We start from the raw sequence: 72,089 nt of genomic DNA, 5'->3' as shown, positions 1-72,089 counted from the left end.
AATATCCCGGACGTCAAAGTGGTGAACATGATGAAAATGAAGAAATACCTCACGCATGGTCACGAGGCCTTCCTATGCTCAGTCAAAGATCTCAACACTGAGGTAGCCGAGCCCCAAACCATTCCAGTAGTAAACGAATTCACCGATGTCTTCCCGGACGAGATGCCCGGGGCACCCCCAGCCAGAGAAGTCGAATTCACTATAGATCTAATGTCTGGCGCCGCCCCCATTTCAAAACCACCCTACAGACTGGCACCAAAGGAAATGAAGGAACTAAAAACACAACTCCTGGAATTACTAGAAAAAGGATACATACGCCCCAGCACCTCCCTGTGGGGAGCACCAGTGCTATTTGTCAAGAAAAAGGACGGAAGCATGCGACTATGCATCGACTACAGAGAATTAAACCAAGTCACAATAAAGAATATGTACCATCTTCCCCGAATCGATGATTTGTTCGACCAACTCAAAGGAGCAGGGGTATTCTCAAAAATCGATCTAAGGTCCGGGTACCATCAGATAAAGGTAGCCAATCCAGATATCCAGAAAACAACATTTCGTATGCGCTACGGTCACTACGAGTTCACAGTAATGCCCTTTGGACTCACCAACGCGCCCGCAATATTCATGGACCTCATGAACCGAGTATTCCGACCCTACCTCGATGACTTCGTCATCGTGTTCATTGACGACATTCTAGTCTACTCCCAGAACAAAGAAGAACACGAAAAACACCTCCGCAAACTCTAAAGGAACACAACCTTGCAAACTCTAAAGGAACACCAACTATACGCCAAATTCTCCAAGTGCGAGTTTTGGAAAGACAACGTGATATTCCTGGGCCACGTGATCACCAAAGAAGGAATCAGGGTGGACCCAACCAAAATCCATGCTGTCAAGGAGTGGCCCACACCAAAATCACTCTCGGAAGTCAGAAGCTTCCTAGGGTTAGCGGGCTACTATCGAAGGTTCGTACTGGATTTCACCAAAATAGCACAACCCCTCACCAGACTCACGAGAAAGGAAGCTCCCTTTCATTGGGACGCAGCTGCATCACCGCCTTTCATGGACTAAAGGAAAAACTAATCACAGCACCCGTACTAGCCCTTCCCTCTGGGGTGGAAGGATTCGAGGTTTTCAGCGATGCCTCCAAGAAGGGACTAGGATGCGTACTAATGCAAAAAGGCAAAGTAATAGCATATGCATCCAGACAGCTCAAAACTCACGAGGAAAACTACCCCACCCATGACCTTGAGCTAGCAGCCATTGTGTTCGCCCTAAAAATATGGAGACATTATCTATACGGAGTACAATGCAAAATTTATACGGATTATAAAATGTTTGAAATACATCTTCACCCAAAAAGAACTCAACATGCGACAATGAAGATGGTTGGAACTTATTAAGGATTACGACCTGGACATCCAATACCACGAAGGGAGGGCTAACGTGGTGGCAGACCCCAAAGCCGGAAGACCAACCATTCCCTCAACACCACTTGGATCCGGTCAGATAAGATATGCAGGGACTTCCAAAAGTTGAACTTGGAGGTAGTAAAACAAGGATAGACAGATTCTGAGATCCATCTATTCAATATCAAAATCCTACCCACACTACTCGAGGAAATCAAGCTCGGGCAACGACAAGTCCCGGAACTGGAGAAAATACGACTCGACCTAACTCCAGGAAAAGACGGACCTTTCAAAATATGGGGAGACGATAGCCTCCGCTACCAAGGGAGGTGGTGCATACCCTCAACGCACCCCCACCTAAAACAACGAATCCCGGAAGAAGGACACAATTCACCGTACTCGGTACACCCTGGAGGTGACGAATTATACCAAGACATGAAGAAGATGTTTTGGTGGCCCAACATGAAAAAGGAAATTGCAGACTACGTAAGCAAATGCCTAAACTGCCAAAGAGTGAAGGTCGAACGGTGCAAGCTTAAAGGACTCGTACAGCCCCTCAAGATACCACAAGGAAAATGGGACTCCATATCCATGGATTTCGTTGGAGGATTACCCACAACACCAACAGGCAAGGATAAAATATGGGTAATAGTAGACCGATTAACCAAGACAGCACGATTCATTGCCATGAAGGAAACGTGGACAATGACTCAGTTAGCCAAGGCATACATAAACCAAGTAGTGAAGTACCATGGGGTTCCCCGAAACATCGTGTCCGATAGGGATTCCAGATTCCTCTCCCAATTTTGGAAGTCCCTCCAAACAGCCTTGGGAACACGACTAAGCCTGAGCACAGCCTTCCACCCCACCACCGACGGGCAGACCGAGAGAACTTAGGGCCTGCATGATAGACTTCCGAGGGACCTGGAAAGAACACTTAGATCTCATCGAGTTCTCATATAACAATAGCTATCACGCAAGCATCCACATGGCACCCCACGAAGCACTGTACGGCAAAAAATACAGAACCCCTTTATGTTGGGAAGACATGGTCAACCCAATGACACTTGGACCTCAATATCTACAAGACACCATAACCAAGGTCAAACACATACAAGAGAAAATGAAGGCCGCCCAAGACCGTCAGAAATCTTACGCCGACCTAGGAAGGAAACAAGTAGAATTCTCCACGGGGGAGAAGGTATGGCTAAAAATCTCACCCACACGAGGGGTGATGAGGTTCAGGAGAAAGGGGAAGCTCAACCCCCGGTTCATCAGCCCCTACAAAATCACGGAAAGAATCGGGAACCTAGCCTACCGCCTCTGATATGAATCTAGTCCAAGATTCAAATAAGATGAGTATTGTCCCAAGAATTGCTCTCAATGTAAAGATAGAGATGGATCGAAATACCTTAAACCTCACGAGAAACCCTTTGTCTCGAATCCTCAAAGACTTGGAAGAATCCCATTGTAGCTTCAAGTACCTCAATGATGCAATCTTCAATCAACTAGAGTCGGATCTAGTTTCCTTCGATTCAAGAACGAGTCCACGAACCTAAATCTAAGGTTGAAGAAAGTAAGATTGATTCGAGTCCACGAATCAATTTGCTAGTCGAGTCCACGACTAGTCACTAATTGAGTCCACAATTAGCTATAAGGTTTCTTACACAAGTGTAAAGAAAAACTTAAGAATTTTATTGAATTAAAGTCTGCCCAAAACTGATATGGATGTGCCCTATTTATAGGTATAGGGCAGCATTGTAATCTAAATACAATGGGAAAAAGAGTCCTAAACCTAATCTAGAAAACAAGTAAATAGAGTTTTATTTAGAAAAGGATTTAAGGAATCCTTTTTAAATACAACTAGTGTTTTCTCTTTTATGCCAAACAATTTAAATTAATGATGACCAAAAATAATAGGGCTGATTTGGGCCTAATTTAATCACCAAAATCAGCACTTAAACAATTATAAAAAGCCTTGAGTTCTTCGCCATCATTTGCAATTGGGCTTGAATTGGATTTCCACCATTTTTGAACATAACCAATAAAGAGTTGTCTTAATTGTTTGGACTTAGACCTTGTGATTGGCCCAACTGGTACTCTTAATGGATCTTCAGTAGTTTGGGTTGCATTATCCTCCCCTTCTTGAAAATGATTCGTCCTCGAATCTGTGCAATCATATGGAGACAAGTCTGAAACATTGAAAGTAGAAGAGACATTGTATTCTCCTCTAAGATCAACCTTATATGTGTTATCTCCAATCCGTGATATAAGTTGAAATGGGCCATCTCCACGTTGGTTCAGCTTTGACTTTCTTTCGCGGGGAAAACGGTCTTTGCGCAAGTGAATCCACACCCAATCTCCAGGCTCGAATGTGATCTTTTTCCTTGTCTTGTTCACTCGAGCAGCTATTTGTTCGTTCCTTTTCTCAATTTGTTCTTTGACTTTAACATGCATCTCCTTGATCTTCTTGGCACGTTCTTCTCCATCTAAGCTATCCTGCGGATTGTAAGGCAAAGCAAGTAAGTCTATGGGAGATAACGGATTGAAACCATACACAACTTCAAAAGGAGACATGTTAGTGGTTGAATGTATTGCACGATTATAAGCGAATTCAACATGAGGCAAACATTCTTCCCATGATTTTAGATTTTTAGAGATCACACTTCTAAGTAATTGGGATAAGGTTCTATTAACTACTTCTGTTTGTCCATCAGTTTGAGGATGACAAGTAGTAGAAAATAGCAACTTAGTCCCAATTTTAGCCCACAGAACACGCCAAAAGTGGCTAAGAAATTTAGAATCTCTATCAGAAACAATAGTCTTAGGGATGCCATGCAATTTAACAATCTCAGCAAAGAAAAGATTAGCAATATGGGTTGCATCATCAGTTTTGGTGCAAGCAATAAATCTAGCCATCTTACTAAAACGATCAACTACAACAAAAATAGAATCTTTTCTCTTAGAACTCATAGGTAACCCTAGAACAAAATCCATAGAAATATCAAGCCACGGGCCGCTAGGAACAGAAAGTGGTGTGTAAAGCCCTTGGGGAAGTGATTTGGACTTAGCATGGTGACATGTAGTACAATTATTCACAAAAGTCTCAACGTCTTTTTTCATTCTAGGCCAATAGAAGTGTTCATGCAACGCATCATAGGTTTTAGAAATACCGAAGTGTCCCATAAGACCACCTCCATGTGATTCAGTGATCAAACTCACACGCAAGGAACAATTAGGAATGCACACTTTATTTTCCTTAAACAAAAACCCATCTGACAAGTAAAACTTTCCCAAAGGAGATCGTACACAAGAGGTGTAGATCTCGCCAAACACTGAATCACTAGCATAGAGAGACTTAATGAAATCAAAACCAAGAAACTTAGCATGTAAAGTAGCAAGTAAAGTATATCTCCTAGATAAAGCATCAGCCACTTTGTTTTCCGTACCTTTCTTGTAGGCAATTTTATAAGGAAAAGCTTCAATGAACTCGAGCCATTTAGCATGTCTCTTATTCAACTTACCTTGGCCTTTCAAATGTTTTAAGGCTTCATGATCAGTGTGTAAAATAAAGTCTTTGATATGAACCTAATCCAAGATTCAAATAAGATGGAGTATTGTCCCAAGATTACTCTCAATGCAAAGATAGAGATGGATCAAAATACCTTAAACCTCACGAGAAACCCATTGTCTCGAATCCTCAAAGACTTGGAAGAATCCCATGTAGCTTCAAGTACCTCGATGTTGCAATCTTCAATCAACTAGAGTCGGATCTAGTTTCCTTCGATTCAAGAACGAGTCCACGAACCTAAATCTAAGGTTGAAGAAAGTAAGATTGATTCGAGTCCACGAATCAATTTGCTAGTCGAGTCCACGACTAGCCACTAATTGAGTCCACAATTAGCCATAAGGTTTCTTACACATGTGTAAAGAAAAACTTAAGAATTTTATTGAATTAAAGCCTCCTCAAAACTGATATGGATGTGGCCCTATTTATAGGTATAGGGCAGCATTGTAATCTAAATACAATGGGAAAAAGAGTCCTAAACCTAATCTAGAAAACAAGTAAATAGAGTTTTATTTAGAAAAGGATTTAAGGAATCCTTTCTAAATACAACTAGTGTTTTCTCTTTAATTCTAAACAATTTAAAATAAATGATGACCACAAATAATAAAGTTGATTTGGGACTCGGATCTTGTGATTGGCCCAATTTGTAATCTTAATGGATCTTCATTATGTTGAGCCGCATCATCCTCCCCTTCTTGAAAAATGATTCGACCTCGAATCTTATAAACATTGTCTTCGATCCGTGACATCACTTGAAACGGGCCACTATAATACTTTCCTCTATCGAATGGAATTATTATTGGAATTCCTTGATTTTTCCACCAATGATGCTTTAAGGATGTACTTTTTGGCCTTGTGATGAGCCCACTATAGACCCTTATTGGATTCCATGTGTGCTGGTTCCTATTATTCTCCCATTCTTGAAAAGGATTCGTCCTCGAATCCAAATCTTCAATGAAAGACAAAGTAGCAAGCTCACTTTCTGTTTTATCACGCTCATGGAACTTTTTCTTGGGGTGCTTGACACGAGTCGCTCCAATCATCATCCTACAATCAACAAGTAAGGCAATTAAGTCTAATGACACATCATGGAATTTAAACATTCTGGATAGTAATAGATCAGCAAAACGAGACATATTAAATTTAGCCATCTTGTTTGAATTTTCAACAAGCACAACATCTTTCCTTCTAGAGCTTAAGGCTAAACCAAACACAAAATCCATGGAAATATCAAGTAATGTTTTAGATGTATTGTGGTGGTAAGTAGCACAATTATGAACATAAGATTCTACATCTTTTTTCTTCTTTGGCCAATGAAGATATCCATGCAAAACATCATCACTCTTTGGAAAATCAAAATGTCCCTTATGTGAATCAACAATTAAATTATTGCCCAAAACAAAGCAAAAAGTGTCAATCCCATTGACTTTGAACCAAAACCCCTTGTGCAAGTGGTATTTGCCATAAGAAGTTTTCAAATGTGCCTTATAACTTCCATTTTTTTGCAAGTACCTCGATGTTGCAATCTTCAATCAACTAGAGTCGGATCTAGTTTCCTTCGATTCAAGAACGAGTCCACGAACCTAAATCTAAGGTTGAAGAAAGTAAGATTGATTCGAGTCCACGAATCAATTTACTAGTCGAGTCCACGACTAGCCACTAATTGAGTCCACAATTAGCCATAAGGTTTCTTACACATGTGTAAAGAAAAACTTAAGAATTTTATTGAATTAAAGCCTCCTCAAAACTGATATGGATGTGCCCTATTTATAGGTATAGGGCAGCATTGTAATCTAAATACAATGGGAAAAAGAGTCCTAAACCTAATCTAGAAAACAAGTAAATAGAGTTTTATTTAGAAAAGGATTTAAGGAATCCTTTCTAAATACAACTAGTGTTTTCTCTTTAATTCTAAACAATTTAAAATAAATGATGACCACAAATAATAAAGCTAATTTGGGACTCGGATCTTGTGATTGGCCCAATTTGTAATCTTAATGGATCTTCATTATGTTGAGCCGCATCAGTCTTTAAACCATAAATAATGTTGCCAAGTTTCCAAGGCTCTTATAATGGCATAAAGTTCTTTATCATATGTGGGATAGTTGAGTGTTGCGCCACCCAACTTCTCACTAAAATAGGCAATGGGGCGTTTATCCTGCATCAGTACAGCACCAATTCCAATGCCAGAAGCGTCACATTCTAGTTCAAAAGTTTTATCAAAACAAGGTAAAACTAGAACAGGAGCGGTGGTGAGTTTCTCTTTCAATGTAGCAAAAGCTTGTTCCTGTTTAGGCCCCCATTTGAAGATGATGTCTTTCTTAATCAACTCATGCATAGGGGCTGCTATGGAGCTGAAATCACGAACAAACTTTCTGTAGAAACCTGCCAGTCCAAGAAAACTACGCAATTTAGATACATTAGTTGGCGTTGGCCAACTTGTGATAGCTTCAACCTTTTTTGAATCCATGGTCACACCTTCTATACTAACATGAAATCCTAAAAACTCAACACTCTCAGACATAAAAGAACACTTCTCAAGATTGACATACAACTGTGCAGCCCTAAGTTCAAGAAAAACTAATCGAAGGTGTTTCAAGTGTTTTTCTTGTGACTTGCTATAAATCAGAATATCATCAAAGTAAACAACAACAAAATTACCAATAAATTTCCTCAAAACATGGTTCATAAGCCTCATGAATGTGCTAGGGGCATTAGTTAAGCCAAAAGGCATGACTAACCACTCATATAAACCATGCTTTGTTTTAAAGGCTGTTTTCCACTCATCACCTTCTTTCATCCTGATTTGATGATATCCTCGTTTCAAATCCACCTTGCTAAAGTACTTAGCTCCATAAAGTTCATCAAGCATATCATCAAGTCGAGGAATAGGAAATCTATACTTAATAGTTATATTGTTGATTGCACGACAATCAACACACATTCTCCATGTACCGTCTTTTTTTGGGACAATGAGCACTGGAACGGCACACGGACTCAAGCTTTCTCGAATATGTCCAATTTCAAGAAGCTCTTCTACCTGTTTCTGGATTTCCTTTGCTTCCACGGGATTGGTTTTGTAGGCTGGTCGGTTTGGCAAGGTAGATCCAGGGACAAAGTCGATTTGATGCTCAATCCCTCTAAGTGGTGGCAATCCTTTTGGCATCTCTTTAGGGAATAAATCTGAAAAATCAGCAAGCAATTCATCAATAGAGGCATTACGAAAACAAGATTCAGAGTGTAACACAAGAGAAGAATCAAGATCAGTGGTAAGCTTATGAATGAAAAGTAAGTTAAACGTGTCTCCCCTTCTTATTGCCTTCTTAATGTCATTTTTTGTTGCAAGAAGAGAGGGCTGATGTGGTGATTCCTTTGCTGGGTTTTGAGATGAAAATGGCGTGGAAAGGGATATTGGAGGAGGTGGAGGCTTTGATTTTGGATAGGGGGAATATGGCACTGATTTCGCCTCTTTTGATGCCTTCCTTGATTTCAATAGTATTTCTTCCACCTGTTTAGGAGTCAAAGGAGACAAGACATATCTAACTCCATCCATGTGAAACACATAAGTGTTCATCATTCCATCAAAAGTGATTTTTCATTGCCACGGTCTACCTAACAGCACATGAGCAGCCTGCATTGGGACAATATCACACAAAATTTCATCAGAGTAATTGTTAATAGATAAAGGAATTAGAGCCTGCTTTGTTACTCTAACTTCTCCTGCATCGGTTAACCATTGCAAACGATATGGATTAGGGTGATCAAGCAAAGGTAATTGAAGAAATTTAACCATAGCTGCACTAGCCACATTTGTGCAACTTCCAGAATCTATTATCACAGTACAAGCATTTCCTCTAATTGACCCTTTAGCATAAAATATATTTTCTCTTTGAGACTCATCTTCTTTTAAAGGATGAACATTCAAAACCTTCTTAACAACAAGAGTATGAACAGACTCACTATCAGCATATTCATAATCAAAATCTAAAGGTAAAGGTGGTTCTTCCTCAACATGCTCATTGGGGGTTTCCAAATGGTCACTAACCTCATCCTCAGACTCATATTCAAGACAAGAGGCAACTTTTTCACATTGTTTTGTTATCTTAACTATCCTCTTGTTAGGACAATCACGAGCCATATGACCTCTTCCATTACATCTATAACAAATCAATTCTCTATCACGTTGAGGCCTCACTGCCTCACTTACCTTTTCCTTACCTTTGTCTCGTGAATCATCTCTTGGAAGAGGGCGTTCATCACGCCTTTGAGGGGTAGAACGAGTGTTGTTCCATCTTGATGCACCATTGTTGGGCTTGTACATCTTCATCTCTTTGATTTTTACTTCAGATTCGCGTGCAGCATACAAGGCATCATCAAGGGTGTCATATCTTTGTGTACTCGTTCCCCACCGGATTTCTTTGTTCAATCCATATAAGAAACGAGCAATAGTTCTTGCCTCTTCTTCATGTATGTCCCCTTGCTCAAGCAAAATATTGATTGTTCGGTGATAGTCATCAACCGACATTGATCCCTGAACAGTTCCCTGCAATTTTCTTTCAAGATCATAAAAAAAAGATTTAGGGCGAAAGGTTAGGCGCATATCTTCCCTTACTTGAACCCAAGATTCATAGGGAATAAAATCAGCAACTCTCTCCCTATTTCTTTTTCTCCACCAAGATACTGCATACCCCTTAAAAGATGTAGCAACTAGCCTAATTTTTGTAACATCAGAATAGTGCTTTAAATCAAAAAGTGTTTCAACAGCATTCTCCCATTCTATATACTCTGTTGGTCCCTTCTCACCAGAGAAGTTAGGAATTTCAAGTTTAATGTTTCCTAACTCCTCATTAGGCTGTTGGATCCTTTGACATCTAGGATCCACTCTCCCTGCTGGTGGCAGTTGTCGCTCATCATTGTGTGGTGGTTGCACTTACTGTGAGCGTTGCTCCAGATTAGTCATTCGTGTGAGTAACCCGTCCATGGCGAAGGTTAGAGCATCTATTTTTTCTTCCAATGTCTGGGGTGGGTTTGGAACTTGTTCATCCATCTGTAGAGGAAAAAAAAAAAATTCTAAACAAAAAGACTTGTGAGTAGACACGTTAGTGAAACCAAAAAGTTGGCTCGCTCCCTCACTTATTCTCAGCTCGCAGGTAAGAGGTGGATTATATAGCTCTGGGGGTGCACTACACACTCTTACAAACACACACTCCACTCGTGTATCGCTCAAGGTGGCAGATACTCTCACCAGCCTTTTTCCAAAAAGGAAAATTCTAGTCCGGTACTCAAGTTGATATGGATTCAACCTCAAAGTTCAAGAAAACGTACCTTGGAAGACTTCACAAGCCTTTGAGGGTAAGGGTGTATCGCGAGATCGGTAATAAAATTGAGAGCAAGAAGCAAAGAAAAAGGACAATACGAGCAAAGAAACTAAATAAGATTTGAAAGAAAAAGGAAACCAAAGAAGGAAGTATGGCAGAAAGATATGCAAGACCAATATCAAAAGATAGAGACAAATAGAATATAAAAGGGGTTCACGTGTACCACAGCCAATTAGGAATCTATCAAGAACTCCTTCCAACCATATACTTTTCCCCTTCCTTTTCCCACCAAGATTCTCCTACCAACCTTATTCTTTCCCCAACCTTATTCTTCTTCTTCTTCTTTTGCTTTCTCTTTTTTTTTTTTTTTTTTTTTTTTTTTTTTTTTAATAAGAAACCTCCAAATAACCACTGTAAATATCAACAAAAATTTCAGACCAAGAGGATCCACACAACCCCTTCAAAACAGAATCAAGAATTTCAAGAATCGCCTAGAAAAACAGAAACAATACCCTGACTTTGAAGATCAATATCTCACTAACCAGAACGAATTAGACAGTGTATAATATATCAAAAGAACTCCCCAGAAGAGATCTACAACATATCCAAATTTCAGATAAAACTAACCAGTGGATCTCGAGATATAGGTAATTCTTTGAAACTGGTCACAGCTCGCGGAAATCTGGACAGGGTGTGATTAAGACATGATTGCGCGTAAATGCGCTTTGGATATAGGTAAGGGTAAGATGGGGTTGTTTTCTTGACAGAATATGTGGTAATATGGTGCTTAGGAGGTGTGAGGTCTCATTGATATTGGACGGGAAAAAGGGAAAGCACTTTCGGGATTGTTTTTCAAGAAACTGGAGAACATGTATCAAGATTCAAGAACACAATCAAGAATGCAAAAGAAAATTTTTTTTGGGGTTTTTTTAATGAATAAGACACGAATAAATGTAGTATATAAGATAAGAACGAGATAAACCTAGGGAACCAAAGAAACCAAATTTCCAATGATAACGAGACAAACCTAGGCTCTGAATACCAAATTGATATGAATCTAGTCCAAGATTCAAATAAGATGAGTATTGTCCCAAGAATTGCTCTCAATGTAAAGATTGAGATGGATCGAAATACCTTAAACCTCACGAGAAACCCTTTGTCTCGAATCCTCAAAGATTTGGAAGAATCCCATTGTAGCTTCAAGTACCTCGATGATGCAATCTTCAATCAACTAGAGTCGGATCTAGTTTCCTTCGATTCAAGAACGAGTCCACGAACCTAAATCTAAGGTTGAAGAAAGTAAGATTGATTCGAGTCCACGAATCAATTTGCTAGTCGAGGGTCCACGACTAGTCACTAATTGAGTCCACAATTAGCTATAAGGTTTCTTACACAAGTGTAAAGAAAAACTTAAGAATTTTATTGAATTAAAGTCTGCCCAAAACTGATATGGATGTGCCCTATTTATAGGTATAGGGCAGCATTGTAATCTAAATACAATGGGAAAAAGAGTCCTAAACCTAATCTAGAAAACAAGTAAATAGAGTTTTATTTAGAAAAGGATTTAAGGAATCCTTTCTAAATACAACTAGTGTTTTCTCTTTTATGCCAAACAATTTAAATTAATGATGACCAAAAATAATAGGGCTGATTTGGGCCTAATTTAATCACCAAAATCAGCACTTAAACAATTATAAAAAGCCTTGAGTTCTTCGCCATCATTTGCAATTGGGCTTGAATTGGATTTCCACCATTTTTGAACATAACCAATAAAGAGTTGTCTTAATTGTTTGGACTTAGACCTTGTGATTGGCCCAACTGGTACTCTTAATGGATCTTCAGTAGTTTGGGTTGCATTAGCCTCGCCTTACCCATTGAACTAGAACGAGTAGACAACGTGTTCCACGTATCCCAACTAAAGAAATATATACATGATCCAAGCCACATACTACAACCCGAGGCCGTGGACCTAGACGACACCTTAACTTACGAAGAAAGACCAGTGAGGATCCTGGACACCAAGGCCAGAGTTACCTGGCAACGAACTATAGAAATGGTGAAAGTCCTCTGGACCAACCACGGGGCCTAAGAAGCCACATGGGAACTCAAGGACACAATAAAGGAACGTTACCCCGAGCTCTTCACGCAAGGTAACCAAGACGAGAGCATGGGATAAGGAAGGGAGTCGATACAAACAAACCAAAGCTTCGGGGACGAAGCTTCCCGTTAAAGGGGGGGGGGGGGGGGGGGGAGTGTGTAACACCACGTGTTACGATCCCTAACTATTTAAATCATTTACCCAAAAGAAAAAATTAAATCCTACTAATTAATTAGGAAAGGCGCACCATGAGCCTTGAACCCTATCCCTAGAGCCAATTCCCCAATTATATAGGAAATAGGAGTAACTAATCCATACTATTTAGACCCCAATTAGGACTCTTGGAATATATATATATATATATATATATATATATATATATATATATATATATATATATATATAGGATCATAGGAGGGACCTAGACCTTACACCACGATAATCTCTTACCACACAAGGAGTTCCAAGAATCCCCTTTAGGAGAAATCAAGAAAGAAGAAAGCTTAAAGAAAGACCCTTCACAGCCAAGGAAATTAATTAAGGCTAAGAGGTAACCCATGTCTCAACAAAACCTATTTTCTTCTCTATAATCTCCTTCCTTGGCCTCCCTCTATATTCTCGTGTATTAATGAATTCTTCTACGATAATTGTGTTATGTTCTTGATGATCGATGAGATGATTTATATGCGTTCTTGATAATCTTGATGATCTTGATGTTGAAAATAAGTTTTTGATTTTGATGTGATGATTCTTGACGGATCTTGATATTTCTTGATGTTAAAAATAAAATATGTTCTTGATGATTTGGGTGGGATTAGAGCCCTAGGTTGGATTGGGAATTTGTATTGTGATGTTCTTGATTTATATTTGGGTGGGTATACGCATGTTCGGGTGTTATTTATATTTAGAAGTCGTGATAGGATGAGTCCGACATGATTCTTGCTTTTGATCCGTTAATTGCCTACGTGTTGTCGTTAATTGCGTTTGAAAGTGTCTAAGCATGGTTTCGGGTTCCACAAACAGACCCCGGGACGAATTTGTGATAAAAGAGTCAGTGGGGGGTAGGGGAACCCGCCACCTACCCGTTGCCCGCCGGCAACCCGCTGCCGGAACAGTGAATTCCGGCCGGTGACCCCCACCCACCGGCTACCCGCTGGCCTGTACTCCACCCCGGCTCTCCGTCTTCCCCGTTTGATGTTCCCCATCCCCCATGGTGTCCCAACAGACCCCGTTTCTCGTGCTTAAGTCTAGTTTGATATTTTGGTTACCATTCGTAGGGTAAATGAGTCTTAGGGATTGCATGCTAGTTGAATTGGTAACCCGTTGACCTAGGTGGAAGTTGCATGAACCCTTAGGACTATTCTTAGTATGTGGATGATCACACGTAAGTTTATTTATATGTATCTCCCCTCCCAATGTGTTATTACGTGCTCCTATGTGTTATGTGTTGCATGATCCCCCATTTTGGCTATTGGCCAATTGGGTGGTTCCCGGACTAAGGTTCGGAAGTCGGTTGAAGACCGAATGGATTGTTCCCGGACTAAGGTTCGGAAGTCGGTTGAAGACCGAATGATGGGACAACAGTGTGTAGGGCCATAGTCTCCGAGGATCTTCGCCCACCAACCGAGTATAGCTTGGCGGTAAGCGGGGCTTAGATCCGCTATGGTTCACCAACTGTGCGCATCGACAAAGGCACAATGGGTCAACAAAACGAGAAGTCAAGTCAACTTACCGGACCAGTGGGCGCGAGGTGGGCGGTCGACCGCCTGTCAAGTTCCCACTGGAACATGATTGTGAAGGAGGAGTCACCTCTGGAAAAGCCCCGAGAATGCACAATTATAAGTTTCAAGGATTTCCATACGTATGTGGACAATGAAAGGGGTTTGAATACATGGAAAACTCAAGGGATCGCGTTATTATGATACTAATAAGGAATATGGGAGACTTTAACTAGATATCATAAGGATCCTACACCCATTCTTCCCCTTCTTAATTAAAGCTATGTTCCCCAAAATTTCCCTATATGCAACTCATGTAAGTACTTATCGGGATATTAGTGAGTTAACTATATTGGTCAATTATGATTAGGACAAGTGAGTTTTTATAAGCCGAATAAATTTACTAATTCCAAGTTCCAAAATACTTTATCAAGTAACAGATATCTAGATAACGCATGTTTGATCAAATAGTTAAGCAATAATATGTAGTTCCTAACTTGGTATAAAAATCAATTAGGAACATATGCTTAGGCAGATAAACAAGTATGGTAATCAAAGAGTGATAAGCAACAATGTAGGTAAACGCATGCAAGGACATCACAGATTTCTAGGGTAAGTATGTTGAATGAATAGTTAGTGTGTTGTACCCTTACCTTGATGTGATAAGCGAAGGGGGAAATTCTTTAAATTAGTGAGGGATAAAGTGAGGGGGGTTATGTGATGATAGGTAGGCTCACAATCTCACCGTGCGTCCTAAGATTCCTAAATCCTATGTTCCTAAATACCAAGAGTTCAAGCCTAATGTCCTAAAGTCTGGTCTTACGAGTCTTATCCTAGGGTCAAACTTAGGCTCTGATACCAACTGTAACACCCCGAAATTTTGAAACTTTTAAAACTTATATAATAAAGGTAATTTCTCATAAAATCCCTAATAGATCATTACTAATCATAAGGGTGCGGGGTGCTATGCCACATCTGAGCTGGAGAACTCAGATGCACAGGCTAAACTAACTAAATATCCTCAATACAATGTAATGGCACGCAGGCCAAAAGGAGAAACTATCTATCTAATCCAAATTCTTCTAGCGCGCTCCGGAAGCTAATCGTCTGTGCCTGAAAGCCAAATACATCTGTTCAACGAGAGATGCTGGTAACCCACTCCAACCTGTTGAAATACAATATAGGTATATATATATATATATATATATATATATATATATATATATATATATATATATATATATATATATATATATATATATATATATATATATATATATATATAGGAAAAAACATTTTGAAGCAGGAAGATATATACTTAGGAAACTCTGGTTTTCAAATCGGGAATAGACTCAGCAATAGGGACGTGCACATTAATCAATGATAAACAGATAAGTAGAGATAACATCATAACGAATACGCATCTAAGGTCACAGTCCACTTTCCAATTCCATCACATCCACATTCATTCATCATGCATCACACATAATCCTTGATGGCGCCACGGGACCAATTGCATGCCCCGAACATGAGGGTCAATGCTTATAGCTTTAACACGGTCCCACAACACCCTACCACGATACCGTGGTATTAGGGGAGTTGATCGCAACCAACCCTTTTAGAACCGTTAACGAACTCAACATCGGACCATGATCCTACACACCGCTGATGCACCCAGTCGGTGGACCGCGATCCCCTTTTCAAGGGGGGACTTACGACCCTACACACCGCCGATGGGTACGCCGGTGGACCATAGAGGATCAAGCCCGACACACCGCGGAGCTATACTCAGTCTGTGGGCAAAGATCCTCGGAGACTATGGCCCTACACACCGTCGTCCCATCGCTCGGTGGATCGCAGCCAGCCGTAGCCCTACACACCGCCCCGATTACTCGGATCGGTGGACAACAGCCTTCCTCGACTTATTAGCCCTACACACCGTCCTGGCGCGTTCAGGTCCAGTGGGTCATAGCACCGAGGCCCATGTGGACCGCAGCCCAAGAAGTGAATCACTGACCGCAGCCAGGAGAATGGACCGTAGCTCATGAGTAATCAAACAGTGGACCGCATCCCTTTATAATATTTATATACCTGACCGATCGCAACCGGTCTGGTTAACAATTGGTATGGTTCTCAACCCATCCAACTGCCCGAATAGCCAATTTGATCGCAACCAAATTGGGGAATCATGCATCACATAACACATAGTAGCACGTAGTAGCACATAGGGAAGGGAAAGACTAATAAATAAACCTACGTGTGATCATCCACATACTAAGAATAGTCCTAATGGTTCATACAACTTCTACCTAGGTCAACGGGTTACCAATTCAACTAGCATGCAATACCCAAGACTCATTTATCCTACGAACGGTAACCGAAATATCAAACTAGACTCAAGCACGACAAACGGGGTCCGTTGGGACACCATGAGGAGTGGGGAACATCAAACGGGGACGCCAAAGACCCGTGGTGGGTGACAAACCAGTGGGTAGCCGGTGGGTGGAGGGCCACCCGCCGGCGACGAGTTTCCGGACAGCGGGTGCCCGGCGGGTAGTCGCCTGCCCGCCGGCTGCCCGCTGTCGGTGAAGTTGTCGGCTGCCCGCTTGGCTTTTGACTTATATATATGTATTCCGTTTCGAAAATGGTTTTTATATCTTATATCTACCTATTTATGATACTTAACGGTATTGGTGGGTTACCAGCATCTTTCACTGACCGGGCGTCGCCCCGATGTTTATCTTTGTATCTTTCAGGTGTTGAGTAGTCGAGCGCGATGTCTAGAGCCGGTAGCTTAGCACCTGTATCTTTAGACTGTGTTTTTGTGGCCTGCGTGCCAATGGTTTAGATTGTTTTTAGACTGATGTTTTGGGTTAGTGTGATATACTTGCAGATTGTCGCCTTAGCGTTACCTCGTGTGGTATACGTGGCATAACACCCCTGTTTTGGATTTCTTTTATCCAGTTTCCGTTTTCTTCCGCTATGCTAGTGTTTTGTTGTTAATCTGCATGTGTTAAGACTTGTTTTTAGGTCTTGTTGTTTTGGGGGTGTTACAGTTGGTATCAGAGCCTAGGTTTTGAGCCTAGGAAGAGTTGAGTCTAGACTTTCTAAGTGTTTAAGTGTGTTTTGAGACCTCTAAGCGACCTTAAGGAGGTAAGTGTTAGACTTAGGACTCTAGGTTGCGCGGTGAGATGTGCGTTGCTTTCTGTCTTGCTTGCTTGCTTGCTCTTTTGGTAACCTTGTTGTTGTAGTAGAGGTGCGATGCCTCCTCATCCTCGCGCTCGCACCCCAGAGACCCCGACCAACGAACAGCTCGCCCAGAATCTCCATCAGTTGACACAGACAATGCAGTCTCTCAGTGAAGCTCTGTTGAACAACAATCAAGCTGCGCCGCCTCCGCCTCCGATTAGGCATCGCGATGTGGGTCGTTTAGTGTCCGGGCATCGGCCGCCTTCCTTCGCTGGTGAAGAAGACCCTGTAGTCCTTGAAGAGTGGTACGGGTGTTTGATAAGATTTTTACCATGGTGGGCTGTCCCGAAGAGAGGAGAGTAGAACTGGCAACGTTCTACTTCTGCCAAGAAGCTGATCTGTGGTGGGTTCACGAGAGTCCGACCTTTCTTGAAGAGCCTGGGTTTGATTGGACCGCGCTCAAGGACAGGATGCGCGAAAGGTTCTACCCAGCGCATGTGCGAGCCGCCATGTTTGATGAGTTCCTTCATCTGCAGCAAGGGCCTCTATCTGTGGTGGAGTACCACAAGAAGTTCCTAGAGCTGGTGCGCTTCACGAGGGTGTTGGTGCCTACAGAGCTTGCCAAAGTTGAGCGTTTCGTTGCCGGTCTGAATTATGAGGCACGAAAAGCGTTGACGGTGAGTAGGCCTAGTTCTCTCAAGGATGCGTATCTGTGTGCCGCGGATCTGTTTCGTGTTCAGCAGCTTCAGAAGAGTTCACTTGAGTTGGCTAGGAAGAGAGTTGAGAGTGGAGGTTCTTTTGGTTTCAAGAAGCCCCGACCGAGTTTTCCGGCTAGAGTTGTGTCATCTTCTTCTCAAGGACCAGTTAGGGTGGAGCCTCCGGTTCAAGCTAAGTCGGTTGGTTGTCGCAAGTGTGGGAAGGTGCACCCGGGCCAAGTTTGCTATGGCCAGGCGTTTAAGTGTTTTCGCTGTGGGGTTGTTGGTCATAGAGTTGCGGAGTGTCCCCAACTTGCTGGTCAGAGAGCGTTGCCGCCACCCCCGAGAGCTAGAGGAGCACCAGGAGGGAGTTCAAGTCACGGAGCTGTTGGAGCTAGGCCGCCTGGGAGAGTTTTCATGATGGCGTGTTCGCAGGCGGAGTCGGAGGGTCTGGTGGAGGAGGAGTTAGCAGGTAACCCTTGTTTTCGAGCCTATCATTGTGTCCCCGAGAGTGTTGTGTTCTTTGTTGCCTTGGGTGCTATCTTGTGTTTCGTAGTTGTCTTTGTTTGTCAATCCTCGACATGCTTTCCTTGTTAGTTTTTCGTTGAAGTGCTTAGTATAGACTCTTTTCTTGCTAAGTGTTTTCTTTAATTGGTATCTTGTTTGTGGTAGTCATCTATCCTTGAGTTATCTTGTGCTTAGCCCAATTCTTCCACCTTTGTACTTGGTTGTTCTTACAACAATTCCTTGAGCTTTTCCCTAAATTTTCCAAGTATTCTTTGATTTGGAAAAATAGCAAATCCCTACCCAAAATCTTTCCTTGTGTAGCCTAAAAGTTAAGCCTAATGTTTCTTTGTAATCTTTGAGTTTCAAACCCTAGCCAATTTCTTTTCTACCCAACCTCTAAACTACTTGAGCCAATTATCTTTCTTGAAACCTAACCTATTTTATTTCCTTTTAAACCTTAAATTCCCACTTTGTTCAAAATCCCCAAATTTAATCATCTTTTTCCCAATCTCACCCAAATCCCTAATTTCTCTTCCCAAATTCTCTTCTTCTTTTTCCTTCTCCCTACCCGTGAGCTACCCGAAGCCATCCTACCCCCCACCAACCTGCCCGTCGCACCACCGTCTCGCCACCGCCGGAGCCTCGCCGCACCACCGCCGTCGCCGGTCTGCTTCGCCGCGTCGCTGAGAGAGAGAGAGAGAGAGAGAGTGCAGAGAGAGAGAGAGTGCAGCGAGAGAGAGAGGCAGCGTGAGTGTGAAGAAGGAGAGTTGTGGGCTTTGTTTGTTGAGCTTTGGATCATCTCCTACCATGCCTAGAAGGTCAAGCTTGGCTAGGAAAGCGGAATGGGTGGATGCCCACTACCTTGTGCTTGAAGGTAAAGCTTTTGATCCGGAATCTTTTTCAAGTTCCTTGTTGGATTTGCTTATGTTTCAAGGTTTGTTAGATGGGTTTCTCGCCATAAGGGCCGAGACTTACCCGAGTTTGGTGAAGGAGTTTTACCGTCACATGGTGGTGACGAAGGAAGGTGAAAGGCTTGAGATCACCTCTAAGGTGAGAGGTGTGAAGGTTGTGTTGTCTGAGAAGAGGTTAGCTCAGTTGTTGAGTTTGTCTGCTACCAGAGTGGCTCAGTACAGTGGTCATTCTTGGATTAGTACGGATACCATGGGGTACCGTGACTATTTGAGTTATCTGTTTGGCCGTACCAGTGGTTTCACTCAAGCTTCGAGGCTGGAAAAGAAGTGGTTGTCTGCGGAACAAAGGATCTCGGTTATGTTGGTGTCAGATTGTTTGTTGCCTAACAACAACAAGAGCAGTTTGTTGGGTAAGTTGGAATTTACCTTTGCTTTCTGTCTGAAGAATATGGTTAAGTTCAATCTGCCTGCTTTGATGATGCAACACATGGTGTTTTGCAGGGATCACAACCGGAAGAGTTTGCCGTATGGCATGGTGCTAAGTTGGATCTTGGTTAAGAAAGGTGTTAGTGTGGATGGTTGTCTCCCGAAGGCTGTGGGAAAGATGGTGTTGGATACCGCCAATCTCCGAAGTTGTAATCTGTTTCAATTGGATAGTGGTGAGTACATCACGCTTGAAGAGGTTGCAAGGAAGGCACCTGTTGAGAGAGCAGAGTTAGCTGCTGGGCTTGGGATCCATGCCAGGAAGTTGAGCCTTGCAGTCCAGAGTTTGGGTGGTGACAAAGAAGTTGAGGAGGAAGCAGATCAGGAAGAAGAAGAAGGAGCACCGGAGACCGCTGAAGCTGAAGTAAGTGAATTAGACAGTGAGGAAAGCCGGAGAAGGAAAGAAGTTCGCACCAAGAGAGAGCAGGACGTCGTCTCTTTGCTTCGACAGCAGAACAGTTTGATCGCCGAGGGCTTTGCGTTTGTGAGGTCGCAGTTTGTCGCAGTGCATCAGAGGCTGGATCGGTTTGGAAGCTAGTTCAAGTCACAGAGATGAAGCCGAAGAAGAAGAGTCTGAAGAGGCCGAAGAGTCAGAGAGTGAGGAGTTCTAGTGGTGTTGTGGTAACCCCGTTCGCTTCTTCCTTGTTGTTTCTTAGCGGTTGTAGCTTGGTGTTAGGTTGTTGTGTGTTTTGTGTGCTTGCTTGTTTTGTTTGTTGCCTTGTTGTTTAGCTAGTTTGCTAGTTGGTGTTTGGGTTAGTTGTTGAGTTCTTGGTTGTTGTCTAGAAGTTGGTTGTTGTGTTGAGGGTAGAGTTCTTGATGCTCAATCTATCCGTTTGTTGACCCCTTGCTAATCCTTGAAATCGTAATGTCTTCTTCTTTGCTTTGGAACCCTTGTGAGAACTTTTGGAGTTTTTGACCAAAAGGGATATTCTTGAAATTTCTTGTCACAATTTTGTTTCCTTGTTACTTTCGTTTTAACTCGTTGTACCCAAGTTTCGGGGACGAAACTTTTTTGAAGGGGAAGAGAATGTGACACCCCAAAAATCCACACTCCAATCCATGAATTAATTGAGTAATTAATTCTATTTCTTTGAGGAGTTGATTCCTAAAATCCTGATTTTTGATACTCAAGGACTAGTATTTGACTAGTCAATCTTTAAGTTGTGTTGTACCTTGTGCTTTGAGAGGAGTTCCCTTGTTCCTTACACTTTCTAAGAGTTAGTAAGGGTATCCTTTTCTTTTCACCAAGAGTTAGTTTTGTAACCCAAACCTAGAAGACTTCTTCATTTTCATCCCTTACAATTTCTAGAAAATATATCTACTTTCTCTCTAGAAAAGAAGAGTAGCTTGTTCTTCAAGCCAAGTGAGACCTTTGTCAAGATTCCAAGTTTTGCTTCCAAGATTCAATCTTTCATCTATTTTGGCATCTAGAATCTAAGCTTGTCTAGTCTTTTTGGTTCCATCTTAGTAGTCTTTTTCTTAAAGGTGGGATCTTTATGATCTTTTGGTTTGATCTTGAAGTGGGTTTGGCTAGTGAGCTTAGTGGAGAGCTTGTTGTGGTGTAAGAGGAGTCTTTTGGTCTTCAAGAGGTAACCCATGCTCTACAAAACCTATTTTGCTTACCTATATGTGATTTCTTGGATTTTACTTGTGTTTTGCTATGAAATGTGAGGGTTTATGCATTTATCTTGTGATATTGCATATCTAGAGCCTGTGCTTAGGATTCCTTTGTGCCATTGCTTGGAATTTTCCTTGGTTCAAGTCATTTTGTTGTGTTTGGTGAGATTTGGCATGTTTTGGACTTGAAGTTGTGTTTGGAGAAGAAAATCTCCGAAGGGATTTGTTGTGGTACAGGGACGTACCCGCGGGCGGGGCACCACCCGCTGGCCTACCCGCGGGGAACATGTTGCCTTGTGGGTTGTGTACCCGCGGGCGGGACCACGGGTGGGGCATTAAACGTGGGTCCACCCGCAGGGAACACAGTGGTGTGGTGATCGGGATTTGTTCCCCGTGATTTGTTTGTCTCGGTGTTTGATCTTTTGGCTTCCCGTTGTTCTTTTGTGGAATTATTTGAGCGTCTTCTTGATGTTTCGTAGGTCTAGAGCTTTATGGTAGGTATCCATGTAGGATCTTTGGTTTCTTGAATCGTGCTAAGTGTTCAACATTGTGTTTCGTTGAACCAAGAAGTGTCTTGTGTGTTCCTTGGAACTATCTTGAGTTTCCCCGTTGATAAGCATGCTAGTTTGTTGTCTTAATGCTAGCGTGTGTGTTGTTCGTACCTTCCGTTTGGTGGATGATAACTTGTGTTATTCATCGTTGTTGTTGTTGGGCTGTGACCCGTCTCTTGATTGAGTGTGTTTCATACCTTCTTTGCAATCCGTTGATTGATTCGTGTGAGTGGTGGTGCGTGTGTGGCTCTACCTGGATTGCACGATTAGTGGTATGGGACACTAGTCACCAAGGTATTGCAGCGGTCCTCGTGGTGACCGTGACGTGATTATGGAGCTGTGGCTGAGTCCACGTGATTGGGGGATAACATTGTGTTATCCGGGCATGTGTTGCCGTGATTGGTGGGTTTTCGTTGGTGGTTATAGGCGGGGGACGACGGTCCCGGCGGAATAAGGTTGGACTTGGCTGTACAGGGGATTTCTGGAGGTAATGGTTGGCTTTGAAGGTACAAGGTTGGGGGTAGCCATAAGGTTGGAACAGGGCATAAGGAAGGCATATCAACTCGTGATGGGTGATGTCACAAGGGCTTGTAAAGCCGGTGTTGTGTGATCTTCTCTCGTGACGTGTGTAGTCACGGAGGCTTGTGGTGTTTAGGCATGTGTTGCCATTGGGTGAGTCTTTATCCTTGTGTGTGGTTAATCTTTGTGGTTAGGATGTGTTCCTGGTGTTATCCTTGTGAGTGGTGAGTCTTGTGTTGTCTTTTGATCTTGGCTTTTGACTTATATATATGTATTCCATTTTGAAAATGGTTTTTATATCTTATATCTACCTATTTATGATACTTAACGGTATTGGTGGGTTACCAGCATCTTTTGTTGACCGGGCGTCGCCCCGATGTTTATCTTTGTATCTTTCAGGTGTTGAGTAGTCGAGCGCGATGTCTAGAGCCGGTAGCTTAGCACCTGTATCTTTAGACTGTGTTTTTGTGGCCTGTGTGCCAATGGTTTAGATTGTTTTTAGACTGATGTTTTGGGTTAGTGTGATACACTTGCAGATTGTCGCCTTAGCGTTACCTCGTGTGGTATACGTGGCATAACACCCCTGTTTTGGATTTCTTTTATCCAGTTTTCGTTTTCCTCTACTGTGCTAGTATTTTGTTGTTAATCTACATGTGTTAAGACTTGTTTTTAGGTCTTGTTGTTTTGGGGGTGTTACAGAAGCTCTTTGGGGCAGCGGGTAGGTGGCGGGTTCCCCCTACCCCCACCTACACCCACTGACTCTTTACTCATATATTCGTCCAGGGAACCTTTGTGGAACCCGAACCATGCTTAGACACTTTTAAACGCAAATAACGACACCACGTAAGCAAGTAACGAATCAAAAGCAAGAATTACGTTTGGACTTATCTTATCACGACTTCAAAATATAAATAACACCCGATCATGCGAATTCCCACCCAGATATAAATCAAGAACATCACAACACAAATTCCCAATCCATCCTAGGGCTCTAATCCCACCCAAATCATCAAGAACATATTTTACCTTTAGCATCAAGAAATATCAAGATTCGTCAAGAATCATCACAACAAAATCAAGAACCTCTTTTCAACATCAAGATCATCAAGATTATCAAGAAAGCATACAAATCATCTTATCAATCGTCAATAATATATCACAATTATCGTAGAAGAATTCATCAAGACACGAGAATATAGAGGGAGGCCAAAGAAGGAGATTATAGCGAAGAAAATAGGTTTTGTCGAGACACGGGTTTCCTCTTAGCCTTAATTAATCATCCCTTGGCTATTAAGGTTCTTCACGAAGATTTCCATCCGTTTTGATCTCCCTAGGCTTGGTGGTGGGGAGTCCCTTGGGATTTCTTGTGTGGTGATATTTATTGTGGTGTGACTTCTAGGTGCCTCCTATGTCCTTATATATATATTTGGGAGTCCTAATTAGGGTCTGAATGGTATGGGTTTACTAATTCTATTCCTTATAGGATTAAGGACTTGTTTTAGGGATAGGGGTCCATGGTCCATGGTGGACCATATTAATTAATTAAAGAGAATCCTAACCATGATCTGAATAGTAAAGGTATAATTTCTTTATTCCTAGTAGGCTTATGACTCTAGTTTAGGCAAGGGTGCACGATCCGTGGCTGACCACATTAATTAATTAAAGGTATTTCTAATCAAATTAAATCCTTTTTAATTATTATTAATTGAATTAATTAAATAATTAAATCGGGATTAAGGGTCGTAACACGGGGTGTTACAAGCCACTAATTCAGTCTACAATTAGCCATAAGGTTTCTTACACAAGTGTAAACAAAAACTTATGAATTTTATTGAATTGAAGCCTCCCTGAAATTGATATGGTAGTGCCCTATTTATAGGTATAGGGGCATTATAATCCTAAATACAATGGGAAAAAGAGCCCTAAACCTAATCTAGAAAGCAAGTAAATATAGTTCTATTTAGAAAGGGATTTAAGGAATCCTATTTAAATACAAACTAGTGTTTTCTCTTTTATGATGATGATCACAAATAATAAAGCTGATTTGGGCCTTGGATCTTGTGATTGGCCCAATTTGTATTATTAATGGATCTTAATTTTTTTGGGCCGCATCATCCTCCCCTTCTTGAAAAATGATACGACCTCGAATCTTCTAAACATTGTCTTCGATTCGTGGCATCACATGAAACGGGCCACTATAATACTTTCCTCTATCGAATGGAATTATTATTGGAATTCCTTGATTCTTCCATGTGTACTGGTTCTCTATTATTCTCCCATTCTTGAAAAGGACTCGTCCTCGAATCCAAATCTTCAATGAAAGACAAAGTAGCAAGCTCACTTTCTGTTTTATCATGCTCATGGAACTTTTTCTTGGGGTGCTTGACACGAGTCGCTCCAATCATCATCCTACAATCAACAAGTAAGGCAATTAAGTCTAATGACACATCATGGAATTTAAACATTCTGGATGCTAATAATTCAACAAAATGAGAGATATTAATTTTAGACATCTTGTTTGAATTGTCAACAAGCACAAAATCTTTCCTCCTAGAGCTTAAGGTAAAATCAAACAGAAAATTCATGGAAATATCAAGTAATGATTTAGATGTATTATGGTGGTAAGTAGCACAATTCTGAACATAAGATTCTACATCTTTTTTCTTCTTTGGTCAATGAAAATATTCATGCAAAACATCATTACTCTTTGGAAACTCAAATTGTCCCTTATGTGAATCAATAATTAAACCATTGCCCAAAACAAAGCAAAGAGTGTCAATCCCATTGACTTTGAACCAAAACCCCTTGAGCAAGTAGTATTTCACATAAGAAGTTTTCAAATGTGCCTTACAATTTCTTAGTGATTCCTTATATCTATCAAATAAAGCTTTAGTAAAATCAAAATTAAGGAATCTTGGATGTATGGAAGCAAACAAATTTCTAACACGGCTAGCAAGTACGCCATTAATAGAAACAGAACAAACAAATCTAGAGAATTTTAATGCATGTTTTTGAAATAAAAGTGAGTAAATAGTTACTCCCCTTCTTTTCTCTTGCGTACTATCCTTTGTAGTTACCAAGAGAGGTTGCACTTTGACACCTTGGGCAGGTCCTTTCCACTGTATCACTAATTGTGGTCCCTTTGTTTGGCTACAAACTGAGTTAGAGGATTGGAGTGGTGATTGCAATTCCAAACATGGAGGTTCGACTTTTCTCTCTTTGATTTCTTCGTTCTTTGAGGCTGGTTTGAGAGCTTGCATCAACCTCAATTGAATTTCTTCCTTCTACTTGTTTAGGAGACAAAGGAGGCAAGACATATGTAATTCCATTCATGTGAAACACATAAGTGTTCCTCATTCCATCAGAACTTATTTTTCTGTCAAATTGCCATGGTTTACCTAACAAGATATGTGTAGCCTGCATTGGGATAGTATCACACAAGATTTCATTAGAGTAACTGTTAAAAGATAAAGGAATAAGAGTCTGTTTGGTTACTCTAACTTCTCCTGCAGCGGATAACATCTGCAAACAATAACTATTTAGGTGATCAAGCAAAAGTAACTGAAGAAATTTAACCATAGCTGCACTAGCCTCATTTGTGCAACTTATGAAATCTATTACCATAGCAGAAGCATTCCCTCGAATTGACCCTTTAGCGCAAAATATATTTTCACTTTGAGACCCATCTTCTTTTATAGGGTGAACATTCAAAACCTCCTTAACAACAACAGTATGACTAGACTCACTATCAGCATATTTAGAATCAAAATCTATAGGTATGAATGGTTCTCCCTCAACATGTTCATTGGGGGTTTCAAAATGGTCACAAACCTCATCCTCAAATTTAAATTCAAGACAAGAAGTAAATTTTTCATATCGTGTTGTTATCTTAACTACCCTCTTGTTAGGGCAATCACGAGCTATGTGGCCTCTCCCATTACATCTATAACAAATAAATTCTCTATCATGTTGAGGCCTCATTGCCTCACTTACCTTTTCCTTACCTTTGTCTCACGAATCATCTTTTGGAGGAGGATGTTCTACACGCCTTTGAGGGGTGGAACAAGTGTTGTTCCATCTTGATGCACCATTGTTGGACTTGTACATTTTCATCTCTTTGATTTTTGCCTCAGATTCACGTGCAGCATACAAGGCATCATAAAGTGTGTTATATCTCTGAATACTCATTCCACATCGAATTTCTAAGTTCAATCCATGTACGAAACGAGCAATAGTTTTTGTCTCTTCTTCATGTATGTCTCCTTGTTTAAGCAAAATACTTATAGTTTGGTAGTACTCATCAACTGACTTTTTTCCTTGCACCGTTCCCTGCAATTTTCTTTCAAGATCATAGAAAAAAGATTTCGGACGAAAGGTTAGGCGCATATCTTCCCTCACTTGAACCCAAGATTCATAGGGAATAAAATTAGCAACTCTCTCTCTCTATTTCTCTTTCGCCACCAAGATAATGTGTGACACCCCAAAAATCCATATTCAATCCATGGATTAATTGAGTAATTAATCCTATTTTATTTGAGGAATTAATTCCTAAAATCTTGATTTTTAATACTCAAGGACTAGTATTCGACTAGTCAATCTTTAAGTTGTGTTGTACCTTGAGCTTTGATGGGAGTTCGCTTGTTCCTTACACTTTCTAAAGCTTAGTAAGGGTATTTTTGACTTTTCAGCAAGAGTTAGTATTGTAACCTAACCTAGAAGACTTCTCCATTTCATTCCTTACAATTCCTAGAAAATTTCTCTACCTTCTCTCTAGAAAAGAGGTGTAGCTTATTCTCCAGGCCAAGTTGAGACCCTTGTCAAGATTCCAAGTTTTGGTTCCAAGATTCAACCTTTCACCTATTTGGGCATCTAGGAGGGTAAGATCTAAGTCTATCTTGTCTTTTTGGTTCCATCTTAGTTGTCTTTTTCTTAAAGGTCGGATCTTTATGATCTTTTGGTTTGATCTTGAAGTGGGTTTGAGAAGTAAGCCTTGTAAGGAGCTTGTGGTGGTGTTAAGTGAAGTCTTTTAGTCTACAAGAGGTAACTCATGCTCTACTAAATCCTATATTTGATTTCTTGGATTCTACTTGTGCTTTGCTATGAAATGTGAGAGTTTATGCATTTGTCTTGTGATATTGCATACCTAGAGCTTGTGTTTAGGGTTCTTTCATGCCTTTGCTTGGCATTTTCCATAGTTCAAGTCATTTTGTTGTATTGGGTGAGATTTGGCATGTTTTGGACCTGAATTTGTGTTGGGAGAAGAAAATCCCCCAAGGGATTTGTTGTGGAACAGGAGTGTTCCCGCGGGCGGAGCACCACCCGCCGGCATAGCCGCGGGTACACGGCCTCGTGGGAAGGTGTTCCCGCGGGCGGAACCACGGGTGGGGCACTACCCGTGGGTCCACCCGCGGGTATATGCTTGACGTTGTGAAGGGATTTGTTCCCCGTGATTCGTTTGACTCGGTATTTGGTCCTTTGACTTCCCGATGTTCTTCTGTGGAACCATTTGAGTGTCTTCTTGATGTTTCGTATGTCTAGAACTATATGGTAGGTATCCATATAGGAATTTGGTGTCTTGAATCATGCTAAGTGTTCAACATTGTGTTTCGTTGGACCGTGAGGTGTCTTGTGTGTTCCTCGAAACTATCTTGAGTTTCCTCGTTGATAAGCACGCTAGTTTGTTATTTAAATGCTAGCGTGTGCGTTGTTTGTACCTTCCGTTTGGTTGATGACAACTTGTGTTATTCATCGTTGTTGTTGTTGGGCTATGACACATTCCTTGATTGAGTATGTTTCATACCTTCGTTGTGATCCGTTGATTGACTCTTGTTGAGTTGTAGTGCGTGTTTGGCTGTACCTGGATTGCACGATTAGTGGTATGGGATACTAGTCACCAAGGTATTGCAGCGGTCCTCGTGGTGGCCTTGGCGTGATTATGCAGCTATGGCCTTTGTGTAAGGTTCACGTATTTGGGGGATAACAGGTGTTATCCAGGCATGTGTGCCATGTGCGTGATAGTGCCGCGGGTACTATGAATTGGTGGTATTGTTGGAGGTTTGTTGGTGGAGGAATGACGATTCCCGGGGGGATAAGGTTGGACTAAGAAGTACAGGGGTCCTGGAGGTAAAGGTTGGAACTAGATATAAGGTTGGGGGTAGCCATAAGGTTGGAACATGGCATAAGGAAGGCATATCAACTCGTGGCAGGAGATGTCGCGAGGGCTTGTGTAGCCATTGTTGTGTGTTCTCTCTTGTGATATATGTCACAAAGGCATGTGTTGCCTAGGCAAGTGTTACCGTTGTCGTGTCTTTATTCTTGTGGTGTCGTAATCCGTTGTGGTCTTGGGATGTCTTCCCGTGGTGTTTAATATTGAGTGTTGAGTCTTGAGTTGGTGTTTACTCTTGGTTTTACACTTATATATACGTATTCTGTTTCGAAATGATTTTTGTATATACTCTACCTATGTATGATACTTAACAGGTATTTGGTGGGTTACCAGCATTATCGCTAACCGGGCGTCGTCCCAATGTTTATCTTTGTATCTTTCAGGTGATGTCTAGACGAGCGCGATGTTTAGAAGCCCGTAGTCTAGTACCTTTACCTTCGTTTTGTGGCCTGTATGCCGTTGTAGTGTTAGACTGTTACTTTTTGGGATAGATGTATACACTTGCAGATTGTTCGCCGTTGCGTTTACCAGGTTTGGTAGACGTGGCATAACACACCGTTCGGATTTCTTTTATCCAGTTTTCATTTTATCTTCGGCTGTGCTAGTTTTGTGGTTGATCTGCAGGTGTTTAGGCCTTTTTATATAGGTCGTGTTTGGGGGGGGGGGGGGTGTTACATAATGCATACCCCTTAAAAGATGTAGAAACTAGCCTAATTTTTTTAAGATCAGAATATTGCTTTAAATAAAAAAGAGTTTCAATAGCATTCTCCAATTCTATGTATTCGGTAGGTCTTTTCTCACCGATGAAGTTAGGAATTTCAAGTTTAATGTTTCCTAACTCCATATTACGCGGGAGGATCCTTTGACATCTAGGATCCACTATTCCTGCCGGTGGCAAATATTGCTGATCATTTTCTAGCGATTGCACTTGCTGAGGGTGTTGTTCCAGATTATTTATTTTTGTGAGTAATCCTTTCGTGGCAAAGGTTAAAGCATCTATTTTCTCCTCTAATCTCTTACGTGTGTTTGGAACCTCTTCAGCAATCTGTAGATGAGAAACAAAATCTAAAAACAAGAAGATATATCAGTATTCATGTTAGTGAAACCAAAAAGTTGGCTCGCTCCCTCACTATTCTCAGCTCGCAGGTAAGAGGTGGATTATATGGCTCTGGGGGTGCACTACACACTCTTACAAAGACACACTCCAGTTGTGTATCAATCCATATGGTAGATACTCTCACAAGCCTTTTTACAAAAAGGAAAATTTCTAGTCTGAAACTAAGGTTGATATGGATTCAACCTCAAATTTCAAGAAAACGTATCTTGGAAGACTTCGCAAGCCTTTGAGAGTAACGGTGTATCGCGAGGTAGGTAATAAAATTGAGAGAAAGAAGCAAAGAAAAAGGACAATACAGGCAAAGAAACTAAGCAAGATTTGAAAGAAAAAGGAAAGCAAAGAATAAAGTATGGCAAAAAGATATGCAGGACCAATATCAAAAGATAGACACAAATAGAATGTAAAAGGGGGTTCAAGTGTACCACAACCAAATAGGAATATATGAAGATCTCCTTCCAACTCTATACTTTTCCCCTTCCTTTTCCCGCAAAAATTCTCCTACCAACCAAATTCTTTCCCCAACCTTATTCTTCTTCTTTATTGCTTTCTTTTTTTATTTTGTTTTTTTTTTTCTACTTTCTTGATTTTTTTGATAAGTAACCTCCAAATAACTACTGTAAATATCAAAAAAAAAAAAAAATTCGGACAAAGAAGATCAACACAACCCCTTCAAAACATAATCAAGAATTTCAAGAATCACCCAGAAAAACAGAAACGCTGCCCTTACTTCGAAGATCAATATCTCAATGACCGTAAAGAATTATCACGTGTGTAATATATCAAACGAACGCCCTAGTAGGGATCTAAAACATATAAAAATTTCAGATAAAACTAACCATTTGATCAAAAGATATAGGTCATTCTTTGTAACTGGTCACAGAACGCGGAATTCTGGACAGGGTATGATTGTGACGTGATTGCGTGTAAATGCGCTTTGGATATAGGTAAGCCCAATTTTTATTCTTAATGGATCTTTATTATTTTGGGCTACATCAAGCTACTCCTGTAATCTCTAACCCTAGTGAATACTCACTCCCGTGATATAAACACCCAATAAAATAAGATCCAGCATTCATAATAAATTCTTAACTACTGCCATCTCCCAATGCGCAAAAGTCAAGAACTAAAACTCCGTAACATATTTCCCTTCCCTAGGTGCAACATTTAAGTGCAATTGTGTGAACTCTCAATTATGCCTAACTCCCATTATGACATAAACAAAGTAATTAAACAAGTAATCCGAGCCCTGAACTATTAGCAACAACAATATAAACACAAAAACAACACAAGTTTAAAACCCAAAATAATATATTAAAGAATTTGAGAGCACATGCACATAGGTTCATAAAAACTTTTTACCCAAAAATCTCTGAGGGAATTTAGCCAAGCATGGCCAAATTATACATAGCAAAGTATAATAAAGGAATTACAAATTATAAAAGAGAATACAAGAATGAACCATGCGACTTTCCCAAATCTCCCTAGCTTTCTTCTTACTTCCAAAGACATCTTGTGGCTCTTGATTTCTCTCTTTCTTTTATCAAGGATCTCTGAATGACTTTTAGGGCTGGAGGTGGTGGGATTTTATAGCTGGAACCAATCCCGGAGGAAATAGGAAAATTCCGCACAAAACTGGGCCAAAATTGCGCCTGGGTCTTCCCCCGCTCAATGCGTCGAGCCTTCATGCTCAATTTTCTGGGACCTTACAAGAAAATCTTCGACGCGTCGAACGAGAGGTCGATTTCTGAATGCTTTTCTGCGACTTCTTGACGCGTCGAGCTGTGGTTCGATGCGTCGAACCCTCTGCTCGTTTTCCCGGACACGGTTCTGGAATTTTTTGATGCGTTGAGCCTTTGGCTCTACGCGTCGAACTTGTTGTGTTTGCATCCTTCGGTCTTGATGCAGCCCAACATAATGAAGATCCATTAAGAGTACAAATTGGGTCAATCACAAGATCCAAGGCCCAAATCAGCTTTATTATTTGTGGTCATCATTATTTTAAATTGTTTGGAATTAAAGAGAAAACACTAGTTTGTATTTAGAAAGGATTCCTTAAAATCCCTTTCTAAATAGGACTATGTTTACTTGCTTTCTAGATTATGTTTAGGACTTTTTTTTTGTTTTTAGAAAAGGGTTCCTTAAATCCCTTTCTAAATATGACTATATTTACTTGCTTTCTAGATTAGGTTTAGGACACTTTTTTCCCATTGTATTTAGGATTACAATGCTGCGCTATACCTATAAATAGGGCCATATCAGTTTTAGCGAGGCTTTAATTCAATAAAATTCTTAAGTTTTTCATTACACTTGTGTAAGAAACCTTATGGCTAATTGTGGACTCAATTAGTGGCTAGTCGTGGACTCGACTAGCAAATTGATTCGTGGACTCGAATCAATCTTATTTTTTTCAACCTTAGATTTAGGTTCGTGGACTCGTTTTTGAATCGAAGGAAACTAGATTCGACTCTAGTTGATTGAAAATTGCAACATCGAGGTACTTGAAGCTACATTGGGATTCTTCTATGTCTTTGAGGATTCGAGATAAAGGATTTCTCATGAGGTTTAAGGTATTTTGATCCATCTCTATCTTTGCCTCGTTTGTATCCTAAACAAGTAGAATAAATTCAATTAACATTGATGCAAGCTCTCAAACTAACCATAAAGAAGGAAGAAATCAAAGAGAGAAAAGTGGAACCTCCACGTTTAGAATTGGATTCACCACTCCAGTCCTCTAACTTAGATTGTAGCCAAACAAAGGAGCAGCATTAGTGGTACAGTGGAAAGAACCAGCCAGAGCTATCAAAGTGCAGCCTCGCTTGCTAACAAAAAAGGATAATGAGCAAGAGAAAAGAAGGGGAGTAATTATTTACTCACTTTTATTTCAAAAACATGCATTAAAATTCTCTAGATTTGTTTGCCATGTCTCTATTAATTACCTACTTGCTAGATGTGTTAGAAATTTGTTTGCCTTCATGCATTCAAGATTCCTTAATTTTGATTTTACTAAAAATTTATTTGATAGAGATAGGGAATCACTTGGAAGTTATAAGGCACATTTGAAAACTTCTTATGACAAATACTATTTGCACAAGGGGTTTTGGTTCAAAGTCAATGAGATTGACACTTTTTGCTTTGTTTTGGGCAATGATTTAATTGTTAATTCACATAAGGGACATTTTGATTTTTCAAAGAGTGACGATGTTTTGCATGGATATTTTCATTGGCTAAAGAAGAAAAAAGATGTAGAATCTTATGTTCAGAATTGTGCTACTTACCACCATAATACATCTAAATCATTACTTGATATTTCCATGAATTTTATTTTTAATTTTACCTTATGCTCTAGGAGGAAAGTTTTTGTGCTTATTGACAATTCGAACAAGATGCCTAAATTTAATATGTCTCATTTTGTTGAATTATTACCATCCAGAATGTTTAAATTCCATGATGTGTCATTAGATTTAATTGCCTTACTTGTTGATTGTAGGATAATAGGAACCAGCACACATGGAATCCAATAAGGGTCTATAGTGGGCTCATCACAAGGCCAAAAAGTACATCCTTAAAGCATCATTGGTGGAAAAATCAAGGAATTCCAATAATAATTCCATTCGATAGAGGAAAGTATTATAGTGGCCCGTTTCAAGTGATGTCACGGATCGAAGACAATGTTTATAAGATTCGAGGTCGAATCATTTTTCAAGAAGGGGAGGATGATGCGGCCCAACATAATGAAGATCCATTAAGATTACAAATTGGGCCAATCACAAGATCCGAGACCCAAATCAGCTTTATTATTTGTGGTCATCATTTATTTTAAATTGTTTAGAATTAAAGAGAAAACACTAGTTGTATTTAGAAAGGATTCCTTAAATCCTTTTCTAAATAAAACTCTATTTACTTGTTTTCTAGATTAGGTTTAGGACTCTTTTTCCCATTGTATTTAGATTACAATGCTGCCCTATACCTATAAATAGGGCACATCCATATCAGTTTTGAGGAGGCTTCAATTCAATAAAACTCTTAAGTTTTTCTTTACACTTGTGTAAGAAACTTTATGGCTAATTGTGGACTCAATTAGTGGCTAGTCGTGGACTCGACTAGCAAATTGATTCGTGGACTCGAATCAATCTTACTTTCTTCAACCTTAGATTTAGGTTCGTGGACTCGTTCTTGAATCGAAGGAAACTAGATCCGACTCTAGTTGATTGAAGATTGCAATATCAAGGTACTTGAAGCTACATGGGATTCTTCCAAGTCTTTGAGGATTCGAGACAAAGGGTTTCTTGTGAGGTCTAAGGTATTTTGATCCATCTCTATCTTTACTTGTGAGAGCATTCTTGGGACAATATTCCATCTTTATGTGAACCTTGGACTAGGTTCATATCAATTTGGTATTCAGAGCCTAGGTTTATCTCATTATCATTAGAAATTTGGTTTCTTTGGTTCCCTAGGTTTATCTCGTTCTTATCTTACATACTACTTTTATTCGTGTCTTATTCATTAAAAACCCCCAAAAAATTTTCCTTTGCATTCTTGATTGTGTTCTTGAATCTTGATACATGTTGTCCAGTTTCTTGAAAAACAATCCCGAAAAAGTTTTCCTTTTTTACCATCCAATATAAACGAGACCTCACACCTCCTAAGCACCATATTATCACACATTCTGTCAGGAAAACAACCCCATATCACCCTTACCTATATCCAAAGCTCATTTACGCGCAATCACGTCGCAATCACACCCTGTCCAGATTTTCGCGTTCTGTGACCAGTTTCAAAGAATGACCTATATCTCGAGATCCACAGGTTAGTTTTATCTGAAATTTTGATATGTTTTAGATCTCTTCTGGGGCGTTCTATTGATATATTATACACTTTCTAATTACTTACGGCCATTGAGATATTGATCTTCGAAGTAAGGGCAGCGTTTCTGTTTTTTTGGGTGATTCTTGAAATTCTTGGTTCTGTTTTGAAGGGGTTGTGTGGATCCTCTTGGTCCGAAATTTTTTTTGATATTTACAGTAGTTATTTGGAGGTTACTTATCAAAAAAATCAAAAAAAAAATCAAGAAAGTTGAAAAAATTGATAGAGAATTGATTTGTTATAGATGTAATGGGAGAGGCCACATAGCTCGTGATTGCCCTAACAAAAGGGTAGTTAAGATAACAAAACAATCTGAAAATTTTGCTTCTTGTCTTGAATATAAGTCTAAGGATGAGGTATGTGACCATTTTGAAACTCTCAATGAACATGTTGAGGGAGAACCATTCATACTTTTAGATTCTGATTCTAAATATGTTGCTAGTGAGTCTAGTCATACTGTTGTTGTTAAGGAGGTTTTGAATGTTCACCCTTTAAAAGAAGATGAGTCTCAAAGAGAAAATATATTTTGTACTAAAGGGTCAATTAAAGAGAATGCTTGTGCTATGGTAATAGATTCTAGAAGTTGCACAAATGTGGCTAGTGCAGCTATGGTTAAATTTCCCCAGTTACCTTTGCTTAATCATCCAAATCCTTATTGTTTGCAATGGTTAACTGATGTAGGAGAAGCTAGAGTAACCAAACAGGATCTTATTCCTTTATCTATTAACAGTTACTCTGATGAAATCTTGTGAGATAATATCCCAATGCAGGCTGCTCATATCTTGTTAGGTAGACCATTGCAATTTGACAGAAAAATAAGTTCTGATGGAATGAGGAACACTTATGTGTTTCACATGAATGGAGTTACATATTTCTTGTCTCGTTTGTATCCTAAACAAGTAGAAGAAATTCAATTGACATTGATGCAAGCTCTCAAACCAGCCTCAAAGAATGAAGAAATCATAAAGAGAAAAGTGGAACCTCCATGTTTGGAATTGCAATCACCACTCCAATCCTCTAACTCAGTTTGTAGCCAAACAAAGGGACCACAATCAGTGATACAGTGGAAAGGACCAGCCCAAGGTGTCAAAGTGCAACATCTCTTGGTAACTAAAAAGGATAGTATGCAAGAGAAAGGAAGGGGAGTCACTTTATACTCACTTTTATTCCAAAAGCATGCATTATTATTCTCTAGATTTCTTTGCCATGTTTCTATTAATGACGTACTTGCTAGATGTGTTAGAAATTTGTTTGCCTCCATACATCCAAGATTCCTTAATTTTGATTTTACTAAAACTTTGTTTGATAGAGATAAGGAATCACCGGAAAGTTATAAGGCACATTTGAAAACTTCTTATGTGAAACACTACTTGTTCAAGGGGTTTTGGTTCAAAGTCAATGGGATTTGCACTTTTTGCTTTGTTTTGGGCAATGGTTTAATTGTTGATTCACATAAAGGACACTTTGGTTTTCCAAAGAGTGATGATGTTTTGCATGGATATTTTCATTGGCCAAAGAAGAAAAAAGATGTAGAATCTTATGTTCATAATTGTGCTACTTACCACCACAATACATCTAAAACATTACTTGATATTTCCATGGATTTTGTGTTTGGTTTAACCTTAAGCTCTAGAAGGAAAGATGTTGTGCTTGTTGAAAATTCAAAAAAGATGGCTAAATTTAATATGTCTCGTTTTACTGATCTATTACTATCCAGAATGTTTAAATTCCATGATGTGTCATTAGACTTAATTGCCTTACTTGTTGATTGTAGGATGATGATTGGAGCGACTCGGGTCAAGCACCCCAAGAAAAAGTTCCATGAGCATGATAAAACAGAAAGTGAGCTTGCTACTTTGTCTTTCATTGAAGATTTGGATTCGAGGACGAATCCTTTTCAAGAATGGGAGAATAATAGGAACCAGCACACATGGAATCCAATAAGGGTCTATAGTGGGCTCATCACAAGGCCAAAAAGTACATCCTTAAAGCATCATTGGTGGAAAAATCAAGGAATTCCAATAATAATTCCATTCGATAGAGGAAAGTATTATAGTGGCCCGTTTCAAGTGATGTCACGGATCGAAGACAATGTTTATAAGATTCGAGGTCGAATCATTTTTCAAGAAGGGGAGGATGATGCGGCCCAACATAATGAAGATCCATTAAGATTACAAATTGGGCCAATCACAAGATCCGAGACCCAAATCAGCTTTATTATTTGTGGTCATCATTTATTTTAAATTGTTTAGAATTAAAGAGAAAACACTAGTTGTATTTAGAAAGGATTCCTTAAATCCTTTTCTAAATAAAACTCTATTTACTTGTTTTCTAGATTAGGTTTAGGACTCTTTTTCCCATTGTATTTAGATTACAATGCTGCCCTATACCTATAAATAGGACACATCCATATCAGTTTTGAGGAGGCTTCAATTCAATAAAACTCTTAAGTTTTTCTTTACACTTGTGTAAGAAACCTTATGGCTAATTGTGGACTCAATTAGTGGCTAGTCGTGGACTCGGCTAGCAAATTGATTCGTGGACTCGAATCAATCTTACTTTCTTCAACCTTAGATTTAGGTTCGTGGACTCGTTCTTGAATCGAAGGAAACTAGATCCGACTCTAGTTGATTGAAGATTGCAGTATCAAGGTACTTGAAGCTACATGGGATTTTTCCAAGTCTTTGAGGATTCGAGACAAAGGGTTTCTTGTGAGGTCTAAGGTATATTGATCCATCTCTATCTTTACTTGTGAGAACATTCTTGGGACAATATTCCATCTTTATGTGAACCTTGGACTAGGTTCATATCACGAATCAATCTTACTTTCTTCAACCTTAGATTTAGGTTCGTGGACTCGTTCTTTAATCGAAGGAAACTAGATCCGACTCTAGTTGATTGAAGATTGCAACATCAAGGTACTTGAAGCTACGTTGGGATTCTTCTAATTCTTTGAGGATTTGAGACAAAGGCTTTCTCGTGAGGTTTAAGGTATTTTGATCCATCTCTATCTTTACATTGAGAGCAATCTTGGGGAAATACTCCATCTTATTTGAATCTTGGACTAGGTTCATATCAGGTCCACTTTAACTCCACCCGCTGGAAACTCCCCCACTTCGGGATCCCGGCTTCCCCGTTTGATGTTCCCCCCGACCCCCGTGGTGTCCCAACGGACTCCGTCTATCGTGCCTATGTCTGGTTTGATGTTTCGGGTACCGTTCGTAGGATAAACGAGTCTTATGTATTGCATGCTAGTTGAATTGGTATCCCGTTGACCTAGGTGAAAGAAGTATGAACCCCTTAAGATTATTCCTAGTATGTGAATGATCATGCATAGGTTTCATTATACGATTTCTCCCCCTTCCCAATGTGTCAATGTGGGTTGCATATACTTGTTATGTGTTACGCGTGCATGATACCCCAATTTGGTTGCGATCAAATTGGTTATTCCTGAGCTGCGGTTCAGAAGCTGGCTGCGGTCAGATTTACACTCTCGGGCTGCGGTCCACCGTTTGGTTGTGATCAAACGTCTTACATGAGCTCCGGTTCATATTCATGGCTGCGGTCAGATGACAACTCTTGTGCTGCGGTCCACTGTTTGGTTGCGATCAAACATTATGATGAGCTGCGGTTCATCGGTCGGTTGCGATCGACCCCTTCGTGTTGCGATACGAGGCAGGGTGCTACGGGGCCGTGTCAGAGCTATATGCGCTGACCCTCATGTATGGGCATGTGATTGGTCCTGTGGCGCCATCAAAGTGTTCTATGTGATGAGATATGGATGGTTTGATGTTATGAATGCACGACCATTGGATACATGCTAGTAAACCGTATATGCGTGGTTATGATTATTGGCTGTGCTTATCTCTATCTGTCGAAGTCTGTTCCCTATACTAGTGCGTTGTATGTGCTTGGTTATGACTGTTGACTGTGCTTATCCCTATCTGTCGAGTCTATTCCCTGTTTTTAAAGCTAGAGTCTCTTAGGATATATCTTCATGCTTCGAAATGGTTTTTCTTATATCTATGTATATATCTATATGTACTGTATTTCAACGCGTTGGAGTGGGTTACCAGCATCTCTCGCTGAACAGATATATTTGGCTTTCAGACACTGACGAGTAGACACTGGAGCGCGCTAGAGATCCGAAGCGTAGAGTAGATAGTTTCCCTTTCGGCCTGCATGCCATGTATTGATATTGTTGAGAATTTTAGTTAGTAAGTCTGTGCACCTGAGTTGTCCAGCTCAGGTGTGACCTAGCACCCCGTACTCTTTATTATGTTTTGGGATTTAATGAGAATCTACATTTATTATATAAGTTTCAAAAGCTTAAAAATTTCGGGGTGTTACAGTTGGTATCAGAGCCTAAGTTAACCCTAGGATAAGACTCTTAAGACTAGACTTTAAGACAATAGGCTTGAACTTTAGGTATTTAGGAACGTAGGACTCGGGAACTTTAGGACGCACGGTAAGACTGTGAAACCTACACGTAACTCTCCCTCACTTTACCCTTCACTTATCTAAAGGGAACTTTCCCTCCGCTTATCACGCCAAAGTAAGGATACAAAACTCTCACCTAACATCCTTATAAACATTGACCCAGAAGGACGGCAACATGGCACCAAACAGAAGACAATCAAGGACACCAGAACCCAACATACACGACCCTCTAACCCAAACCCTGCAGCAACTGACACAAGTCGCCCAAGCACTAAGCGACGTGGCTCTTCGCAATAACAGACCCCCACCACCTCCATCAAACACAAACTCGGACGTCGCCCGACAAGTTTCGAATCATCGACCCCCCACGTTTTCAGGAGAAGAAGACCCCGTGATCCTGGAGGAATGGATCCGGACCCTCGACAAAATTCTAGGTCTAGTAGAATGCCCAGAGGACACTCCCTTGGATGCGGACTTTAGAGTGATTTGGGAACCGGGAGGAGTCAATATTCTTGAAAGTGTAGGCCCTCATTGGCCTATATTCATATCTAAGGATTCGTACTTCCTATTGGTGCATGATGAAGATCCAAGGTTTCCATTACTTGCTCAAGAAAAGGGTAATCAAGAAGAGAATGGGAATGGAGACTTTGGGATTGGAAAATCTCATCTCTACTACCAAGAAGCAATGTTTAGGAAGAAATCCTTGTTTGATTTGCGGATTAAAAATGGATTTGAGGAAAGATGCATGAAGTTTGGAATAAAGAGCATTGGAATCTTAGCAATGGTGGATTTGTGCATAAAGGAGTTTGTTGCTAGCCACCACTTGAGGAAATATTTGGAGGATAAATTTGATAGGAAGGATGGAATGTTCTTTCTCCAATCCAATGATGGTTGAAACTCGGAGGTTAAGTCGAGCTACCAACGTTAAACTTAGCGCTTCATAGAAGGCACCCCATGTTATCTTTCATTTTATTGCATTTTACTTTCTTCTTTATTTTTCTTAACACTTTTATTTTTGATATATCATGCTTTCATTTATGCTTTCATGTATATATGCTCTTGACTCTAGGAATGACACCAAGGAGTATGCTCAATTCCAAGAAGGCTTCATGATGATTCTTTGACACAAGAAGATTCATTAGGGGAGTCTCATCTACCTTCTCTACTTTCTTTAATTGTGTATAGTGCTTTACTTGGTGTAGATAGTAGAGTTTGTGCTCCTTGTGCTTATTGTGCTATCCTTCCCCCCTTGTTCTTTGTTGTCTTTCACATCGAGGACGATGTAATTTCTAAGTGTGGGGGTAGGACAAAAGTTGGGAAATTTTTGAAATTTTTTTGAAACTTTTCTTGGATGACTCATTATGCATAGTGTTTGGTAACTTGTCTTTCCTTGCTTGAAGTTGTGATTACTCCCTCTTTGTTGGTTTGTGGCTTGTTTTGGTGGAACTTGTTGCAATTCAACTTCTGATTGATGAGCCAAGGAGTAACTCATGATTGATCTATTCTTTTGCCAATAGCCTTGTTAACCACTTAATAATTGAATAAATTCTTGATCTTGTGTGTTATGCATTACTAGTGAAGGCTTATGTGAGATTCTGGTCATGGTTGTTTTCCTAGAACTTACCTCATTACTCTCTAAGTGAAGTCTAAGATTTGCATGTTTTGAAATGATTTAGGTCATTTTTGTTTAGCCCAAGCCTTTAAGCTACCCTTTACACATGTTTTTATCCATAGTTGTCCTCATTGAGCCATTTGTTTGTTTAATAAGTGCTAATCACTTGTCCCTACTTTGTGATTGTTTTTCCTTGTGTTAACCCACATCATTTAATAACCCTTAACCCCTAGCCAAAATATTTTCCTCCACCCTTGAGAGAATACATCATTTATTCCTTTTTCTTTGAAGAGATCTTTATTGGAGCTTGATTTGTAAGCAATCCTCTTGTTAAACTTGTCTAAGTATGGGGTCATGTTTCATAAGTTTGTTTATTGAAATAAAAAAAAATGAAAAAAGATAATGTTGAGAAAATTGAAAAAAAAAATGTCATGAAAAAGAGATGAAATGAGAAAAATGAAAAGAAAAGAAGAGGTCAAAGGAATAATAAAAGTTTGAAGTTTGTTTTGAAAGATGTACTCAACCCCACCACTTTAGAAGTTTGTTTTGTCCTTAAGTCTTGTTTGCTCCCTAGTCCATAGATGTCATATCTCTTCTAGTCCCAATTGTGAATAAATGTGAAGTTCTCTCCTTTGTTTATTTTCCTTACCCCTTCTTTGTTAACCTTTCACCCTTAGCCCCATTACAAGCCAAATAAAAGTCATACTTGATCTTAACATGCAATCTTTGAGTTGAACTAGTGGGAGTATGAAGGCCAAGCCTATGGAATCTCATTCAATGCCAATTTTGCATAATCTCAACTTAGTATTTGTGCACACTTGATCCTCACGTACTTTAATAATTTTGGTCCTTGGTTATTGGCTTGAGAATTGAACTTGTGTGAAAGGCTAAAATGGTTCTTGAAACAAGTTCTCTTGTAGCAAGTTGGTTTGTGGATTGATAAGTTGTGAAAGGTGGGAGTATGATCAATTTATTTTCTAGGTTGGCAATTTATTTCTTGTCTTTGCTTGAGGAAAAGCAAAAGTTTAAGTGTGGGAGAGTTGATAAGTGCATTTTTGTCTATATTTTTACCCCTTCTTGAACCCATTTTATTTGTGAATTGCCTAAAAACTTGTGTGAATTGTGACTAATTTGTGTTGGTTTTATTTCAAGGTGCAATCATTCACAACAAGTGAGGAATTCAATGATTTGTGGGAACATACTAGCAATTCTTAGACCAAGAGATCAATCAAAGAGTTTGGAATGCACTTAGGAAGTTCTAGGAGCATCGTACTGCCTCCCGTATGCCCATCCATCAGCCCATCCAAGATCTGAAAAAGGAAGCAGGTGGCGTACACCCTGCCGTATGCCCGTACGCATGTCAGCACGTCCATTCCAGTGTTCACTGGAAATGCACCAAAAATGGTACTACCTGGCGTACGCCCATCCCTGAGGGCGTCCCACTGTGCTCTGCTCTCTTTAGGCGCGTTTTTGTGTCATTTCAACTCGGTTTTGACCAATGGTTGAGCCCTAGCTTCTCTCTTTCACTTCCTGTCATATTGTAGTGTTAGATTAGGTTTAGATTTAGGTTTCTAAACATTTTTTAAGCTTGTAATCAAGGATTCAACACTTGGATTCCAAGATTTACCACCCATTTCTTAGTGAATTTTTCTTCTCCCTTTTATCTCTTTATCTTGCAATGTTTATGCTTTACATTTATGTTTTTGTGTTCTTTATGCTATTGAATCATGAGTAGTTAGTTTATAGACTTGAGTTAGGGTTGTATTATCTATCTTGATGCTTGATTTGTGATTATTGCAAAAAGGGGAAGAACTCTAACCTAGGGTTCTTGAGTTTGTGAAGGATTTGTGTTTGTATATTGTTAATGCTTGGTGTATAACATTCATTGGCATGTTTTAGAGGATTCTTGGCCTCAATGAGAGTTGGGTCAAGATTCCAAGCCACTCCTTGCATAAACCCTATTTCTCCTATGAAAATGGGGGAAATTGGGGGTTTTAGATGCTTTGTGTTCTTGAAGAACTTGGAGTTGATTCATCATGAGAGTGGGACAATTCCTTGTTCTAATCCTTGTTAATTTGCTCACTTGAGTGACTTATAGACTAGGATTTCTACGTGCATCCCCTCTATTCCTTGGTTGTGTGATTTTTCTCCAATCCTTAGGTTGTGCTATGCATCTAGAAGATAATACTCCCTACCTTGAGTCATATTTCTTTATTTCATGTTTATCTCTTGTTAATATGTGTTTGTGTTATTTTGTTTAGTTACCGTATCGTCAATCTCGTTATGATTTGCTTAGCTTCTTGTTGATTTCCTTATGCTAGTGCCTAGTTTCTTGTGATTGCATATTGCGTGCCATAACCCCCAATCCCCCGAGGACAAAATTTCACACTCGTACACTCACCATCACTTATTTTTGCTACAATCAAAAATTGGTTGGGGTTAAGTGAGGTTTGGATTGATATGGTATTTCTTGCTGTGTCGAATGTCTGGTATTCAGTAATAGTGAACGGCATAAAGGCGGGATTTTTTACTTCTTCCAGAGGGCTTAGACAAGGGGATCCTCTGTCACCGACCTTGTTTGTTATTGTGGCGGAAGTCCTCTCCGTCTATCTAGCCCGAGTATATGACGATGACACGGTACCCCGGTTCTCTCAGCCGCCGGGTACTCCACATATTCATCACCTGGCTTATGTAGACGATGTCATTATTTTTAGCACGGCAAGGCTTGGGGCAATCACGAAGGTCATTTCAGCTCTTAAAGACTACGAGGAGATCTCGGGGCAGCTGGTGAGTTTTCAGAAGAGTGCATTTTATATGCATCCCCATTCCCCAGCCCGGGTAGTTGACAAAGTTCACAGGGAAACTGGGTGTGTGCATAATGAGTTCCCTTTTACTTATCTTGGGTGCTCGGTGTACTTAGGACGTAAGAAATGCAGTTACTTTGCCTCGGCGGTTGATAAAGTCAAGGCTATGTGTCTGGGTTGGAAACGGCGGGTTCGGATGATGCCTTGGCTCGTTTCAGGCATGTGCTCGTGTCGAGGTGTAGGTGTTGTTCAGCCCCGTCTTCTGAGACTATTGCGCATGTTTTTTATGATCAGGAAACAACGAAAGCTGTCGGGAGCTATATTTTGGCGTCCTTAGGCCTGCAGTCGCGACACCGGAGTCTTAGGACGTTAGTCGCTGGCTGGGGCCCGGGAGGGGCGCGTAATCCTTTATTTTCCTTTGTTGTTAATATGTTGCCTTGCTTGGTGATGTGGGAGTTGTGGAGGCACCGTAATGGGTCTATGCATGGGCGGGGCGCCCCGAGTGTTGCGCGAGTGATATTCGGGGTGGCTAAAGGGGTCGCAGAATGCTTCTTTAGGCGTTGGCCTATGCAGCATATCCTGCCCCCAAGCTGGAGGAAGATCATTGCATATGTGGAGGCACATGTGCCGAGGCGGGTGGTTAGGACGGTCAAGTGGACTCCTACAGCAGGAGCGCTTAAGATTAATGTATATCTTTTGGCAGCTGTAGGGGGGGGGGGGGGGCAGCCTTGGTGCGTAGCAGGGTGGACTCTGCTACGGGGTTGCGTGGTTTGGGCAAGGGGAGCATATCCAAGGACTGTTTCGTGTGTTGTTCTCCTGTCTAGAATGGTGCCTGGCCGGAGGTTTTGCTGGAGTCTACGGTTGCGGAGTTGGGGAGTTATTTTGATGTTTCGATCCGACCACCCTGGGCACTGGATGATGTGGTGTCCTGGCTTCGTTTTCTGTGTTCATGTGAGTTAGTCTCTAACAGCTTATGCCCATCTAGGGGTCATTTACCTGCACAGGCTCTAGCTGATTAGGTTGTTAACAAGCCAGGGGAGGCTCGCTTTTCATGTTTTGCTGATCTACCATCCAAGGTGCGTGTTCTACTTGCTAATGATGATGTGCCCCATGTTTTCTTGGACATGGACGATCCACTGTGATTATAGCTTTTCTCATGCTTTTCTTTCTGCTTTTTGTCTTGCTTCTGTACTTTTGTATAGCTTTGGTTTGAAAAAAGGGAAAGAAAAAACGGAAAGGGAAAGAAAAAAATGAAAGGAAAAAGGAAAAAGGAAAAAAGACAAAAAAGAATTAACACAAAAAAAAAAGGAAAAAAGGAAAAAGAAAAAGAAGAAAAAAGAATAAACGGAAAAAAGGAAAAAGGAAAAGAGAGAAAAATCGAGAGAAAGAAAAGTGAAGAAGAAGAGTGTGGCAAAAGATTTGAGAATGTGAGGAGGATTCTCGAAGATGATGAGGCCCTAGCTCACGGGGGCTGAGTCTCAACGCAGGTGCCGGCGGTACAAGAGGCGCCCTAGCTCGGGCTGAACAGTGGCCGGGCAGGACTAGTCAAATCCGTTGACCTAGTCAGGCTTGCTGCTGGCCAATAGTAGTTGAGTCTGTAACACCCCAGATTTTCAAGACTTTTAAAACTTATATAATAAAGATAGAATCTCATTATGTCCCAAAATACGATACAAAGAGTACGGGGTGCTATGCCACACCCGAGCTAGAGAACCCGTGCACAGGCTAAATTCTAAAACCTCAATCAGTATCAATACTAAATCATGGCACGCAGGCCGAAAGGGAAAACTATCTAAGCTACGCCCCAAGCTTCTAGCGCGCTCCAGTGATCTACTCGTCTGTGCCTGAAAGCCAAATATATCTGTTCAGCGAGAGATGCTGGTAACCCACTCCAACGCGTCGAAATACAATACATATAGACATATATATAGATATACGAAAACCATTTTGAAGCATGAAGATATATCCTACGAGACTCTAGCTTTTAAAACAGGGATCGACTCAACAGATAGGGCTAAGCACGGACAGCAGTTATACCAAACATATACAGTTTACAACAGGCAAGACAGGTAAGATAAGCACAATTATAAATCAACATATACGATTCTCAGTATAAATCCCATAGTCACATCTAATAGGAACCAGCACACATGGAATCCAATAAGGATCTATAGTGGGCTCATCACAAGGCCAAAAAGTACATCCTTAAAGCATGATTGGTGGAAAAATCAAGGAATTCCAATAATAATTCCATTCGATAGAGGAAAGTATTATAGTGGCCCGTTTCAAGTGATGTCACGGATCGAAGACAATGTTTATAAGATTCGAGGTCGAATCATTTTTCAAGAAGGGGAGGATGATGCGGCCCAACATAATGAAGATCCATTAAGATTACAAATTGGGCCAATCACAAGATCCGAGGCCCAAATCAGCTTTATTATTTGTGGTCATCATTTATTTTAAATTGTTTAGAATTAAAGAGAAAACACTAGTTGTATTTAGAAAGGATTCCTTAAATCCTTTTCTAAATAAAACTCTATTTACTTGTTTTCTAGATTAGGTTTAGGACTCTTTTTCCGATTGTATTTAGATTACAATGCTTCCCTATACCTATAAATAGGGCTCATCCATATCAGTATTGAGGAAGCTTTAATTCAATAAAATTCTTAAGTTTTTCTTTACACATGTGTAAGAAACCTTATGGCTAATTGTGGACTCAATTAGTGGCTAGTCGTGGACTCGACTAGCAAATTGATTCGTGGACTCGAATCAATCTTACTTTCTTCAACCTTAGATTTAGGTTCGTGGACTCGTTCTTGAATCGAAGGAAACTAGATCCGACTCTAGTTGATTGAAGATTGCAACATCGAGGTACTTGAAGCTACATGGGATTCTTCCAAGTCTTTGAGGATTCGAGACAAAGGGTTTCTCGTGAGGTTTAAGGTATTTTGATCCATCTCTATCTTTACTTTGAGAGCATTCTGGGGACAATATTCCATCTTATTTGAACCTTGGACTAGGTTCATATCAATTTGGTATTCAGAGCCTAGGTTTATCTCATTTTTATCTTACATACTACTTTTTTTTCGTGTCTTATTCATAAAAAACCCTAAAAAAATTTCCTTTGCATTCTTGATTGTGTTCTTGAATCTTGATACATGTTCTCCAGTTTCTTGAAAAACAATCCTGAAAGAGTTTTCCCTTTTTCCCGTCCAATATCAACGAGACCTCACACCTCCTAAGCACCATATTACCATATATTCTGTCAAGAAAACAACCCCATCTCACTCTTACCTATATCCAAAGCGCATTTACGCGCAATCACGTCGCAATCACACCCTGTCCAGATTTCCGCATTCTGTGACCAGTTTTAAAGAATGACCTATATCTCAAGATCCACTGGTTAGTTTTATCTGAAATTTGGATATGTTTTAGATCTCTTCTGGGTCGTTTTATTGATATATTATACACTTGCTAATTCCTTACGGTCATTGAGATATTGATCTTCGAAGTAAGGGCAGCGTTTCTGTTTTTTCTGGGTGATTCTTGAAATTCTTGATTCTGTTTTGAAGTGCTTGTGTGGAACCACTTGGTCTGAAATTTTTGGTGATATTTACAGTAATTATTTGGAGGTTATTTATCAAAAAAATCAAAAAAAAAATCAAGAAAGTTGAAAAAAAAAAAAGCAATAAAGAAGAAGAATAAGGTTGGGGAAAGAATTTGGCTGGTAGGAGAATTTTGGAGGGACAAGGAAGGGGAAAAGTATAAGGTTGGAAGGAGTTATTGATAGATTCCTAATTGGTCTCTATCTTTTGATATTGGTCTTGCACATCTTTCTGCCATACTTCCTTCTTTAGTTTCCTTTTTCTTTCAAATCTTATTTAGTTTCTTTGCTCGTATTGTCCTTTTTCTTTGCTTCTTGCTCTCAATTTTATTACCTATCTCGTGATACACCCTTACTCTCAAAGGCTTGTGAAGTTTTCCAAGGTACGTTTTCTTGAACTTTGAGGTTGAATCCATATCAACTTGAGTTCCGGACTAGAATTTTCCTTTTTGGAAAAAGGCTTGTGAGAGTATCTGCCACTTGGAGTGATACACGAGTGGAGTGTGTGTTTGTAAGAGTGTAGTGTACCCCCAGAGCCATATAATCCACCTCTTACCCGTGAGCTGAAAATAGAGAGGGACCGAGCCAACTTTTTGGTTTCACTAACGTGATTACTCACACATCTTCTTGTTTTTAGATTTTTTTTTCCTATACAGATGGCTGAACAAGTTCCAAACCTGCCCCAGACATTAGAACAAAAGATAGACAGGTTACTCAAACGAATGAATAATTTGGAGCAACGCTCACAGCAAGTGCAACCACCACACAATGATGAGCGATACCTGCCACCAGCAGGAAGAGTGGATCCTAGATGGCAAAGGATCCAGCAGCGTAATGCGGAGTTAGGAAACATTAAACATGAAATTCCTAACTTCACTGGTGAGAAAGGACCTACCGAATACATAGAATGGGAGAATGCTGTTGAAACTCTTTTTTATTTAAAGCACTATTCTGATCTTACAAAAATTAGGCTAGTTGCTACATCTTTTCAGGGGTATGCTTTGTCTTGGTGGCGAAAAAGAAATAGAGAGAGAGTTGCTAATTTTATTCCCTATGAATCTTGGGTTCAAGTGAGGGAAGATATGCGCCTAACCTTTCGTCCTAAATCTTTTTTCTATGATCTTGAAAGAAAATTGCAGGGAACCGTGCAAGGAACAATGTCAGTTGATGAGTACCACCAAACTATAAATATTTTGCTTGAACAGGGAAACGTACATGAAGAAGAGACAAAATCTATTGCTCGTTTCGTACATGGATTGAACTTAGAAATTCGATGTGGAATGAGTATTCAGAGATATGACACCCTTTATGATGCCTTGTATGCTGCACGTGAATCTGAGGCAAAAATCAAAGAGATGAAAATGTACAAGGCCAACAATGGTGCATCAAAATGGAACAACACTTGTTCTACCTCTCAAAGACTTGATGAACGTCCTCTTCCAAGAGATGATTCACGAGACAAAGGTAAAGAAAAGGTAAGTGAGGCAGTGAAGCCTCAACATGATAGAGAATTGATTTGTTATAGATGTAATGGGAGAGGCCACATAGCTCGTGATTGCCCTAACAAAAGGGTAGTTAAGATAACAAAACAATCTGAAAATTTTGCTTCTTGTCTTGAATATAAGTCTAAGGATGAGGTATGTGACCATTTTGAAACTCTCAATGAACATGTTGAGGGAGAACCATTCATACCTTTAGATTCTGATTCTAAATATGTTGCTAGTGAGTCTAGTCATACTGTTGTTGTTAAGGAGGTTTTGAATGTTCACCCTTTAAAAGAAGATGAGTCTCAAAGAGAAAATATATTTTGTACTAAAGGGTCAATTAAAGAGAATGCTTGTGCTATGGTAATAGATTCTAGAAGTTGCACAAATGTGGCTAGTGCAGCTATGGTTAAATTTCCCCAGTTACCTTTGCTTAATCATCCAAATCCTTATTGTTTGCAATGGTTAACTGATGTAGGAGAAGCTAGAGTTACCAAACAGGATCTTATTCCTATATCTATTAACAGTTACTCTGATGAAATCTTGTGTGATAATATCCCAATGCAGGCTGCTCATATCTTGTTAGGTAGACCATTGCAATTTGACAGAAAAATAAGTTCTGATGGAACGAGGAACACTTATGTGTTTCACATGAATGGAGTTACATATTTCTTGTCTCGTTTGTATCCTAAACAAGTAGAAGAAATTCAATTGACATTGATGCAAGCTCTCAAACCAGCCTCAAAGAATGAAGAAATCATAGAGAGAAAAGTGGAACCTCCATGTTTGGAATTGCAATCACCACTCCAATCCTCTAACTCAGTTTGTAGCCAAACAAAGGGACCACAATCAGTGATACAGTGGAAAGGACCAGCCCAAGGTGTCAAAGTGCAACATCTCTTGGTAACTAAAAAGGATAGTATGCAAGAGAAAGGAAGGGGAGTCACTTTATACTCACTTTTATTCCAAAAGCATGCATTATTATTCTCTAGATTTCTTTGCCATGTTTCTATTAATGACGTACTTGCTAGATGTGTTAGAAATTTGTTTGCCTCCATACATCCAAGATTCCTTAATTTTGATTTTACTAAAACTTTGTTTGATAGAGATAAGGAATCACTGGAAAGTTATAAGGCACATTTGAAAACTTCTTATGTGAAACACTACTTGCTCAAGGGGTTTTGGTTCAAAGTCAATGGGATTTGCACTTTTTGCTTTGTTTTGGGCAATGGTTTAATTGTTGATTCACATAAAGGACACTTTGGTTTTCCAAAGAGTGATGATGTTTTGCATGGATATTTTCATTGGCCAAATAAGAAAAAAGATGTAGAACCTTATGTTCACAATTGTGCTACTTACCACCACAATACATCTAAAACATTACTTGATAATTCCATGGATTTTGTGTTTGGTTTAGCCTTAAGCTCTAGAAGGAAAGATGTTGTGCTTGTTGAAAATTCAAAAAAGATGGCTAAATTTAATATGTCTCGTTTTGCTGATCTATTACTATCCAGAATGTTTAAATTCCATGATGTGTCATTAGACTTAATTGCCTTACTTGTTGATTGTAGGATGATGATTGGAGTGACTCGTGTCAAGCACCCCAAGAAAAAGTTCCATGAGCGTGATAAAACAGAAAGTGAGCTTGCTACTTTGTCTTTCATTGAAGATTTGGATTCGAGGACGAATCCTTTTCAAGAATGGGAGAATAATAGGAACCAGCACACATGGAATCCAATAAGGGTCTATAATGGGCTCATCACAAGGCCAAAAAGTACATCCTTAAAGCATCATTGGTGGAAAAATCAAGGAATTCCAATAATAATTCCATTCGATAGAGGAAAGTATTATAGTGGCCCGTTTCAAGTGATGTCACGGATCGAAGACAATGTTTATAAGATTCGAGGTCGAATCATTTTTCAAGAAGGGGAGGATGATGCGGCCCAACATAATGAAGATCCATTAAGATTACAAATTGGGCCAATCACAAGATCTGAGTCCCAAATCAGCTTTATTATTTGTGGTCATCATTTATTTTAAATTGTTTAGAATTAAAGAGAAAACACTAGTTGTATTTAGAAAGGATTCCTTAAATCCTTTTCTAAATAAAACTCTATTTACTTGTTTTCTAGATTAGGTTTAGGACTCTTTTTCCGATTGTATTTAGATTACAATGCTGCCCTATACCTATAAATAGGGCACATCCATATCAGTTTAGAGGAGGCTTTAATTCAATAAAATTCTTAAGTTTTTCTTTACACTTGTGTAAGAAACCTTATGGCTAATTGTGGACTCAATTAGTGGCTAGTCGTGGACTCGACTAGCAAATTGATTCGTGGACTCGAATCAATCTTACTTTCTTCAACTTTAGATTTAGGTTCGTGGACTCGTTCTTGAATTGAAGGAAACTAGATCCGACTCTAGTTGATTGAAGATTGCAACATCGTGGTACTTGAAGCTACATGGGATTCTTCCAAGTCTTTGAGGATTCGAGACAAAGGGTTTCTCGTGAGGTTTAAGGTATTTTGATCCATCTCTATCTTTACTTTGAGAGCATTCTTGGGACAATATTCCATCTTATTTGAACCTTGGACTAGGTTCATATCAACATCCCTAAGGTACTCATAACAACAACTCCTCCACGTCTCACCACATAGCACACTTTGTTGGCGCCACAGGACCAATCGCATGCCCATACATGAGGGTCAGCGCATATAGCTCTGACACAGCCCCGCAACATCCTTCCCCGTATCGCAACACAGAGGGGTCGATCGCAACTGACCGATGAACCGCAGCTCATCATAGTTTGATCGCAACCAAACAGTGGACCGCAGCCCAAGAGTATGTCATCTGTCTGCAGCCCATGTAGGAACGTTTGATCGCAACCAAACGGTGGACCGCAGCCCGGGAGTGTAAATCTGACCGCAGCCAGCTTCTGAACCGCAGCTCAGGAATAACCAATCCGACCGCAACCGAATTGGGGTATCATGCACACATAACACATAGCAAGCACATGCAACCCACATTAACACATTGTGAAGGGGGAGAAAGCGTATAACAAAACCTATGCGTGATCCTTCACATACTAAGAGTAATCCTAAGGGGTTCATACTTCTTTCACCTAGGTCAACGGGATACCAATTCAACTAGCATGCAATATATAAGACTCATACAACCTACGAACGGTACCCGAAATATCAAACTAGACATAGGCACGATAGACGGAGTCCATTGGGACACCACGGGGGTCGGGGGAACATCAAACGGTTAGCCAAAATCCCAAATTGGGGTTCAAACCAGCGGGTAGCCGGTGGGTGAGGGATCACCCGCCGGCTGCCCGCCGGCGGCAGCTAATCCGGGCAGCGGGTGCCCGGCGGGCAGCTGCCCGCCCGCCGGCTGCCCGCTGCCGGCGTTGCCCAAGAAGGCCGCGGGTAGGTGGCGGGTCCCCTACCCCCACCTACCCCCCACCGACTCTTTTTCATCAAGAACGCCCCGGGAACCTTTGTGGAACCCGAAACCATGCTTAGACACTTTCAAACGCAATTGATAACGCACGTAGACAATTAACGGATCAAAGATCGAGAAACATATGGCACATAACCTATCATGCTTTTCTAAACATAATCAATCACCCAATCATGTGAATTCCCACCCAATATACCAAGAATAATTCATACGATACAACCTAGGGTTCTAATCATTTTTAAATCAACAAGGACACAATTCATCTTCTAATATCAAGATTCGGTAAGAATATCACATAAACATCGAGAACATCCTACAAACATCAAGGACATCATATAATCATTAAGAACGTCATATAATCATCAAGAACACCATAATTATCAAGAACCTTTCATCATCAAGATCACCCATGGAATCATCCCATCAATCATCAATAATAATATCACAAATCATCAATACACAATAATAGGGGGAAATGATATGAACCTAGTCCAAGGTTCAAATAAAATGGAATATTGTCCCAAGAATGCTCTCAAAGTAAAGATAAAGATGGATCAAAATACCTTAAACCTCACGAGAAACCCTTTGTCTCGAATCCTCAAAGACTTGGAAGAATCCCATGTAGTTTCAAGTACCTCGATGTTGCAATCTTCAATCAACTAGAGTCGGATCTAGATTCCTTCGATTCAAGAACGAGTCCACGAACCTAAATCTAAGGTTGAAGAAAGTAAGATTGATTCGAGTCCACGAATCAATTTCCTAGTCGAGTCCACGACTAGCCACTAATTGAGTCCACAATTAGCCATAAGGTTTCTTACACAAGTGTAAAGAAAAACTTAAGAATTTTATTGAATTAAAGCCTCCCCAAAACTGATATGGATGTGCCCTATTTATAGGTATAGGGCAGCATTGTAATCTAAATACAATGGGAAAAAGAGTCCTAAACCTAATCTAGAAAACAAGTAAATAGAGTTTTATTTAGAAAAGGATTTAAGGAATCCTTTCTAAATACAACTAGTGTTTTCTCTTTAATTCTAAACAATTTAAAATAAATGATGACCACAAATAATAAAGCTGATTTGGGCCTCGGATCTTGTGATTGGCCCAATTTGTAATATTAATGGATCTTCATTATGTTGGGCCGCATCATCCTCCCCTTCTTGAAAAATGATTCGACCTCGAATCTTATAAACATTGTCTTCGATCCGTGACATCACTTGAAACGGGCCACTATAATGCTTTCCTCTATCGAATGGAATTATTATTGGAATTCCTTGATTTTTCCACCAATGATGCTTTAAGGATGTACTTTTTGGCCTTGTGATGAGCCCACTATAGACCCTTATTGGATTCCATGTGTGCTGGTTCCTATTATTCTCCCATTCTTGAAAAGGATTCGTCCTCGAATCCAAATCTTCAATGAAAGACAAAGTAGCAAGCTCATTTTCTGTTTTATCACGCTCATGGAAATTTTTCTTGGGATGCTTGACACGAGTCGCTCCAATCATCATCCTACAATCAACAAGTAAGGCAATTAAGTGTAATGACACATCATGGAATTTAAACATTCTGGATAGTAATAGATCAGCAAAACGAGACATATTAAATTTAGCCATCTTTTTTGAATTTTCAACAAGCTCAACATCTTTCCTTCTAGAGCTTAAGGCTAAACCAAACACAAAATCCATGGAAATATCAAGTAATGTTTTAGATGTATTGTGGTGGTAAGTAGCACAATTATGAACATAAGATTCTACATCTTTTTTCTTCTTTGGCCAATGAAAATATCCATGCAAAACATCATCACTCTTTGGAAAACCAAAGTGTCCTTTATGTGAATCAACAATTAAACCATTGCCCAAAACAAAGCAAAAAGTGCAAATCCCATTGACTTTGAACCAAAACCCCTTGAGCAAGTAGTGTTTCACATAAGAAGTTTTCAAATGTGCCTTATAACTTTCCAGTGATTCCTTATCTCTATCAAACAAAGTTTTAGTAAAATCAAAATTAAGGAATCTTGGATGTATGGAGGCAAACAAATTTCTAACACATCTAGCAAGTACGTCATTAATAGAAACATGGCAAAGAAATCTAGAGAATAATAATGCATGCTTTTGGAATAAAAGTGAGTATAAAGTGACTCCCCTTCCTTTCTCTTGCATACTATCCTTTTTAGTTACCAAGAGATGTTGCACTTTGACACCTTGGGCTGGTCCTTTCCACTGTATCACTGATTGTGGTCCCTTTGTTTGGCTACAAACTGAGTTAGAGGATTGGAGTGGTGATTGCAATTCCAAACATGGAGGTTCCACTTTTCTCTCTATGATTTCTTCATTCTTTGAGGCTGGTTTGAGAGCTTGCATCAATGTCAATTGAATTTCTTCTACTTGTTTAGGATACAAACGAGGCAAGACATATGTAACTCCATTCATGTGAAACACATAAGTGTTCCTCATTCCATCATAACTTATTTTTCTGTCAAATTGCCATGGTCTACCTAACAAGATATGAGCAGCCTGCATTGGGATATTATCACACAAGATTTCATTAGAGTAACTGTTAATATATAAAGGAATAAGAGCCTGTTTGGTTACTCTAGCTTCTCCTGCATCAGTTAACCATTGCAAACAATAAGGATTTGGATGATTAAGCAAAGGTAACTGAAGAAATTTAACCATAGTTGCACTAGCCACATTTGTGCAACTTCTAGAATCTATTACCATAGCACACGCATTCTCTCTAATTGACTCTTTAGCACAAAATATATTTTCAGTTTGAGACTCATCTTTTTTTATAGGGTGAACATTCAAAACCTCCTTAACAACAACAATATGTCTAGACTCATTATCAGCATCTTTAAAATCAGAATCTAAAGGTATGAATGGTTCCCCCTCAACAAGTTCATTGGGGGTTTCAAAATGGTCACAAACCTCATCATCAGATTTATATTCAAGATAAGAAGTAGATTTTTCAGATTGTGTTGTTATCTTAACTATCCTCTTGTTAGGGCAATCACGAGCTATGTGGCCTCTCTCATTACATCTATAACAAATCAGTTCTCTATCAAGCTGAGGCCTCACTACCTCACTTACCTTTTCCTTACCTTTTTCTCGTGAATCATCTCTTAGAGGAAGACGTTCAACACACATTTGAGGGGCTGAACGAGTGTTGTTCCGTCTTGATGCAGCATTGTTGGACTTGTACATTTTCATCTCTTTGATTTTTGCCTCAGATTCACGTGCAGCATACAATGCATCATAAAGGGTGTCATATATCTGAAATCTCATTCCACATCGAATTTCTAAGTTCAATCCATGTACGAAACGAGCAACAATTTTTGTCTCTTCTTCATGTATGTCTCTCTGTTTAAGCAAAATATTTATAGTTTGGTGGTACTCATCAACTGACTTTGTTCCTTGCACCGTTCCCTGCAATTTTCTTTCAAGATCATACAAAAAAAATTTAGGACGAAAAGTTAGGTGCATATCTTCCCTCACTTGAACCCAAGATTCATAGGGAATAAAATTAGCAACTCTTTCTATATTTCTTTTTCGCCACCAAGATAATGCATACCCCTTAAAAGATGTAGCAAATATCCTAATTTTTGTAAGATTAGAATATTGCTTTAAATAAAAAAGAGTTTCAACAGCATTCTCCCATTCTATGTATTCGGTAGGTCCTTTCTCACCGGTGAAGTTAGGAATTTCATGTTTAATATTTCCTAACTCCGCATTACACTGCTGGATCCTTTGACATATAGGATCCACTCTTCCTACTGGTGGCAGGTGTCGCTCATCATTGTGTGGTGGTTGCACTTGCTGTGAGCGTTGCTCCAAATTATTCATTCGTTTGAGTAACCTGTCTATCTTTTGTTCTAATGTCTGGGGAAAGTTTGGAACTTGATCAGCCATCTGTATAGGAAAAAAAATATCTAAAAAAAACAAAAAGATGTGTGAGTAATCACGTTAGTAAAACAAAAAGTTGGCTCGTTCCCTCTCTATTCTCAGCTCACGGGTAAGAGGTGGATTATATGGCTCTGGGGGTACACTACACTCTTACAAACACACACTCCACTCGTGTATCACTCCAAGTGACAGATACTCTCACAAGCCTTTTTTCAAAAAGGAAAATTCTAGTCCGGAACTCAAGTTGATATGGATTCAACCTCAAAGTTCAAGAAAACGTACCTTGGAAAACTTCACAAGCCTTTGAGAGTAAGGGTGTATCGCGAGATAGGTAATAAAATTGAGAGCAAGAAGCAAAGAAAAAGGACAATACGAGCAAAGAAACTAAATAAGATTTGAAAGAAAAAGGAAACTAAAGAAGGAAGTATGGCAGAAAGATATGCAAGACCAATATCAAAAGATAGAGACAAATAGAATATAAAATGGGTTCACGTGTACCACAGCCAATTAGGAATCATTAAAGAACTCCTTCAAACCTTATACTTTTCCCCTTCCTTGTCCCTCCAAAATTCTCCTACCAGCCAAATTCTTTCCCCAACCTTATTCTTCTTCTTTATTGCTTTCTCTTTTTTGCTTTTTTTTTTTTTTTTTTCAACTTTCTTGATTTTTTTTTGATTTTTTTTGATAAGTAACCTCCAAATAACTACTGTAAATATCAACAAAAATTTCAGACCAAGAGGATCCACACAACCCCTTCAAAACAGAACCAAAAATTTCAAGAATCACCCAGAAAAACAGAAACGCTGCCCTTACTTCGAAGATGAATATCTCAATGACCGAAAGGAATTAGCACGTGTATAATATATCAAAAGAACGCCCCAGAAGAGATCTACAACATATAAAAAATTCAGAAAAAACTAACTAGTGGATCTCGAGATATAGGTTATTCTTTGAAACTGGTCACAGAATGCGGAAATCTGGACAGGGTATGATTGCGACGTGATTGCGCGTAAATACGCTTTGGATATAGGTAAGAGTGAGATGGGGTTGATTTCTTGACAGAATTTGTGGTAATATGGTGCTTAGGAGGTGTGAGGTATCGTTGATATTGAACGGGAAAAAGGGAAAACTCTTTCGGGATTGTTTTTCAAGAAACTGGAGAACATGTATCAAGATTCAAGAACACAATCAAGAATGCAAAGGAAATTTTTTTTTTGGGGTTTTTTAATGAATAAGACACGAAAAAAAGTAGTATGTAAGATAAGAACAAGATAAACCTAGGGAACCAAAGAAACCAAATTTCTAACGATAACGAGATAAACCTAGGGAACCAAAGAAACCAAATTTCTAATGATAATGAGATAAACCTAGGCTCTGAATACCAAATTGATATGAACCTAGTCCAAGGTTCACATAAAGATGGAATATTGTCCCAAGAATGCTCTCAAAGTAAAGATAAAGATGGATCAAAATACCTTAAACCTCACGAGAAACCCTTTGTCTCGAATCCTCAAAGACTTGGAAGAATCCCATGTAGTTTCAAGTACCTCGATGTTGCAATCTTCAATCAACTAGAGTCGGATCTAGTTTCCTTCGATTCAAGAACGAGTCCACGAACCTAAATCTAAGGTTGAAGAAAGTAAGATTGATTCGAGTCCACGAATCAATTTGCTAGTCGAGTCCACGACTAGCCACTAATTGAGTCCACAATTAGCCATAAGGTTTCTTACACAAGTGTAAAGAAAAACTTAAGAATTTTATTGAATTAAAGCCTCCCCAAAATTGATATGGATGTGCCCTATTTATAGGTATAGGGCAGCATTGTAATATAAATACAATGGGAAAAAGAGTCCTAAACCTAATCTAGAAAACAAGTAAATAGAGTTTTATTTAGAAAAGGATTTAAGGAATCCTTTCTAAATACAACTAGTGTTTTCTCTTTAATTCTAAACAATTTAAAATAAATGATGACCACAAATAATAAAGCTGATTTGGGCCTCGGATCTTGTGATTGGCCCAATTTGTAATATTAATGGATCTTCATTATGTTGGGCCGCATCAGGAAATCCTAAGAGGGAAATCATAGCTATGAAAATAGGTTTTGTTGAGACATGGGTTACCTCTTAGCCTTAATTAATTCCTTGGCTATGAAGGGTCTTTCTTGATGCTTTCTTCTTTCTTGATTTCTCTTAGGGAATTCTTGGAGCTTCTTGTGTGGTGAGGGATTATTGTGGTGGGGATTCTAGGTGCCTTCTTATATTCCCTATTTATATATCTAAGAGTCTTTTAGGGTCTAATTACTATAGGTCTGCTAACTCTATTCCTTTTAGGACTAAGGATTGGGTTTAGGGATAAGGGCCCATGGACTATGGTGGGCCTCCCTAATTAATTGTTGTGATTTAATTCTTTCTCTTAGGTGATTAATTAAATGATTTAATTGGTTTTAGGGATCGTAACACGGGGTGTTACAGAGTCCCTTCTGGACTCCGGGGGGGCGGGGCTACTACGGGGGTCACTTTTTGTTTCTTGTTTGCCTGTTATTCTCCTTATACACTTACCTCAACAGAACATGAGTTGTTAGGGTCAAGGAAACATGGTACTTGCTTGTTCGGTCATGTTTCATCTTTTGCAGGTTATTTTCATTGGTCTCGGAGGTGCTGCTGGTCTATATGCTCTTTTGGTTTCGCCTTTGCGGGCTTATTTGAAATAGACTAGACCTCAACGTTGGTGCAAGCCGAAAGAATTTGCATCCTGGCCCGGGCTGAACGGTGGTCGGGTAGGGATTTTTCAAATCCATTGGCGGTAGTCCAGGCTTGCTGCTGGCCCATAGTAGCTAATCCCATTAGGGTTCTGGTTTCTGTTGCTGGTGCCGTTCGAAGGTTTTGTTGCTATTGGTTGCTTTGTACTCTATGTTTGGCCTGCGTGCCTATGTTTTTTGCCTGCGAGCCGTTTTTTGCCTGTGAGCATTTTTAGACGATACTTTACTTTGGACCTAGCTTTTCGCCTGTGGTGTGTGAGCTGTGTTGTCTTGTTTGTTCTTATTTGGAATGTAATAGGGCAGTCAATAGCAATAGAGGAGTTGCAACAGCTGTGTTAGCAGCCCTGCTTGGTTGCATTGTGGTGCTGAGACACTGCATTGCAACTTTGTAGGAAGGCGGCATGGTGGCGTGACATAATGATGGCAAGATAGTTGTCCCTTTGTTGCTTGCAGGAAGGCCCGGGTCATAAAGATAGGCCTGGGCTTGTATGACTTGGGTGGGGAGTATTAGCGGGTATGACAGGATGGTGGCATGGTGGTGGTTCTTTCCATCGTGGCATCTACAGATGAGCTGGTTCACAGCCCTTTATTCATTATCGTACTTAGCTATCTTCGTATTTCTTAGCCAAGCGGGGTTTGTGCTAGTTCTATGCTGGCATAAGCCGGGGCCTCTAGTTTATAACCGTAGGGCCTTTTTTCATGTAATCTTTTTTGTGGTTTTTTAGATTTAGTGGGTCTTGGCCATGAGGGGCCTTAACCCATCTGGACTCTGTATTTGCTTTTTGCTTAATAAAGAGTTTTGTTTTGAGAAAAAAATAGTGCTGGAAATATGCATAATTAAACTCACATCAGTAAAGATTTTCTTACCCGATTTGACTGATTCTGCCCTAATATCGTGCATATTCTTTTACTTGATTTGATTGAATCTGCCCTATTATGGTGTAGATTCACTTACTCGTTTTTTCCCATCATCACTTCCCCACGTACCTCGCTCTGTGTGGTATCAAACGCTTTCGCCCTAGTTTCCTTTATCGGAAATCACTCCCCTTCACCTCCATAAATTGGGTCTCTCCTTCTGTTCTCACTTCAATTTCTTTTCCGGTATCATGAATTAGCAAGAAAACATCAAGGCTTCTAATAGACACTATTTCAAACGCCTGGCTGAAAAGTCTAGGCAGGAGATGCTGCGGCCACGAAGTAGCGGAGACTTCTGATGACCCCATAGTGATTTCGCCAGATCGTCTAGATATTGTTCTAGTTCAAGCCACTGGAGATCTTTACTAGCAGTGCAAAGAAGAGCCTTTTTCTGGTTTTGAAGATGAGGAGGTCATTCCTCAGCCATTTGGCCCCACCTAATACACTCCTCGCCCTTGAGAGTCACCGTGACAAGATGCCGCCGATCTGTGTTTTCGGACAACCTGTAACACCCCGAAATTTTTTTAAACTTTTGAAGCTTATATAATAAAGGTAAAAGCTCATAAATCCCAAATCATACATAAGAGTACGGGGTGCTATGCCACACCTGAGCTAGAGAACTCAGGTGCACAGGCTTACTTCTAGAATCCTCAAATAGTATCAATACATAAACATGGCACGCAGGTCGAAAGGTAAACTATCTACTCGATGCTCCGAATCTCTAGCGCGCTCCTGTGTTTAATCATCTGTGCCTGAAAGCCAAATATATCTGTTCAGCGAGAGATGCTGGTAACCCACTCCAACGGGTTGAAATACAGTACATATGGATATATACATAGATATAAGGAAAACCATTTCGAAGCATGAAGACATATCCTAAGAGACTCTAGCTTTTAAAACAGGGAGTAGACTCGACAGATAAGGATAAGCACAGTCAACAGTCATAACCAACACATACAACGCACTAGTATAGGGAACAGACTTCGACAGATAGAGATAAGCACAGCCAATAATCATAACCAAGCATATACGATTTACTAGCATGTATCCTATGGTCGCGCATTCAAAACATCAAACCATCCATATCTCATCAGATAGCACACTTTGATGGCACCACAGGACCAATCGCATGCCCATACATGAGGGTCAGCGCATATAGCTCTGACACAGCCCCGCAGCACCCTGCCTCGTATCGCAACACGAAGGGGTCGATCGCAACCGACCGATGAACCGCAGCTCATCATAATGTTTGATTGCAACCAAACAGTGGACCGCAGCCCAAGAGTAGTCATCTGACCGCAGCCAGGAATATGAACCGCAGCTCATGTAAAACGTTTGATCGCAACCAAACGGTGGACCGCAGCCCGAGAATGTAAATCTGACCACAGCCAGCTTCTGAACCGCAGCTCAGGAATAACCAATTTGATCGCAACCAAATTGGGGTATCATGCACACGTAACACATAACAAGTACATGCAACCCACATTAACACATTGGGAAGGGGAGAAAACGTATAATGAAACCTATGCGTGGTCATCGACAAACTAGGAATAATCCTAAGGGGTTCATACTTCTTTCACCTAGCCCAACGGGATACCAATTCAACTAGCATGCCATATATATAAGACTCATTTATCCTACGAACGGTACCCGAAACATCAAACTAGACTTAGGGACGATAAACGGAGTCCGTTGGGACACCACGAGGGTCGGGGAAACATCAAACGGGGAAGCCGAAGACCCAAGTTGGGCAAATTCCAGCGGGTAGCCAGTGGGTGAAGAGTCACCCGCCGGCGACGAGACTCCGGGCAACAGGTGCCCGGCGGGCAGTCGCCTGCCCACAGGCTGCCCGCTGCCGGCGACGTCGATTCTGGCCGTGGGTAGGTGGCGGGTCCCCTACCCCCCACTGACTCTCTTTCACAATAAACGCCCCGGGATCCATTGTGGAACCCGGAACCATGCTCAGACACTTTTAAACGCAATTGATGACACCACGTAGACAATTAACGGATCAAAAGCGAGAAACGTATTTGTCTCTATCTTTTGATATTGGTCTTGAATATCTTTCTGCCATACTTCCATCTTTAGTTTCCTTTTTCTTTCAAATCTTATTTAGTTTCTTTGCTCGTATTGTCCTTTTTCTTTGCTTCTTGCTCTCAATTTTATTACCTATCTCGCGATACACCCTTACTCTGAAAGGCTTGTGAAGTTTTCCAAGGTACGTTTTCTTGAAACTTTGAGGTTGAATCCATATCAACTTGAGTTCCGGACTAGAATTTTCCTTTTTGGAAAAAGGCTTGTGAGAGTATCTGCCACTTGGAGTGATACACGAGTGGAGTGTGTGTTTGTAAGAGTGTAGTGTACCCCCAGGGCCATATAATCCACCTCTTACCCGTGAGCTGAGAATAGAGAGGGAGCGAGCCAACTTTTTGGTTTCACTAACGTGATTACTCACACATCTTCTTGTTTTTAGATTTTTTTTTTCCTATACAGATGGCTGAACAAGTTCCAAACCTGCCCCAGACATTAGAACAAAAGATAGACAGGTTACTCAAACGAATGAATAATTTGGAGCAACGCTCACAGCAAGTGCAACCACCACATAATGATGAGCGACGCCTGCCACCAGTAGGAAGAGTGGATCCTATATGTTAAAGGATCCAGCAGCGTAATGCGGAGTTGGGAAACATTAAACATGAAATTCCTAACTTCACCGGTGAGAAAGGACCTACCGAATACATAGAATGGGAGAATGCTATTGAAACTCTTTTTTATTTAAAGCAATATTCTGATCTTACAAAAATTAGGATTGTTGCTACATCTTTTAAGGGGTATGCATTATCTTGGTGGCGAAAAAGAAATATAGAAAGAGTTGCTAATTTTATTCCCTATGAATCTTCGGTTCAAGTGAGGGAAGATATGCGCCTAACTTTTCGTCCTAAATCTTTTTTCTATGATCTTGAAAGAAAATTGCAGGGAACGGTGCAAGGAAAAAAGTCAGTTGATGAGTACTACCAAACTACAAATATTTTGCTTAAACAGGGAGACATACATGAAGAAGAGACAAAAACTGTTGCTCGTTTCGTACATGGATTGAACTTAGAAATTCGATGTGGAATGAGTATTCAGAGATATGACACCGTTTATGATGCCTTGTATGCTGCACGTGAATCTGAGGCAAAAATCAAAGAGATGAAATTGTACAAGTCCAACAATGGTGCATCAAGATGGAACAACACAAGTTCCACCCCTAAAAGGCGTGATGAACATCCCCCTCCAAGAGATGATTCACAAGAAAAAGGTAAGGAAAAGGTAAGTGAGGCAGTGAGGCCTCAACATGATAGAGAATTGATTTGTTATAGATGTAATGGGAGAGGCCACATAGCTCGTGATTGCCCTAACAAAAGGGTAGTTAAGATAACAAAACAATCTGAAAATTTTGCTTCTTGTCTTGAATATAAGTCTAAGGATGAGGTATGTGACCATTTTGAAACTCTCAATGAACATGTTGAGGGAGAACCATTCATACCTTTAGATTCTGATTCTAAATATGTTGCTAGTGAGTCTAGTCATACTGTTGTTGTTAAGGAGGTTTTGAATGTTCACCCTTTAAAAGAAGATGAGTCTCAAAGAGAAAATATATTTTGTACTAAAGGGTCAATTAAAGAGAATGCTTGTGCTATGGTAATAGATTCTAGAAGTTGCACAAATGTGGCTAGTGCAGCTATGGTTAATTTTCCCCAGTTACCTTTGCTTAATCATCCAAATCCTTATTGTTTGCAATGGTTAACTGATGTAGGAGAAGCTAGAGTAACCAAACAGGATCTTATTCCTTTATCTATTAACAGTTACTCTGATGAAATCTTGTGTGATAATATCCCAATGCAGGCTGCTCATATCTTTTTAGGTAGACCATTGCAATTTGACAGAAAAATAAGTTCTGATGGAATGAGGAATACTTATGTGTTTCACATGAATGGAGTTACATATTTCTTGTCTCGTTTGTATCCTAAACAAGTAGAAGAAATTCAATTGACATTGATGCAAGCTCTCAAACCAGCCTCAAAGAATGAAGAAATCATAGAGAGAAAAGTGGAACCTCCATGTTTGGAATTGCATTCACCACTCCAGTCCTCTAACTTAGTTTGTAGCCAAACAAAGGAACCGCTATCAGTGGTACAGTGCAAAGAACCAGCCATACCTATCAAAGTGCAGCCTCGCTTGGTAACAAAAAAGGATAGTAAGCGAGAGAAAAGAAGGGGAGTAACTATTTACTCATTTTTATTTCAAAAGCATGCATTAAAATTCTCTAGATTTGTTTGTCATGTTTCTATTAATGAGCTACTTGCTAGATGTGTTAGAAATTTGTTTGCCTCCATACATCCAAGATTCCTTAATTTTGATTTTACTAAAACTTTATTTGATAGAGATAAGGAACCACTAGGAAGTTATAAGGCACATTTGAAAACTTCTTATGTGAAATACTACTTGCTCAAGGGGTTTTCGTTCAAAGTCAATGGGATTGGCTTTTTTTGCTTGGATTTGAGCAATGGTTTTCCAAAGAGTGATGATGTTTTGCATGGATATTTTCATTGGCCAAAGAAGAAAAAAGATGTAGAATCTTATGTTCATAATTGTGCTGCTTACCACCACAATGCATCTAAATCATTACTTGATATTTCCATGGATTTTGTGTTTGGTTTACCCTTAAGCTCTAGGAGGAAAGATTTTGTGCTTGTTGACAATTCAAACAAGATGCCTAAATTTAATATGTCTCATTTTGATGAATTATTACCGTCCAGAATGTTTAAATTTCATGATGTGTCATTAGACTTAATTGCCTTACTTGTTGATTGTAGGATGATGATTGGAACGACTCGTGTCAAGCATCCCAAGAAAAAGTTCCATGAGCGTGATAAAACAGAAAGTGAGCTTGCTACTTTGTCTTTCACTGAAGATTTGGATTCGAGGACGAATCCTTTTCAAGAATGGGAGAATAATAGGAACCAGTACACATGGAATCCAGTAAGCGTAAATAGTGGGCTCATCACAAGGCCCATAACTACGACCTTAAAACATCATTGGTGGAAAAAACAACAAAGACCAATAATAAGTCCATTCGATAGAGGAAAATATTATAGTGGTCAATTTCAAGTGATATCATGGATCGAAGACAATGCTTACAAGATTCGAGGTCGAATCATTTTCAAGAAGGGGAGGATGATGCGGCCCAACATATGAAGATCCATTAAGAGTACTAATTGGGCCAATCACAAGGCCCAAGTCCAAACAATTAAGGCAACTCTTCATTGGTGATGTTCAAAGATGGTGGAAATCCAAGTCAAGCCTATTTGCAAAATATGAAGAAGAACTCAAGGCTTTTTTATAATTGTTTAAGTGCTGATTTTGGTGATTAAATTAGGCCCAAATCAGCCCTATTATTTTTGGTCATCATTAATTTAAATTGTTTGGAATTAAAGAGAAAACACTAGTTGTATTTAGAAAGGATTCCTTAAATCCTTTTCTAAATAAAACTCTATTTACTTGTTTTCTAGATTAGGTTTAGGACTCTTTTTTCCATTGTATTTAGAATTATAATGCTGCCCCTATACCTATAAATAGGGTGCATCCATATCAGTTTCAGGCAGACTTTAATTCAATAAAATTCTTAAGTTTTTCTTTACACTTGTGTAAGAAACCCTATAGCTAATTGTGGACTCAATTAGTGACAAGTCGTGGACTCGACTAGCAAATTGATTCGTGGACTCGAATCAATCTTACTTTCTTCAACCTTAGATTTAGGTTCGTGGACTCGTTCTTGAATCGAAGGAAACTAGATCCGACTCTAGTTGATTGAAGATTGCATCATCGAGGTACTTGAAGCTACAATGGGATTCTTCCAAGTCTTTGAGGATTCGAGACAAAGGGTTTCTCGTGAGGTTTAAGGTATTTCGATCCATCTCTATCTTTACATTGAGAGCAATTCTTGGGACAATACTCATCTTATTTGAATCTTGGACTAGATTCATATCACCTCACGAGAAACCCTTTGTCTCGAATCCTCAAAGACTTGGAAGAATCCCATTGTAGCTTCAAGTACCTCGATGATGCAATCTTCAATCAACTAGAGTCGGATCTAGTTTCCTTCGATTCAAGAACGAGTCCACGACCCTAAATCTAAGGCTGAAGAAAGGAAGATTGATTCGAGTCCACGAATCAATTTGCTAGTCGAGTCCACGACTAGCCACTAATTGAGTCCACAATTAGCCATAAGGTTTCTTACACAAGTGTAAAGAAAAACTTAAGAATTTTATTGAATTAAAGTCTGTCTAAAACTGATATGGATGTGCCCTATTTATAGGTATAGGGCAGCATTGTAATCTAAATACAATGGGAAAAAGAGTCCTAAACCTAATCTAGAAAACAAGTAAATAGAGTTTTATTTAGAATAGGATTTAAGCAATCCTTTCTAAATACAACTAGTGTTTTCTCTTTTATGACAAACAATTTAAATTAATGATGACCAAAAATAATAGGGCTGATTTGGGCCTAATTTAATCACCAAAATCAGCACTTAAACAATTATAAAAAAGCCTTGAGTTATTCTTCATATTTTGCAAATGGGCTTGACTTGGATTTCCACCATCTTTGAACATCACCAATGAAGAGTTGCCTTAATTGTTTGGACTTGGGCCTTGTGATTGGCCCAATTAGTATTCTTAATGGATCTTCATATGTTGGGCCGCATCATCCTCCCCTTCTTGAAAATGATTCGACCTCGAATCTTGTAAGCATTGTCTTCGATCCATGATATCACTTGAAATTGGCCACTATAATATTTTCCTCTATCGAATGGACTTATTATTGGTCTTTGTTGTTTCTTCCACCAATGATGTTTTAAGGTCGTCGTTATGGGCCTTGTGATGAACCCACTATTTACCCTTTCTGGATTCCATGTGTACTGGTTCCTATTAGTTACACAACCAGCCCTGACTCCTTTGTCGGCCCCGGGCTTGCTGGAGTATCCTTCCATGACTACCCCGGCTAGACCTCCTCGGTGTGCTAAAGATAAAGCTTAAGTTCCGTTGTGTCTCTTACCTTTAAATAATGTACCCCATGTCCCACTGTATGTATGTGTCTTTAGACATGATTTGAATGTTGGAGAGGTCTGTTTGGACTTTCCCCTTGGCATTTATACATTTATCGAATAGGCTGCTGTAACGTTTTGGTCGTAGGAAGGTGGTTGCTCTTTCTTTGCCTTTTTCGAATTTTCACTCTTGCCTTTCTTTCTCGATTCCACAAGAGTAAGAATTTTTGTTGTTATCAACACCTGTCGAGGTGAACGGGCCAAGTCTATTTTAAGTACTCAGGCCCTCCATGTTTCCTTTCCTTGGGCCTCGCATGAGTTTAGAACCTTAGGGCCCATTTATTTCGTCTCCCAACCGGTTCATAAAACACCCTTTCGTTTTCTCGCCAGTTTACCTTTTGAGCCGTTTTTATCTTCTTTAACACGCTTGGGGTCACGTCAATCAACCGTAGCTTCTTTCAAGGCGTTCATCCTTCGACACGTGTCACCATCTGCTTTTCCCGCCCTTTTTATAAAACCCTTTTCTCCTATTCATTATCCTCCTTACCTTCTCTGCGTTCCCCAACCACAACCTCTTTCGCCATATCCATTCCTTGTTTTCAGCTCATCTCCGACACTTTCGGCCTTTTTCCTTCTCTGGCATTTTCTCAGGTCGGTCATCCATCTCTTTATAAACTTATGTCTTCATCTCCTTCTTCCTCTGGTCGTGTCGGGGTGGACATGGATCCGAACCCTTCATCTTCTTGCCTTTCTTCGCCCCATTAAACCTGGCACCCCTTCACTCGACTTCCCCTCTTCCGATTGGCATGGCTAAGGCCTCTAGAAAGTTCGAAGATTGAGGCCAAGACCTTGAACTGGCCCAAAAGTTGCTGGGGCCGACCGTTGAGATCTATGCCCCTTGTGATGCGGCCCAACATAATGAAGATCCATTAAGAGTACCAATTGGGCCAATCACAAGGACCAAGTCCAAACAATTAAGATAACTCTTAATTGGTTATGTTCAAAGATAGTGGAAATCCAAGTCAAGCCCAATTGCAAAAGATGAAGAAGAACTCAAGGCTTTTTATAATTCTTTAAGAGCTGATTTTGGGGATTAAATTAGACCCAAATCAGCTCAATAATTTATATTTTAAATTGTTTGCCATGAAAGAGAAAACAGTAGTTTGTACTTAGAAAGGATTCCTTAAATCCCTTTCTAAATAGGACTATATTTACTTGCTTTCTAGATTAGGGTTATGACTCTTTTTCCCATTGTATTTAGGATTATAATGTTACCCTATACCTATAAATTGGGTATATCCATATCAGTTTTAAGGAGGCTTTAATTCAATAAAATTCTTAAGTTTTTATTTACACTTGTGTAAGAAACCTTATGGCTAATTTGGACTCAATTAGTGGCTAGTCGTGGACTCGACTAGCAAATTGATTCGTGGACTCGAATCAATCTCCCTTTTTTCAACCTTAGATTTTGGTTCGTGGACTCGTTCTTGAATTGAAGGAAACGAGATCTGACTCTAGTTGATTGAAGATTGCATCATTGAGGTACTTGAAGCTATAATGGGATTCTTCTAAGTCTTTGAGGATTCGAGACAAAGGGTTTCTCGTGAGGTCTAAGGTATTTTGATCCAACTCTATCTTTACATTGAGAGCAATTTTGAGGCAATATTCCATCTTAATTGAACATTGGACTAGGTTCATATCAAATTGGTATTCAGAGCCTAGATTTATCTCATTCTTACCTTACGTACTACTTTTTTTCATGTCTTATTCATTAAAAAACTGTAAAAAAAAAAAAAAAATTCCTTTGCATTCTCGATTGTGTTCTTGAATCTTGATACCTGTTCTCCAATTTCTTGAAAAATAATCCCGAAAGCGTTCTCCCTTTTTCTCGTCAAATATCAACGAGACCTCATAGATCCTAAGCACCATAGTACCAAAAATTCTGTCAATAAAACAACCTCATCTTACCCTTACCTATATCCAAAGTGCATTTACGCGCAATCACGTCGCAATCATACCAATTCCAGATTTCCACGTTCTGTGACCAGTTTCAAAGAATGACCTATATCTAGAGATCTACTAGTTAGTTTTATCTGAAATTTTGATATGTTGTAGATGTCATCGGGGGCGTTCTTTTAATATATTATACACGTGCTAATTCCTCAGGGTCATTGAGATATTGATCGTCTAAGTAAGGCAGCGTTTTTGTTTTTCTTGGTGATTCTTGATGTGACACCCCAAAAATCCACACTCCAATCCATGAATTTATTGAGTAATTAATTCTAATTCTTTTGAGGAATTAATTCCTAAAATCCTGATTTTTAATACTCAAGGACTAGTATTTGACTAGTCAATCTTTAAGTTGTGTTGTACCTTGTGCTTAGAGAGGAGTTCCCTTGTTCCTTACACTTTCTAAGGGTTAGTAAGGGTAGCCTTGTCTTTTCACCAAGAGTTAGTATTGTATCTTAACCTAGAAGACTTCTTCATTTCATTTCTTACAATTCCTAGAAAAATATCTCTACCTTCTCTCTAGAAAAGAAGTGTAGCTTATTCTTCAAGCCAAGTTGAGACCCTTGTCAAGATTCCAAGTTTTGCTTCCAAGATTCAACCTTTCACCTATTTGGGCATCTAGGAGGGTAAGATCTAAGCTTGTTTAGTCTTTTTGGTTCCATCTTAGTTGTCTTTTTCTTAAAGGTAGGATCTTTATGATCTTTTGGTTTGATCTTGAAGTGGGTTTGAGAAGTGAGCCTAGTGGAGAGCTTGTTGTGGTGTAAAGAGAAGTTTTTTGGTCTTCAAGAGGTAACCCACGCTCTACAAAACATATTTTGCTTACCTATATGTGATTTCTTGGATTCTACTTGTTCTTTGCTATGAAATGTGAGGGTTTTATGCATTTATCTTGTGATATTGCATATCTAGAGCTTGTGTTTAGGGTTCCCTTGTGCCATTGCTTGGCATTTTACATGGTTCAAGTCATTTTGTTGTGTTTGGTGAGATTTGGTGTGTTTTGGACTTGAATTTGTGTTTGGAGAAGAAAATTCTCGAAGGGATTTGTTTTGGAACAGGGTTGTTCCCGCGGGCGGAACGGCGGGCGGGGCACCACCCGCCGACCTACCCGCGGGTACATAGCTTGTGGGATGGTGTTCCCGCGGGCGGGACCACGGGTGGGGCACTACCCGTGGGTCCACCCGTGGGTACACGGTGGTGTTTGGTTCGGGATTTGTTCCCCATGATTCGTTGTCTCGGTATTTGATCTTTTGACTTCCCGTTGTTCTTTTGTGGAATTATTTGAGTGTCTTCTTAATGTTTCGTAGGTCTAGAACTATATGGTAGGTATCCATGTAGGGCTTTGGTGTCTTGAATCATGCTAAGTGTTCAACATTGTGTTTCGTTGAAGCAAGAGGTGTCTTGTGTGTTCCTCGGTACTATCTTGAGTTTCCCCGTTGTTAAGCATGCTAGTTCGTTGTCTTAATACTAGCGTGTGTGTTGTTTGTACCTTCCGTTTGGTTGATGATAACTTGTGTTATCCATCGTTGTTGTCGTTGGGCTGTGACCCGTTCCTTGATTGAGTATGTTTCATACCTTCGTTGTGATCCGTTGCTTGATTCCTGTTGAGTTGTGGTGTGTGTGTGGCTCTACCTGGATTGCACGATTAGTGGTATGGGACGCTAGTCACCAAGGTATTGCAGCGGTCCTCGTGGTGGCCATGACGTGATTATGGAGTTGTGGCCTGAGTGATCGGTCCACGTGATTGGGGGATAACATGTGTTATCCGGGCATGTGTTGCCGTGATTGGTGGTGGTTCGTTGGTGGTTATAAGTGGGGAACGACGGTCCCGGCGGAATAAGGTTGGACTTGGCTGTACAGGGGATCCTGGAGGTAATGGTTGGAAAGAAGGTACAAGGTTGGGGGTAGCCATAAGGTTGGAACAGGGCATAAGGAAGGCATACCAACTCGTGATAGGTGATGTTGTGAGGGCGTTGTGTGATCTTCTCTCGTGACGTGTGTAGTCACGGAGGCATGTGTTGCTTTGGCAGGTGTTGCCGTCGGTCTTGTCTTTATCCTTTGCGTTGTGTTTAACCTTTGTGATTTGGGATGTGTTCCCGTGTTATCCTTGTGAGTGATGAGTCTTGTGTTGACTGGTGATCTTGGCTGTTGACTTATATATATGTATTCCGTTTCGAAATTGGTTTTCATATCTTATATCTACCTATTTATGATACTTAACGGTATTGGTGGGTTACCAGCATTATTTGTTGACCGGGCGTCGTCCTAATGTTTATCTTTGTATCTTTCACGTGGTGTTTAGACGAGAGCGATGTCTAGAGCCTGGTAGCCTAGCACCTTTGTGTTTTTGTGGCCTGTGCGCCAATGTTTTTAGATTGTTTTAGATTGATGTATTGGGATAGTTTTATACACTTGCAGATTGTTGCCTTAGCGTTACCTAGTGCGGTATACGTGGCATAACACCCCTTTTTGGATTTCTTTTATCCAGTTTCCGTTTATCTTCCGCTGTGCTAGTTTTGTTGTTAATCTTCTTGTGTTAGGGCTTCAATTGGGCCTTGTTTTTGGGGTGTGTTACACTTGAAATTCTTGATTATGTTTTCAAGGGGTTGTGTGGATCTTCTTGGTCAGAAATTTTTGTTGATATTTACAGTAGTTATTTGGAGGTTACTTATCAAAAAAATCAATAAAAAAATCAAGAATGTTGAAAAAAAAAGCAAAAAAAAAAAAAAAAAAAAAAAAGAGAAAGCAAAAGAATAAGAAGAATAAGGTTGGGGAAAGAATCTGGTTGGTAGGAGAATTTTCGAGGGAAAAGGATGGGGAAAAGTATAAGGTTGGAAGGAGTTCTTGATATATTCCTATTTGGTTGTGGTACACTTGATCCCCTTTTACATTCTATTTGTGTCTATCTTCCGATATTGGTGTTGCATATCTTTCTTCCATACTTATTTCTTTGCATTCCTTTTTCTTTCAAATCTTGCTCAGTTTCTTTGCTCGTATTGTCCTTTTTCTTTGCTTCTTGCTCTCAATTTTATTACCTACATCATGATACACCCTTACTCTCAAAGGCTTGTGAAGTATTACACGGTACATTTTCTTGAACTTTGAGGTTGAATCCATATCAACTTGAGCTTCGGACTAGAAATTTTCCTCTTTGGAAAAAGGCCTGTGAGAGTATTTGCCACTTGGAGTGATACATGAGTGGAGTGTGTGTTAGTAAAAGAGTGTAGTGTACCCCCAAAGCCATATAATCCACCTCTTACCCGCAAGCTGAGAATA

General features: G+C 39.9%; 1 long non-coding RNA gene across 1 annotated transcript; it reads left to right on the top strand.

The window, feature by feature from the left end:
* The first annotated feature begins 19,967 nt into the window (after nucleotides 1-19,967).
* Nucleotides 19,968-41,398, top strand: LOC109188199. The gene is made up of 3 exons (XR_002055365.1): nucleotides 19,968-19,979; nucleotides 34,939-34,941; nucleotides 41,266-41,398. It is a non-coding gene; the product is annotated as an uncharacterized LOC109188199 (long non-coding RNA).
* Nucleotides 41,399-72,089: the final 30,691 nt, after the last annotated feature.

This window comes from Ipomoea nil, unplaced genomic scaffold (genome assembly GCF_001879475.1).
Source record: "Ipomoea nil cultivar Tokyo-kokei standard unplaced genomic scaffold, Asagao_1.1 scaffold0191, whole genome shotgun sequence".
Taxonomy (NCBI): domain Eukaryota; kingdom Viridiplantae; phylum Streptophyta; class Magnoliopsida; order Solanales; family Convolvulaceae; genus Ipomoea; species Ipomoea nil.
This window is presented reverse-complemented; position numbering and strand designations above follow the sequence as displayed.